This window comes from Mustela nivalis (genome assembly GCF_964662115.1).
Source record: "Mustela nivalis genome assembly, chromosome: 1".
Classification (NCBI taxonomy): domain Eukaryota; kingdom Metazoa; phylum Chordata; class Mammalia; order Carnivora; family Mustelidae; genus Mustela; species Mustela nivalis.
Window position 1 is genome coordinate 148,890,520 of NC_139020.1, and position 72,089 is coordinate 148,962,608.

General features: G+C 41.7%; 1 protein-coding gene across 2 annotated transcripts; it reads right to left on the minus strand.

The window, feature by feature from the left end:
- Positions 1-25,793: 25,793 nt before the first annotated feature.
- Positions 25,794-58,623, minus strand: ABHD5 (abhydrolase domain containing 5, lysophosphatidic acid acyltransferase). 2 transcript variants are annotated; one of them, XM_082725328.1, is made up of 7 exons: positions 58,407-58,623; positions 46,035-46,120; positions 43,588-43,960; positions 33,501-33,655; positions 31,223-31,334; positions 28,556-28,742; positions 25,794-28,015 (listed from the first exon to the last, which is right to left on the minus strand). In XM_082725328.1, exons 1-7 carry the CDS (start codon positions 58,451-58,453, stop codon positions 27,926-27,928), a joined length of 1,050 nt encoding a protein of 349 aa, XP_082581454.1. In that variant the 5' UTR covers positions 58,454-58,623; the 3' UTR covers positions 25,794-27,925. The 2 variants fall into 2 exon arrangements, with proteins under 2 accessions (XP_082581454.1, XP_082581455.1); XM_082725329.1 differs by lacking the exon at positions 28,556-28,742 and having other exon boundaries at positions 58,407-58,595.
- Positions 58,624-72,089: the final 13,466 nt, after the last annotated feature.

Sequence of the window (72,089 nt, forward strand, 5' to 3'; positions counted from 1 at the left end):
CTCTTCCCTGGCCCGCGGGAACTGCTTATTCAGTGTTCAGGAATTTTCTGTAATGGTTGTGTAAACACAACCATTCTAAAATCAGATCATATACGTTTACAATTAAATTATAAAAACAAAGTTAATACTCAGATGTGTCACTTCCTAGTTATTTCACTATGGTTTACTATTCTTTATGCTGTTGGGGTTATTTGTGTCAATGGTTCTCAGCGTTGTGGACGTATGATGTAATGGAGAGCGGCTGTCCATTTCCTGCCCATTCTGTGTCCAGTGACATCGCTCTGGTAACTTGATATCGGCCTTGGCAGGGCGGGACATGTTAGCAACACAGCAATCTGCCAAGGTTACGATCAGAGCGTTTGGCCACTCACTGGCAGAGCAGTGCCTACATGGACAGGTGGTAACGATGGGGTCACGGGGAAGCGTCCTGCGGGGCCCTGGTAGAGAAAGCATGCACCTCCATCCCTCTGTCCCTTCCCTCCGGCATTCTGACTGCTCGGTAAAAGCACCTGCGGAAGAAAACTTTCCTAACTGCCTTTTTCTTTTTTTTTTAAAGCAGTTTCACGTTCATTTGAAGTTCAGTTAGCTTTTGCCTTGCATAGTTGAATGCTCGGTTATTAGGCACGCGTACATTAAGGATTAGTATGTCTTCTTGGAAAATTGACTCCTTTATCATTATGTAAGACCCTTCCTTATCCCCATGAACTTTCCTTGCTTGGAATTCTGCTCTGTCTGAAATTAAAGCACAACCACTCCAGCCCCCCTGATACGTGTTAGATGCTATGTGCTTCTCCATCCATTTACTCTTTTTTTTTTTTTTTAAGATTTTATTTATTTATTTGACAGACAGAGATCACAAGTAGACAGAGAGGCAGGCAGAGAGGTGGGGGAAAGCAGGCTCCCTGCTGAGCAGAGAGCCTGATGCGGGCTCCATCCCAGGACCCTGAGATCATGACCGGAGCCAAAGGCAGGACCTAACCCACTGAGCCACCCAGGCACCCTCTATCCATTAGCTCTTAATCTATATGTGTCTTTATATCTAAAGTGGGTTTCTTATGAGCAACATATAGTTGGGTCTGGTTTTTTGATTCACCCTGACAATCTCTGACTTTTAACTAGTGTACTGATGTTTAAAGTGATTTTTTTAATATAGTTGGATTAATATCCATCATATTCACTACTGTTTTCCATGTTCTATATTCTTATTTTTGCCTTCCACTCTTTTTCAGCCTTTTGTGCTTTTAATTGAGTGTTTTATTATTCCATTTCCCTTCTTTGTCAGCATATCAGCTATACTTCCTTTCTTACCTTTTTATTGCCCTAGAGTTTGCAACGGACCTTTGCAGGTAATCTAAGTTCCTTTTCAAATAATACTACAGCAAGTCACAGGTAGTGTGAGCACCTTATGGCAATCATCATCTGATTTCCTCCTCCACCCCTTCTCTCCTGCTGTCACTCATTTCTCTCATACATATGCAGATACATACATTTGCATACACTGTCAAATGCACCCTTGGTATTGTGTTGAGCAAATGCATCTGTTAGATCAACTAAAAATAAAAAAAAATAAGTTTTGGGGGCACCTGGGTGACTCAGTTAAGCATTCAGCGTTTGATTTCAGATCAGGTCTTGATCTCAGGGCTATGAGTTCTAGCCCCACATTGGGCTCCATGCTGGGTGTGGAGCCTACATTTAAAAAAAAAAAAAAAAAAAAAAAGACAAGTTTTTATTTTATTCCCATTACACATATGTTATACCGTCCTATAGTCCTTGGATATTCTGAACTTTTTTTCCCCCGTAGGCCTTGTTCTCCTTTTCAGTTTTCAAGGACCCTATTTCTTGATATATCCTCCAGCTCAGAAAGCCTTTCCTTAGCCATGCCCAGTCTACTCGGAAGCCCACCGAAGCATTCTCAGTTTCTGTTAGTGTTCCATCTCCAGCAGTTCTTGGTTTTTTTTTTGGTTCCTTCTCAGGATTTCCATCCCTGCTGACATTGCCCATCTGCTCTTATGTGCTGTCTACTTGATCCCCTGGAGCCCTCAGCATACACATCCTAGCTGTTTTCAATTCTGGCCTGATCATTCCAACAGCACTGCCCTGATCTGCAAATTGTAGTTTTGTCCTTCCATGTGCCTTGTGTTTTCTCCTTTAAGCTAGAGATGAGGTGCTGCGTCAGAGGAACTGTAAATGGGCCTTTGGGGATGTTCCCGCAAGGTGTGGGGGAGGAAGCCTCCCGCAGTGCTGCAAGTGAATAGGGCTCAGTCTCCTAGTGAACCAGTACCCCTGGACTGTGGACCTCACTAGAGTTTCTCAGTTTATGCACTCCCACCCACTTAGGTGGAATGGATGACCAGAGTCGGCTGCAGCTGGGAACTGATCTTCCTCCAGATCACTCAGGCTCTAGTTAACTGGTTTCCCCTGAAACCAGGCCTTCAGGAAAACAGAGTGCTTGGTGCATTGCAAAATGGTTCTTTTCCCTTCCTCTGCCAAGAGCCTGAGTTTTGTTTTGTTTTGTTTTGTTTTCAGATATTTATGGTGGGATCCAGGGGAGCCTCTGGAGGTAAGCCTTACATTACTGTAGGCCCCCCTTTCAGTTGGGCCCCCTGGAGTGAGCTCAGCTGTGCACACTGCACCCCAGCAATGGGCCAGTTGCAGTGGAAGTTTCCCCACCCCTGCACTCGCTCCTGCCACACCTTCCACACCCGAGTCTCTGCTCAGGGAAGCTGGGACTCCCTGGATTCACCCATCTCCCCAGTCTCGGGACAGTGGTTGGCCTGTGTCCTCCTCTCTTTCAAGGATCCGAGAAGAACTGTGCATCTCCGTGCCTGCAGCTCTTCACTTGTCGGGATGAAATGGCGGCTTCAAGCTCCTCACACGTGGAGCTGAAACCCTAAATCTCTGCATGTTTAGAGGTGGAATTTCTGGTAAAGTGCTCGATGGGGATAAATGATCCCCATCAGGGCTTGATGGGGATAAATGATCTGGGCTGGTGTCCACATGCCTATTGCAGTTTTCTGAGGGGCCACTCGTGGCTGCCTGAGCCCCCTGCCTGCTTCCATTCTCACAAGTCGCTGTGTGAGTCGAGGGCCCTCTTCCTTCCCGGAGGCTGGAGGCCAGAGCCAGGAGGGAGGAGGGATGGGTGAGGACAAACGGCTCTCTGCCATTTGAGTGGATAACGCCTGTTTCCCTCAGATGATAATGTGGCCCCTGCCCAACCCCGGATTCATTATGTGATCTGCAGGCAGTTGGGGGCTGAGGGTCAAGAGAGAGGACGGACAGCCAGGCAGACACTGAAGGTAAACCTGAGCGTGATGCAGCCGGGGCAAGAGGCTGCTGCTTCCCCAGGAATCCATGGTCAACACCTAAGAGCTCGGCTTCCGTCTTATCAAGACACACACACACACACACACACACACCCATGCCTTCCCTTCAGAAGAGAGAAAACCAAAGCCAAAACCAGCAGTAAAAGACGGGGAGGCCCCTGCCTCGTTTTTCTGTGCTAAAAACAAAAGTAATGTGGAGAAAACTTGACCTTGAATGAGAAGCTGAGTTCCCTCAGCTCCAACCACAGCCTCCTTCTCTGCAAGGATGGTCTTCACTGTCCAGAGATGTGTTCTGGTTCTGCAAAGGCTCAGGATGGGCTGGCCATGTCCATGTTTGGCTCCAACAGTTAAGCCTTTATGCGCCTGACTGGCTCAGGTGCCAAGTGCAGGCTGTGACCTTGGACCAGGTAGATGCGAGGTGCTCCTGCCAGAGATAGCAAGCCACACGGCAATCCTTCATGTCTGCCACCCACCCAGCAACGCTCTGAAGCCCTGTGAATGGCTGAAGTTCGCCTCTCCAAACCAAGAAGGGCTGAAACACGCATTTCACCATTTCCAGCTCTGCGGCCTGAACTCGTTCCCTTATTTCTGACTCTAAGCCTCTAATTCCTTTTTTTATAAAATGGAGTGTGAGAACTCCATGAGCTCAGGACTTGGGAACACTGAACAGATGTGGGTATCTTTGTCCCCTTCTGCCCCCATCCCCACCTTCCAGGAGATGGCAAACCCTCTTCTCCTTCATTCTCTACACCACACATTATTCACCCTCATTTCTCTCTCTCTTCCCCAGGGGTCAGGTTCCTGTCAGCGCTGTTGGCTGAAGGGACTCTTTCAACGCATCTGTCCACTTCCAAAATTCCGGGATCAAGGTATCTAAAAGAACAACGGCCACCCCCCACCTCGGCTACTCCCTGCTTTCCCACTTAAAGTCTCAATGGTGTCCTGGAGCTCCTAGCTGCCTTAGCTCCCCTTCGCTGATGTCCAAGTGACCATAAGGTTAATAATAACTTAAAGCAACAGAAATCCACTGTTCTGGAGTTCAGAAGTCCAAAATGGGCCTCTCTGAACTAAGATCAAAGTGCCCACCAGGCTACGCTCTTTTCCTTGAGGCTCAAGTGGAGAGTCAATCTCCTGACGTTTTCCTGCTTTCCTCGGCCCATGGTCTCCTCCCATCTTCAACACCAGCAATGTCCAATCAAGTGCTTTGCACCTTCACATCCCTGTGACTTTGCCTCTCCTGCCTCCTCCCTTTTCCACATTTAAAGACCCTTGTGATTACACTGGGCCCGCCTGGATACTCTTCCTACACTAAGGTCAGCTGATTGGCGACCGAAATCTCTCCTCATCATGGACACAAATTAAGGCACTGTCATCTCTGGGGGCAGCATTACTGTGTCCGTTGCACAGGCCCAGGTCAGAAAGCCCGATGGGGTCTTCTCCGCACAGTACAGCTGGAGGAACTTTCAAAACATGAGGCAGTCAGCCATCCCTTGGCTGCCCTTGTCCGCTGATATTAAGGAAAGGATCTTGAACCAAATCCCCCAGGCCTGGACTGTCTGGCCCCTGCTTTCCCCTTTAGCTTCATCTTGGGCCTCTCTCCTCTCCTTTCCCTCCTCTGACCTAGAAGCTTCAAATAGTCCCTCAGCCCCCCACCCCAGCTCTGTCCTGACACCTGGTCTTCGCAAGTGCTGTTCACTCTGAGCGAACTGTCCTTCTCTTTCCAATCCTTGTGTTGCGTGTCCTCAGCTTCTAGGATGTGCCCTAAAGGTCACTTCCTCGGGGCTTCACCCCCCTAGGAGGCTGTCCACCTCTCCACCCTTGCATTTACCATGATTTGTTCAACAGCTACTCAGGTGAAAACTGCCATGGGAACAGTGTGGACGGCAGAAGGATACCCCTTCCCCAAGGATGTCCACGTCCAAACCCCCAGAACCCGCGAATGCAGTCCCTTGCTGCCAAAGGGGCTTTGCAGGTATGATCAAGTTAAGGCTCTTGAGATGGGGAGATTAGCCGAGATTAGCCAAGTGAGCCCAATGTCTTCACAAGGACCCTCACAAGAAGGCCACAGAAAGCCAAGGGTCAGATGGAGGAGCTGGGGGGAGAGAACTGGAGGTGGGCATGATGTGCTCTGAAGGTGGAGGAAGGGGCTTGAATGTGGGGACACAGACAGCCTCTGAAGTTGAGGAAGGCCTTCGGAAGAAGCCAGCCCTGTGGACGCCTGGATTCTAGACTTCTGACCCCCAGAACTATCAGACGGTAAGTTGTGTGGTTTTAGGCCACCAGTCTGTGTTAGCCGTTTGTAGGCACCTGACCCAAACAGGCGCTGAGTCTCTGTCTACTCGACATGGTATCGTGCGAGGCCGGGACAGAGCTTCCCACGTAGTAAAGGCGTCCTGTATAGTACAGAGGAATGAAGAGCGAACCTGGCAGGAACTGGCTCCCAAAGAAAATGTCCAGCGTTCAGAGGTCATGGCCCCCAGCCGCTCACAGCCCTTCCCGTGTCTGCTTCCTCTCCAGGCTGCACCCAAAGGAAGCAAGGCAGAAAACCATTCCTTAGACCTCACAGGCGAACAACAATGAAAGGAAGACCAGGAGGACGTGCCGCAGCTTTGGGAAAGATCAGGACAGGCTGCCTCTTCCACTGCTGTCCAGCCTGACAGGGCCACAGCCTGTAGATGTAAGCCTCTGGTAAGGAAGCCAAGGAAGAGGCTCTCCTGAGGGAGCAGACTGTCCCAGGTCACTTAGTCATAGGAACAGGGAGAGCGTCCAGGGCCTCTGACTGATGGGGAGGTGAGAGGGGGGCATAGCGCCCTACGATGTACATGGTCCCGGGGAGGGGCCAGGCCAGGCTGCCTAGACTGGGCACCCCGCACCCCCAGCTCCTTTGCATCCCCGCATCCCACCCTGCTCCCCCACCCCCCCCACCCCCCGCCGCTTGGCTGGGTGCCCAAATGAATGGAGCTCACAGCCAGAACCTTGACAGCTTCTCATGTTTGGAAAGCAGGGAAGCAACAAAGGAGGAGTGAGTGTAGCAGGAGGCCGTGGGTGGAGAGAATGAACCGCCCGTGGGGGGTGGGGGGCAGTGGTGAGGTTAAGGAGGGAATCCAAACATATCCACAGTGTTTATGTCCTCAAAAATAAATGAATCTGAATATGGCAAAATGCTAACGTTCATTGAATCTGACAAAGTACTGCTCTCTGATATGTATTCATAAAGGAGTCCCACAAATTCTCTATCACATACACACTGCTTTTTAAAGAGCCTGACTGCCCACCCTTTCTCCTTTTCTTCCCATCATTAAATCATTTTCTGTGTATGTAGAATTTATAGAATTACAGTACGTAGTCTTAGTGCTTTTTAAAAATTCAATGAGTTTTCTTATCAATTTAATTATTTCAACACATTGTTCGAGTTAATTAACTTTCACTGAGTTGATTTACTTTTAAATCAAAAAAGGTTTTTAAGCTCAACAAAAAAGATTTTTAGAAGTCAACATAAAAATGTATGTTTATTGTTGAAATTGTAGTTTTAAAAACATTTATCTGCATTTTCCAATCACCGGACCAGCCACTACCCAGACGTAAACTCTTTTCAGATTTCGTATATTTCCTTTTGATTGCATTTAAGTACAAGGGGAAATATGTGATTGACACAGGTTTGTCTTCTTCTTTTCCCCTTAGCTTTGCACCATAAGCATTTTATCATATTACCAAGAACTTTTTCTAAGCATCATTATAATGGGTCCTCAACATTCCTTAAGGTATATATACCATAAATTGTGCACCCCTCCCCACCAGCACTTAGAATATTCTGGTGTTTCCCTGTAGTGCTGAGGCCAACATCTCTGTGTGAATCTTTGACCCACAGTGTGTTTGTTTCCTCAGGGCATTTTCTAGAATTGGAGTTACCAGGTGAAAGTGTGACACACAGTGTGTGCGTCAAGCTCTTGGCACAAGCTGCCAAATCCCCACTGCAAAGGATGTGACCCAGCAATGTGGCCATTAGAGAATATCTGCATGCCAGTCAGCATAGCAAGAATTTCGGAAACCTATCTCACTGTTGTAATTTGCTTTTCTTTCATCATGAGCTAGCTTGAACATTCTTTTGCTTAACTGCATGGAGCGTTTTCCTGTCTGATTGGCTCACGCTCTCCCCGGAATCTGTGCCTGTGCCCTGCCTGCATGCACACGCCCTTTATCTATGAAGGACTGCATCCCTTTGTCTACTTGGTCCTTGAAAACCATTTTGTCCCAGTCTGCATTAGCTTCTGCTTCAGGTAAGCCGAGTCTTCGATTCTAGAGTGGCAGCTCGTCCTGTGACCTCAGTTCTGGGATGGGTCCAGAGGTCTCGGACCTTCCAGTTTTCCCAGCGTTCTCTGGAGGACAGGAGTAATGACTGTTCTGTGTGTCACATGTTAGGGCTGAAATCAGAAGAGACTTATTTCTTTGGGAGCTTTTAACTTCTGAATTCAACTTCTTAATGGTTATAGGACTATTCAACCATTAAAGAAGTTCGATTTGCTATTTAAAAGCTCCCAGAAAGACATCTCTAGGCCCATGGTTACACTGGAGAAGTCTACCAAACACTGAACAGTTCTAGAGCTTTTTTAAATGTTCTGCCTGAGTGATTTTCTAGATCTAATCCTTTCTCTGTTACTGCAAATTTTCATTTTAACCCAAAATGTATTTCTATTTTGTATGTCTAGTTATGTATTTGTCTTCAATATTGTCCACTAGAATATGGGCTGCATGCTTCTTAATCACCATGTTCACTTTATATTTTAGCATATTTTCTATTCCTCCAATGGAAGCTTCAATTCTCTTTCCTTTCTCTATATATTTCTGACTTTGCTGATAGAATTTTAAACATGTGCTGAGAGAAATGAAGCCTGGCTTGTACCAACTGCCTCTGAGAGTAGTGTGAGGTGGGCTCTTTGGATTTTCATTGGCATAAAAACAAAAGCAGCAGGGCGCCTGGGTGGTTCAGTGGGTTAAGCCTCTGTCTTCGGCTCAGGTCATGATCCCAGGGCTCTGGGATTGAGCCCTGCATCAAGCTCTGCTTGGCAGAGAGCCTGCTTCCCCTCTCTCTCTGCCTGCTGCTCTGCCTAGTTGTGATCCCTCTCTCTTTGTCAAATAAATAAATAAAATCTTTAAAAAAAAAAAAAAAAGGGCAGCAAAAAACCATAGGGGGAAAAATCAGTTTCCTGCTTTGTCATCTCTACTCCGTACAAAGGTTGGTTTCCCTTACTTGCTCTCTGTGGCCATGGAGGGGCGTGCTGTTGGTGCTATGATGAAACATGGCACTAGGGCCCCTTGGAGGCAGGAACCAGGTCCTAACCCCGAGCTCCTTGTCTCCCTCTTCCAGACTGTAGCACAGTCAGACAGAAAGGTCAAAACAGCAGGACAGCTAGGATACTGTTTGGGGCAGTCACTTCTGTTCTAGGGCCAGCAGAAATCTCAAGAAGTCCCCTCTGCCAGAATTCCAAAAACCAGGCTGTATGTCCAGTGCACCGAGGAAGCTTGTTAAATACAGACTCCTGGCCTCCATGCTGAGGGAGCCTGTAGGCTGGGCCTCAAAAGTATTAACAAGAACCCCAAGGTTATTCTGCTAGGTGACCAGTTTTGGAAAGCTTCATTGCAGGGCTCGGCCTCCACAAAGCTGTCCACCTATACACGTCTCAGAACCCATGAGAGGGCTTCTTTCTTTGGAGATCTTTTCTAGAAAACCAGTTTGGGGTTTTTCCTCCTGGTGTGATCAGTTCATAAACTCTCCTAATTCCCCTTCAGCTCCTGAGTACACAGCTGGTGCCTGAGCGGGACACCCACAGGACCTAGAGTCAAAGCAAGAGATGAGAAGTCTGCTTGAGTTTAATTTCTGGGCAAGCAGTATGAATGGTATCGCCATATAATGTGTCCCCAGCTCCACAGTCAAGATCAGGATTTTAAAAGCAGCAGGTGGAGAAGCTGTTGTTCTCACCAGAACCAGGCCTGTGAGTCTCCTCAGGTGATACTCATGGCCCTGCTGAGCAGGCTAGCCCCTCTCAAAGCAGCAGACTTATGCATCTCCCACCAGGACCTCCTTGCTCTACTGACCGCTCCCTATCTGGCTCCAAATCCATTTCTTTCGCCTTTTCTCATTCACCCCCAAGTCCTGAGCACCACATCCACATGCCAGGATCTGCTGGGCAAATGCCCACATCCAGAGCAGAGTTCCTCATGATGGTCTTTGCCCACAGCCGGAGCTTGTCAGACAAACACGTTTTCCATCTTGCGTATCCAGTCCTGGCCAAATGCGCTCAAAGCAGCACCTGCTTCAATTCCTTTCTTGCATTTTGTCCTGCTCTTGATCTGCTGGAGCAGCTACTGCTGAGATAGGCCAAAGGTGAAGTCAGCTTGACACGGCATCACTGCATCACTGTGTGCCCAACTGCCCTGGGGGCGCAGGAATGGAATTCAGAGGAATCAAGGACTTAGATCTTAGTTCTGGCAGATCTTGTACCTTGTTAGTCCGTCCTCAGATGTGTGCCTCAGCCTCATGAGGGTTTTCCTTCTGTAATACTGATCAAGCCACTCCCTGCTTCCACACTGGAGCAGAGCCCCCACGAGTGCTGTGAAGTGGGAGGGCCACAGTCCATGAAATCAGGTCACCAGGTGTCTCTGCTTTCCTCACACTCTGGACAATAGGACTTCACATGATCCTTCATTCTCTCTCTCTCTCTTTTTTAAAAAAAGATTTATTTATTTATTTGACAGAGAGAGAGCAGGAGTAGGCAGAGTGGCAGGCAGAGGGAGAGGGGCAAGTAGGTTTCCTGATGAGCAGAGAGTCCAATGCAGGGCTTGTTCCAAGACCCTGAGATCATGCCGGAGCCGAAGGCAGATGCTTAACTGACTGAGCCACCCAGGTGCTCTGATCCTGCATTCTCTTGACAACTACTGGGAATCTGATTTTCTTTTTTCTTTTTTACGATTTTATTTATTTGACAGAGAGAGACAAAGCGAGAGGGAACACCAGCAGGGGGAGTGAGAGAGGGAGAAGCAGGCTTCCGGCAAAGCAGGGAGCTGGATGCAGGGCTCATTCCCAGGACCCCAGGATCTTGACCAGAGCCAAAGACAGACGCTTAACAACTGAGCCACCCAGGTGCCCGGAACCTGATTTTCATGGAGGGCATTACCTTTGGGCAGGTTAAGTGGCTCTCCCACTTTCTTCTCCAAGGTCCTTCTACTTTCTGTCCCTCCCACCCCAACAAGGAGCAGGGTGATGCTGTCCAAGGCCTAGCGCTTAACCATTCCCAGTGTAGGATGTCTAGATTGTAAGGCTTGTTTTCTTTTTATCTTACCCTCAGTACTATCACGTACAATTGTCAGGCTGTGCACTGCACAACACCGCAGGATGCCATTTACACAGACTAAGGTGAATGAGGCAATGACTTGCTAACCCTAATCATTCACACTTCTTATCTCACCCAGATACCTCCTGATCCGTCTATGCAATGTGCCTCTAAGTCAGGGGTTGGCAAACTTTGGCCCACAGACTGGCTGTCTGGTTTTGTAATACCGTATTGGCACACAGCCACACCCATTCATTTACATATTATTGTCTATGACTACTTTTGCACTGAAAGGGCAGAGTCAAGTAGTTCTGGCAGAGACCATATTACCCACATTAAAAAAAAAAAAAAAAAAATACTATCTGGCCCTTTACTGAAAGTGTGTGCCAATCCCTGTTCCAAATGGAAGGTGGATCTTTATTCTTTCACCCAGTTGTCCAAAGCCTCCAGCTGTAGCCCCCAGCAGAGGGCCTCCCCAGCACTCTAAAATCACCAAAAGGTTCAGACACACCAAGATTTGTCCATAGGCTCTTATCTCTCATTGTGCAAATCATTTAGCCTCTCAGGGCCCTGTCCGGTCTGTGGGTGCAGTGTGAGTGGGATCTATGAGACCTTCAGCCAGTTCTTAAGCCCATTTTACATGTGAAGAACCAGAGTCTGGGAGATGATTTCTCACTGAGGTTGAGAGGGTCAGGTGAGAGGGTCACGAAAATGTTTGTGGGATGCAGCTGTCACCCACTCAACGTCAATCTTCTTAGTTTCCTTTCCTTGTCTTTTCTCCCACCCCCAAAGCTCCACCCCCCACCTCAAAAACCTTCATGTTCCATATGAGAATGCAGCCAGAAATCCCTGATGGGCTCAGGAGGTGAGCGGGACGTTTCTAACAGATGCTTAGTGTCTTGGGTTAGGGTCTGGAGGTCATAGTTAGGAACACCAGATATCATTCTGGAGATCTTCACACCTCTGAAGGAGTGCCCACACCAGGTGGCCCTATTCCCCAACTCTGGGTCCTGCCTCCTTCAGCCCATGTCACCCTTGTTTAGATGATCCCCTGTCCATGCGGGCCCTCAGGGAGCATTAGCCAGGAGAGCTCTCCAGCTGAGGGTCGCCCTGCTGTCTGTGCTGGCCGTAGCTGAGGGCCTGCACTGAAATTCCAATCCAGAGATGGCTCAGGGCTGAGTGAGGAGAGAGGACTTTTGTTCTCTGGCTCAACATCTTCAATACCTGTATGGCTCCCATCGCTCATTCTGAAAAATCCAGAAGGAGTCCCTCCAAGCTTTCCTTGACCACTCAGTGGCAGGGGAATAAGGAGACACAAAATAAGTCAAGTGGGCTGAGAACCACAGAGGAGTCTGGGTGTGGGCAAAGCAGCAGGGAGAAGGCCATGTTTCATTACTGAACTATGAATCTCAGCACTCAGGATCGCAAGTAAATAAAGCTCTGCTCTGTTCTTATGGGCCCAAGAGGACTGTTACCAGCTCGTGTCCCCTCCCAGACACCGAGAAAGGCAGTGTACCTGAGCCAAGGAAATCTATAGAAAGAGAATTGCCTCCATCAAGTTTCCCAACCTGTGGACCATGACTGGTGATGACAAAGAGAAAGGTCAGAGCCCACTGAGGATGCCCCCAAGGGCTAGCACCTGCCATCTAGACATACCTGCCAAGATGAACTCTTATAGGGCTGCTTTCCCCTGGCCCTAATCTCCGTCATGCTGACACAGGAGCCAGGGCAGTCTGGAGCCCAGGGCCACCAGACTTTTCCTTGTACCCTTTCTCCCTTCTCTCATTTATGCCCCCACCTCTTCTCTCCTACAATCAAGCCTCTTATAAACATTCCAGGCCCCCTTTTAGAAATTCAATTTTGTTCAATAATTATTGAGTACCCACCCTGAGCAAGGATGAGCAGCTCTAGTTAGAGGTGCCATCATCAACACAAATGTAAATTGTCTATAAACTAAAGACTACTCATTTATTTAAATATACCTAGTGCTTTAGTGAAAAGTTTCCTGTCCCTTTTTATATCTCACCATTCCCCATTTTCCTGATGACATACACCCTCAAGTAGGTTTAGGAAATCCCACAACCCTGAGTGCTCCCATTTAAGGTAACTTTCTCGGATCAGAAGTAGATCTCTAGTAACAGAGCCTGAGACAAGAATTCTGTTTTGGGTTTAAGGAAGTTCTCAGGAGAGAGAGGAAAGCAGATGGAATGGGGGAAGAAGGTGAGTATGAATGTGGTTCCCACGGGAACTCAGATCCGTGAATTGTACCACAGACTCAGTCCCACATGGAGGCGGGGTGAGGGGTGCGGGTTTCTGCACCCCTGTGCCAGTCAGTCACTGGGTGCGACGGTGTAGCCTTCCAAGCAAGGACAGTCCTGTTTGGCCCAGGGCAAATATCCAGAGAAGGAGCTAGTTATGAGGTATAGTGGCCGCCCTCCTGATGATTGGGTGTGGATGCCCAGCCCAGTAAAGAGGATCTGGGTGGAACACTACAGCACCCAATTGGGCTCACCCCCGAGAGAGCTCTCCGTGGAGTGACAGATCCCTGAATGGATAAGAAAGATTTTTTCATCTCAACCTCTCATTCCACAAACAAGAGAGCTATGGTACAGAAAGGGAGGGTGACTTGCCAGGGCCACTCAGCTCACCTGTGGTAGAGCTGAGGCAAGAATCTAGACTTCCTGACATGGCTTCATAGGGCGAGCACTGGCCTATTCTCGTGCCAAGAACAAAACGGTTACAGTGTTAATGAGTCAATTCTCCATAATGTCATCTAAAAGGCATCGACTGAGGGAGTGAACATAAAGCAGTCACCACCCTTTGCACACAGTATTTTAAAATTTATGGCGGTGTTGTTGTGGAAAAGTGTGTACATATCCCAAAATATGTTTTCCTCCCTGAGTAAAGGACGTTTAAAAGGAAGTGCTATATTTGTTCAAGTTTCTTGGAGAGAAACGTGATTCAAATGTAAATGGCTGTGAAGGGCAGGACTAGGACAATGGTCCAGATGTGAAAGGCAAACACAAGGGTATGCTGTGGAAAATTTTGTTCTTGAATGTTTAAGCTTTTATTTTTTTATATGGCATGCCTTGAAATTTTGACCTTAATACAGAAAACTGCCATGTCAGTTTTATAATGCAAATTTAAAACAACCTATTCATGGTGCCAGACTCTGTTTTCTCAAGACTGCTTTCATTTGCAGCAAATTGATACATTCATTCAACAAATAGTGACTGTATGATTTCATTTGAAACCATGTGCTGATATTTTGGAGCAAGACATTTACTCTGTCAACTTCAGGGAGAATAGGCAACGTTTTTTGTAAACCAAGTGTATCACCAAGTTTCCGGTATCCGACAAACCTGATTATGAATACATGCAGTGACAGACAAGCTCAGAGTTGTCCTGGTGACCTCTGTTGCCTTTGCGTGATCTTCTCCCCTGAGTGTGGATGAGATATGTGACTCCTTTAACCAATAGAACCTGGCAAAGCTGATGAGATGTTCCCTCTCTGGTTATAGTACACAAATGTAACTTCTGTTTTGTTGGTAGATTTGATTGCCTTCTTAGCTTATAAGCTTTGATGATAGGAGTGACCATACTGGGCAGGTTTATATGGCAAAGAAATGAGGGTGGCCTTAGCTGCCAGCCACTTGGGAACAGAGGCCCTCCATCCATCAAGCTCTATGGAACTGAATCCTCCCCAAAGTAATCATGTGAGCTCGGAAAGCTGGTCCTTTCCCATTCAAGCCTTCAGATGAGGGCACCACCCTGGCAGCCATGACAGTAGACTTGGGAAGGATCCTGAGCCAGAGGACCCATGACACCATGCCTAGATTCCTGATCCACAAGCTGTGAGATAATAAATGTGTGTTGATTTAAGCCACTAATTTTGTGGTTATTTGTTACACAGCAGTAGGTGTGCAAGGCATTTGCTGAGGAAAATGCCAACAGAAGGGAGAGAGCTAGAGGAGGTAGGGTGGAGCTGACTTGTGTGAAAGGAGAGGAAAAAGAAAGAAGTTGGGCAAGAGGGTCACAGACAACAGAGCAGCTCCAGGAAAGTTTCTGGCAGTGGCCAGGGAGTGACCACTGAGGGAGACCTTCATCGGACAGGGACACCTGGCTTTTGAGCACCACTGCACTCAGTCACTGGTTGGGGCTGCCTGGGATAGATGTGGCCTTGAGGGAAACGCAGATGGGTCTAAGGGGAGGCGCCTGAGGCTATAAGCTCCAGCGGCACCTTCCATGGTCACCTCACCCTTTTCTGAGAAGTGAGGCCACTTCCTGCAGCCACTCCTCTCAACTCCTCTCCATTCTTCAGCATGTGCCCAGTCACCAGCTGCAGAGTCTCAATCTCAGCACGCTGTATACACCATCACAGTGCTCCTAGGAATTTCAATTATGTACATATATACAAATCAATGCCTTTTAAGCTGCTCCCCTCCCCAACTTTAAGTGCAATGAGGTCAAGGAGTTCATTCATTCTGTTCATTTTATTCAGCTCACTGCCTGGCTCCCACAAATGCACAACACTTACTTTTGAATGAATGAATAAAGATCACAATTTGGGTGCCTGTGTGGCTCAATGGGTTAAGTGTCTGCCTTGGGCTCAGGGCATAATCCCAGGGTCCTGGGACACAGCCCCAAATCGGGCTCCCTGTTCAACAGGGAGTCTGCTTCTCCCTTTCTCTCTGCCCCTTCCCCTCCCCCCGCTCATGCTTGCACATGCTCTTGCTCTTAAATAAATAAATAAATAAATAAATAAATAAATAAATAAATAAAATCTTTTTAGAAAAGGATTCACAATTTGTTTTGGTTTTGTTTTCTCTTATAAATTGCAGATACCTGAATTTAAACCCCATTGTTTTAGAGTATTTGTTTTTTTCTAGTTTTGATTTTGTATTATTTGAGAGTCTGTCTTTTTAATTGAGGGCAAAATAATTTCATATTGCTGGTATAACAAATTACCACAAAGTCAGTGGTTGAAAATAGCACAGATTTGTTATCTTACAGTTCTGGAGGTCCAGAGTCCAAAATGGGTCTCCCTGGGTAAAAATCAAGGTGTGTTCTTCCAGCTGCAGTAGGTGAGAATCCATTTCTTTGCCATTCCCAGCTTCTGGAAGCTGCCTGCTTTCCTTAACTTGGGTCACCTTTCATCATCAAAGCCAGCAATGGCTGATCAAGTCTTGCTTTCATTGCATCACGATGACCCTGACTCTTCTGCCATTGTTGCCATCCTCAAATTCTTAATATATGTTTTAATTGGAGCCTCCACATTTTCATTTTATACCGAGCCCCACAAATTACATGTCGTATTACCTGGGCTTTTGCATGTTCGAAAGTATTGTTATTTTGCTTTCACTCTTAATGATAGTAAACTGGGTATAGAATTCCAGGTTCAAAGTTTTTTTCCCTCAGAACTTCGTAGATAGCTCACACTGGAAGATGAACACCTAGGTGCCAGTCTGACTGTTGAAACTGTGTGTATTATCTCCCTCTAGAAACTTGTAGAATTCTCTCTTTATTCTCAGCCAAGGATCCTTGGCATCTTTAAGAGGTTGAAATTTCACTAGGTGATGTCTACATTTCACTTTTTCCCCCCACTATTGCTTCTCACCACCTGGGGGTACCTCAAGGACATTCATGTCAAAAATGGACTATTTTCTATTTTTTATTCTCTATTAAAATAAAAATTTTTTTAGGTCTCTCTCTCTCTCTCTGGAATGTCAGTTAGATGGAAGATAGATCTGGGAAATCCAACATTCATGTCTCTCATCAGCTGTCTCTCCTATTTTCTCTCTTTGTCAGGAGGTTTCTTTGATTTTGCCTTCCAGTTACATCTCTGGGTAAGGCTTCTTCCGCTGGCCAAGAGCAGCTCTCAGGAGAAAGGTCAATGTGAACCACCAGCACCAACACCAGCAGCAGCTAATTCCAGGAAAGTCCCGTAAATACCAAGAGCATCTGCTCCAAGGAGTAAACTCTCCATAAAAGAAGTGTACCTTCCCACTGTTACAAGAATTAAATAATGTTGCAAACCTCATTGCACACAACTAGTGTTCCATTAGTGTTTTTTCTTATGAAAGATGGATAATATTTAAACATAGCTTCTTAAGGTTTTGGTTCAAATGCTTTGCCTGCTTCAGCTTTCCGGATGCCCCCCACCCCCAGGCCAGCTGCAACTCCTTTCTTTGTAGCAATGCCTTTACCTTACAGTGTAATTGACAGAAGTACACAAAGAAACAAGACTCCCAAAGGGCTATGACCCCATGGGGAAGAGTCCACCCCTGACTCACTTCCTTGACTGGAGTCTCTGAGGCATTGGGTACAGAGCTGGCCTGTACTGTTATGACATTTATTTGAGCACCTTCTATCATAGAGCAACTTGTAATCATTCTGAAAAAGGTTATTTCAGCCTTGCTAAGGTGCTGTTAGCTTTGTGAGATCTGCGTCAAAACTTAGCTAGGTAACCAAGTTATTACTTTGCCACATCTGTAGTTTCTATAAAGATCCTGTCTGCTCTACACCATGGCAGACCAACCCTATGCTATCATTTATAATATCTGGCTAACTTTGTAGAAGGAAGACTTTGAATGACAAGAACTCTAAAGGGGATGAGACTACTTTGAGTCCAGTGTCCCTGCGGACCACTCATTAGCTATGTGATCTTGGGCAAGTCACTTCCTTTCTCCGAGCTTCATTTCCCTCCTTTGTAAAATGGGAATGGTTTTTGGAGATACCTTCTATGTGTGCTTTGCCCCATTCCCCACCCTGCACAACTACCTGCTATCCTTAGGATCAAAGTCAAGTGTTCCTGAGATACACAGAGTGGGGAGTAAGAATGAAATAAATATCAGCTTCTTCCTTGCTGCTCCCTGCTGCTCAGGCTGTCTCCCAGGAACCAGGAAATCCTCGCCTTCACGTGCAGTTTGACCACCGGCAGATTACCAAGAGCACTTGGGAACTGTGGTGAGGTGGCCAGCCGCTTGAATGCTGAGAGAGGGTCTCTACACCTTCCCACACCCAGGGCTTCGTTTGCAAGCCTCAGTGGTGGCTATTGTGAGTGCTCAGGCTTTCCTCCTCATCTTCTGGGTTCTCAGCAGTGGACACCTGACTTCATGGCTGGCTCCAGTCCCACGGGCCAAAGATTAATGAATGATGAGGTAGCTGTCAGCGCACCAACTCATACATCACAGGACTGTGATTGTCAGGATTCCAGACCCTGCTTCCTCAGTGTCAGCATAGTAAATATAACCCCTATGAGTTCAGGTCGTCATTTTCAAGCTCCTTTGTTATCAGCCATTGGACAGTGGACATAATGGAGGGAATGTGTCAGGAGCATCACCTTTTAAGGTCTGTATGGGTTAGTTTTAGGGAATCATGGAGTTTCCACCAGCAATGCAGAAGATGAAAAGCATTCATCCCTCAAGGTTTTTGCTGATTTCCAGATGAATAAGACTTCACTAATCTTATCCTATAGTCAGATAGGGGTTCTGAGTAACGCAGAATATTGCAGTACTTTACCAACTAAAGTTGCTGGAAGCTTCCTGATTTATGAGGATTTGGCATTTCTCAAGCTTTTAACCATTTTGCTTTTGTTGGCTTAGTAAAAATTTACAGCACTAGGGGTATTAGATTACAATGAACCAGCACGGCTCCAACCATAAATACGAGAAATAAATTCCAGAGAGGGCAGAGGCCTTAGGAACAGTGCACTGGGAAAGTGTTGCAAGTCTCTGGAGCCATTGGTAGGCCGGGTAAGCAAGGCCTGTGAGGCCAGTTAAAGCTAAAGATAGATGGGCCAGGGGAAAAAAATAGAAAAGCTTTAGAGAGATGAGACAGAACTGGTGGCTTCCAGACGGGATATTGACTGCAAACTATATTTGGTTTTCATCTCAGCTAAGTGTAGAGCCTCATTCTCTAAAAGCAGTGCAAATACCACACCACTCTTCCTGCCTTGGCTAATTCTTATTTACATTTTTCCAGTAAAGAGAAACATCCACAGATTGCTAGATGTGGCCACAACAGGCTGATTGTGAGTAAAGGAAGTACAGAAATAACATGTGAGTGTGTCTTACAGCAAAACAAGCCTCCACCTAGCCAAGTCTCAAGCTTGTACAAAAAGAGCCCTGGAAAACAGGAGTCCCGCTTCCAGGACAGCTGGGGAACACCCTACCGGGGCCCAGCCCACCTGCTGACAGCAGCTGTCCATGTGACAGTGTGAAGCAAATACCACACGAAAGCCCTGGACAACAAACAAAAGCAAGATGTAAAATGGAAGGGACTTGATGCTAGGAGTGGGAACAGCTTTTTCACAGCTCTTAGCCTTAAGAAGGCCATAACTCAGGGCCACAAGGTAGGGAGGAGCCCAGGGCTCTGGTAGAAAACCAGGAGTTCTTCTGGCTTCAAGAACCAGAGGACAGAGTTTGGGGCAAGCACAGCCACTGCAAAATGCGGGGAGTCCTGGAAAGGAGAGAGCCAGGCAGGGGTAACACAAAGTCTGAATATAATCTCTGCCCTGATTTCTGGCAGACTACAGCGAAGGATAAAATAATTGAACTGAGACCTCAGCTGCCACTGAGACACAGCAGTTGCAATTTGAGTCCAACCAAATTAACTGCCTGATGAACCAAACAAAAAATTGACATTTCTCTGTCAGATGTATTAAAGAGATGGGTTGGGGTGGAATGGGGGTGGGAGGGCTATTGAAAATGTAGATTCCCAGGCCCTACCCACAGATCTGCAGAATGAGAATCTCTTGGCTTTAGTGCCCCAACTCCATTTGCAACAAGCAGCCTGGATGACTCAGACACAGGAGTTTGAGACTCACTTCTTTAAGCCCTGGCAGAGTCCACACCTCATGCTCAGATTCGGCCAAAACAGGCTGCAGTATCTCTTTGGCTGTCAAGGAGATGTGTTAGCTGCCTACGTCTTTGGTGCTGGCCACATGAAGCTGAGAGGTCATTCGGAAGCATAGAGGAGATGCCTCACCCTTAAGATCATCCCTGGAAATGTTTTGCTATTGAAGAGGGCCACAGAGAGTCCCTCAGCCGCCTCCTGCGGGTTAGTGCGAGGCCTCCTTCCTCTGCCATCTTTGACTCCCCATACCCCTCACGCGGGTAGCCCCCAACCCCACTTCATGGAAAGAAGCTCTTTCTTTTCTTTTCTTTCTTTCTTCTCCTCCCTCCCTTCCTTCCTTCCTCTCTTCCTTCCTTCCTTCGATTTTATTTGACACAGCCAGAGAGGAAACAGAAGCAGGGAGAGTGGGAGAAGGAGAAGCAGGCTTCCCGCTGAGCAGGGAGCCTGATCCAGGGCTCAGTCCCAGGACCGTGGGATCATGACCTGAGCCAAAGGCAGACACTTAAACGCCTAAGCCACCCAGGTGCCCCGAAGAAGGTTTTTCAAGTCTTGCATAGATACATGTTAAAGGTCTGCTGGTGTTTTCACAAATCAGCAGACAAATACCAAGCTACTTGGCACGGGAAGGTGAAATATCAGTCACTGGTGTCTGGCATCCTGGTCTCCACATTTCATAGTTTCCATTGCTGTATGTTCCCATTTAAACCATTCACAGATAAAAACTAAGAAATGCCTTGTAATCAACATGACAAACACAGCAGTAATGTTTACAAGGCACTTATCCCCCCACCTGGTCATTATGACTAACATGTCTGATCTTACCAAGGAAAAAATGGGTCCGGTCATTTAGCTCTCCATACCTGTCTGCTCAAGTGTCCAGTGTCATATGATGTGGTAAACCGGACTTGGAACTCTAAGCCTTCACATCTGTCAGCCTTGACCCCTCTGTCAAGATGCTTTCTTTTTAATAAAGAAAAAAGTACACAGTGGTTATTTTAAATGTTCAATTAGTGGGCACTTCATGGGGAACTTTAAAGCCTAAGTGAGCATACAGAATTTTTTTTTTTAAAGATTTCATTCATTTATTTGAGAGAGAGAGTGAGCGAGAGAAAGAGCATGGGAGGGGAGGCAGGGCAGCAAGCAGAGGGAGAAGCAGGGCCCCCTTGCCCACTGAGCAGAGAGCCCCAACTCTGGGCTGGATCCCAGGACTCCAGGATCATGACCTGAGCCAAAGGCAGATGCTTAACCAACTAAGTCACTCAGGCACCCCCAGAATTGTTTTTAAAGATTAAAATATATAGTAGAATAAAATTCCTTACTCATTCATTTAGAAAACTACTCGCTAAGAATGGTTTTCAATTTTAAATCTGGGCGCTGATCTAATTAAGTGATCCTAAAGCCAGGCTATAGCCAGAAAACAGACAAATACATTTTAATCCCTTCTAATTTAACATAAAAATAGGAGAGATATGGGGGTGCATAGGAGATGGGGAGAGAGAGAAAGGTAGAGCTTAACAGACATAAAGATACAGAGATATTCTAATTCGGGTGCCCTTTGTAACGAGTTTAAGCAAAATTAAACAAATGAAGAGGACAGTTTCATGTTGTGACTGTGATTCTATTTATAACATAGACCAATTCTGACTTTATAACTCAATTTTTGATAATTAAATTACTGAGGCTTACAGTCTTCCAAACTGAACACCTGTCCCTCTTTCCCCAGCCTGAGACTGCACATCCTCACAGATAGACCCTTTAGTTATTTTCTTACATATTTGGTATTAACTAAGGTTTGTTTTTTTCTATTTATATATTTTTACCAAAACATAATGAATGCACAGGATCCAAAATTTACAAGAACATATAAAACAGACTTACTCTTCTTCAAATCTAACCACTGCTAACAAACTCATGCACATATTTATCCTCCCCAAAATGTCCACTTATATGAGCAAGAAACTATATCTTTATGTGACTTCAGAGACACACTATTTTATAAGTATGTGTATATTTATGTGTGAAAATATATGTATGTGTGTGATATATATGTATATCTCATGTACATACTATTTTGAATTTTTTCATTTTATTATTTTGAAAATCTTCCAGTCATTTATAGATTTAAAGATCTACCTCATATTTTTTCAGCTTCATTATTATTATTGGCATATAAATAAGTTTAAGGTATACAATGTGGGGTGCCTGAGTGGCTCAGTCATTAAGGTCTGCCTTCAGCTCAGGTCATGATCCCAGAGTCCTGGGATCGAGCCCCACTTTGGGCTTTCTGCTCAGCAGGAAGCCTGCTTCTCCCTCTCCCACTCCTCCTGCTTGTGTTCCTTCTCTCACTGTGTTTCTCTGTGTCAAATAAATAAATACAATCTTTAGGGGGAAAAAATGTATACAATGTGATGATTTGATACACCTAAATATTGAGATCCACCTCATTTTTAAGGCTGCATAATATTCCAGTGTATGGATGACCTGGAATTTAATCATATATGGGGCTCCAGACTTCTAATATTACAAAGTTGCAATGAAAATCTTGTAGATGTTTTTGCACATCAGTGCTGGTGTATTTGTGAGATTGAAAACTGGAAACAAAATTGCTGTGTCAGATAGCATTTATAATTTTACCATATAAATTACAGGTCAAAGGATAATAGCTTTGGGGCGCCTGGGTGGATGAGTGGGTTAAAACATTTGCCTTCGGCTCAGGTCATGATCCCAGGGTCCTGGGATCGAGCCCCACATTGGGCTCTCTGCTCTGCAGGGAGCCTACTTCCCTTCCTCTCTGCCTGCGTCTCTACTTGTAATCTCTGTCAAATAAATAAATAAAATCTTTTAAAGAAAAAAAGGGTAATAGCTTTTACAGTCCTACCAATAGTATATGAGAGTTGTTATTCGCCCTTAGTTTTGCTAATATATCATCCCAACCATTCTCTCCTGCAGCCCCATCTTCCCTCTATCTCTGCTGGGTTATTCATCAGGTTCCCCCTCCAACTATTACCACTTGTCTGTTCTTTCTTCAAAAATGTCTCTACTGGCAGCCTCCAATCTTTCCCCATTCTCTTCCATCCTTAAATTCCTATTATGTAAATTCCTTTTTTTTTTTTTAAAGATTTTATTTATTCATTTGATAGAGACAGATACAGAGAGAATGGGAACACAACACAGGGGAAGTGGGAGAGGGAGAAGCAGGCTCCCTCCTGAGCAGAGAGGCCAATGCAGGGGGTGGGGGGAAAGTGGATCCCAGGACTGTGGGATCATGACCTCAGCTGAAGGTAGACGCTAGACGCTTAACGTTAATGACTGAGCCACCCAGGCACCCCTATTTTGTAAATTCTTAAGTGTGCATAAAAATAGATAATAAACCCCTACATAAGCCTCCATGTATCTGTCCCTCAGCTTCAACATAATATTTTGCTCATTTTATTTATTTCCTGCTTCTCTTTTTCCTAGAAATCCCTAAATCCCAGTCATAATTTCAACCATAAATACTTGAGTGTATCTCTAATAGATAGGGTTTTTAAAAAACCAACAAACATAGCCATACCATTATTTCACCCAATAAAATTAGTAATTCTTTAATATCACCTGACATCCAATCTATCTTAAATTTTTCTGTATCAAAAAAAGTCTAAAATGGTTTTGTTCAAATCAGGATCCAAACAAGTTCTTTAAGCTCCCCCAGTCTGTAAGTCTCAACCGTCCACAGTCTTTATTTTACACCTTCAGTTGGTTGAAGAAACTGGGTTATTTGTCCTATGAAATTTCTTTTCTGAAATACACTTTCCTGTATTTGGTGCGCTGTTTAACATGTTCAGTATCCCATGTGTTTACAAGCAGATCATCGATATGGAGGGCTGATTTACATTCAGGTTCAGTTTTGTTTGTTTTGGCCAATAATTCATCAAAGTTGGTATCGGGTCCTTGATATTGCAACACATTGGAGGCATTAATCTCTGGCTGTTCCTTTTTTTAGTAACACTAGGTTTGCAGGTTATCAGTCTGAGTCATTCAACAAAATGTTTTCCATCAACTTTTCACCTAACACTTTTAGCAACCTAGATCCATTATTTCACTAGAAATGAATTTCTTAATCCTATCATTTCTCTGGCATTTAGCTAGGATTCTCAAGTGAAGAACTTTCCCTTATCGAGTTAACCTGATACAAAAAGAGGTCAGGATAAATGCTTTTTATTTTTTCGGTTAGGCATTTTCTTTTTTCTTTTTAAGGTTTATTTATTTGATTGAGAAAGAGAGAGCTCAAGCAGGGTGAGTAGCAGACAGAGGGAGAGGCAGGCTCCCAGTTGAGCAAGGAGCCTGACGTGGAGCTCAATCCCAGGACCCTGGGATCATGACCTGAGCTGAAGGCAGATGTTTAACCAACCCAAGCTACCTGAGCCACCCAGGCAACCCCTGGTCAGCCATTTTCAAAATAATGGTTTGGTGCCCTAGGAACCTCCAAAGGTGACCCAGTTTTCAACTATCATTACAACTTTGTGGATTTTTATGTATTTTGTATTTCAATCCACTATCTTTTTTTTTTTTTTTTAAGATATTTTATTTATTTGAGAGAGAGACAGTGAGAGAGAGCATGAGAGGTGAGGTCAGAGGGAGAAGCAGACTCCCCGTGGAGCTGGGAGCCCTATGCTGGACTGGGATTGTGACAGGAGCTGAAGGCAGTTGCTTAACCAACTGAGGCACCCAGGCGCCTCCTCCACTATCCTTTCTGATGCTCAAATTGCTCCATCTTTAAGTTGGCTCCTGGGTCCAGTAATGAACTTACTCTCCTTGCTTCCTTGCTTTCAGACCAGACACAAATGGTCCGGCCTCATCTTATCCTTTCCCTGTCCCTTTAGTGGGACAGTCTTGGTACTAGGCTGGGCCTCACCACTGGGCTGTGATTGCATCAAGAGCTTTCAGTGGAAAAAAACTATGTGATATATGTTTTCCAGAAAAAGAAAAATAAATCACAGTATTTTACTGGTATTTACAATTTTAATATACAATTGCAGGGTTTTTATTTAGGTCTTGTATCTCTTTGTGCTGAAACTCTTGGTTTGTGATTTCCCTAACATAATATATGCTCTATCATTTAAAAATATGCAGTTTCAAAATGGTAGCACCAATATCACTGTTAAAAATAAAAATACTGAATGCAGTTTCAGATTTCTTTGTGATTCTTTCGTCTGTAGGAAACATAGGATACATTTCATTAGGAAACTGCCGACAAAATGCTTTGTTTTAAAGTCACTTGAAGAAATTCTATATGTCGTTTTACTTCCAGCTTGATACAGTTAACTTAGTTTTAAGAGGGTTTTTCTTCTTCTTCAGTTATAGGAAACACAGAAAGGATCTAACCGTAAAAAGTATAAAACAAGATACAGATCTAGGTGCCATCACTATCCAGCTCCCTACCACCACTACAAAGGGAAGTGACTTATTAGTTCTTGGTATAACATACTTTCCATTGCATTAAAAACAAAAGAAACAGATGCATATTTGTGTTTTTTTTTTAATTTGTCCCCTCCCTTCCTACACAACAGTTAGCATACCACAGATCCCATTCTTCACTTCCTCTACTCTAGAATATAGTCTACAGCAATCGTCCTCAATTCCTGTCACAGCTGTGTAGGATTCCATTGTAGGGAGTTTGTACCACAGGCTCCTCCATCAATCCCTCAGTAGAGATTTAGGTGGCCTCCAATCTTTAGTGGTTAGAGTGCTGTAATGAAGATCTTTGGGCATACACCATCTCAGATTTTTGCCAATGTGTCTCAGATAGATTCTTAGGAGTGAGACTGCCCAGATAAAGAACAAACTCCTATTTAATTTTACTAGTTATTAACAAATTCCATCCACAGGAATTTATACTTTTCAGAGTGCCTATTCCACTGTGTCAGCAACAGTGTATTGTGTAACTTGGATTTTCCCCACCTGATTAGGTAAGAAATGGTGATGTCTTGGTAGTTTAAATTCGCCCTTCCCTTAGTAGGCACACCCTCCTGTGTTAAAGGGCATTTGCATTTTATTTTCTACGAACTATCTGTTCATATCTTTTTGCCTATTTTTCTTGCAGTTTCGGAAACAGACATCACACTAAGGACCTCATGAACCCAAAATAGCGGCTGTATGGAGGTCAGCGCAGTGAAGAGCAGCCTCCCCTCCCAAAGCCAACAAGCGTTACTGCATACCCACCCACTGGATCCATGGTCCTATGGTAACTAGTATAAACTGACTGGGCTATACCAAAAACTCAAGAAAATATACAGCAGCTGACTTGTTTAACTATCACAGTAAAATTTATTCTGTAAAATAAAGTTGAAGTACGGTATGTACAATTTAGCAAAGATCAAATACTGTAATAGAATTTTTTAGGGAAACATTTAGCACCCCCTGTATTTTTAGGAATTTAAGGATTGTGACCTTCTCAGCTAGCTCAATATTCACAAATTACATATTCTATAACCCAAGGGAAAATTTAACTTTTAAAATGAATTATGACAATATTTCTTAAACATAGTTGGTAGGAAAGTAAGTTCCACTTGACATTTGGGTACAATTTTCCTGAATCACTTCGCACATCTGTGGTCAGAAACTCCATTTACTAAGTGAACTAGTAACTTCCTTCCAAGAGCTGAGACCAAGTTTCCTTTGCAGAAACTTTCCTGTACAAGTGAAAACTGTCACTTACCCAATTAAGAGAGACTGGAGAGTGTGTCAAAAATACAAAAATATTACCCAAATTATTTGTACCACTTGAAGGCTTGTAGCTAGCCCTCTAAGATACTAAATAAAAAGTAGAGGCTACTTTTGTTTGTTAGGTAGAGGAATATGAACCTGTCTTGGCACTCATGTTACCTTTTGCAGTAACCTAGTTAAGGTGCCAAGTGAGACAGACTGTTCACTGGGAAGCTGCTGTGCTTCAGTATAATTTGCCTATTCCTTTGTAGGGAAGACAATGTTGATGTTTATGGCAGTTAATCCACAGTGATACAACCTTACATTTCCTAACTACAGATTTCCTAATTAACCATTTAAAACACCAACAATCAAAACCACTCAACCTTTATTTGCATATAAACAGTTCACTCTTTTTATTTACATAACCACCTTTCTCCTAGACAAGCAATGTTAGCCAACATAAGGCAAAGATGCCTTGTTGATGACAATCCTATTCAATTTTCTTTTTTGGAGGGTCTTCTCAGCAGCCAGTTATCACATGGCAATTTTCACAGTTTCCAAGAAGTTTTCTTCATTTTAAAACATGAAAGTGTTACACCTGATGGTAGTTATTGTCAAATAGTTCAATCAACCTTATATAGCTTTTATAATATAACTTCAAGTATGTGTATTATTTAACCAACACAAACCTCAAAAACAAAAACCAAACAACCAAACACTATCCCATTTCTGGTGCCATGAGACGTAAGAGCACCACCTATTTTTCTGTTTTAGTGGTTAAAAATGGAATCCAGTTTTAGCACCCATCTACAGGAGTCAGAGGTTAATGGCAATATAGGATTGGCTTACTGGAAGGTAGCAGTTTTACTATCCCCGCAGAAGGTCATCTGTTTCTTATGCTGCATCCTGGCTCATGGAAAAGAACAGTATTAATGGGGGGGATGGGAAATGACACACTTCTAGTTAAGGCTGTTTAGTACTTAAATCACTTAAAAACTAATGTCATATTTCCCTGAAGTATAGAATTATATCACATATAAAATATCTTAAGGAATTATGTGGTTGCAGATACATCAGTATAGACCACACTTAAAATGTTAAATGTGGCTTAAATATAGAACAGAGGAAAATCAGAAAAATTAATACTAGTGATCGAAGTCCCATCTTTTTAGCCAAAACGGTATCTCATTACTCCATTTCAAAAATGAAGTGAAAGATTCTAAACAAGTGATAACTCTTCACATTAAAAACACACAAAACTGCAATTAACTATATCAGTTATTAGACATGGTAAATAGAAGCAAAGAAAATAAAGTGCACCATTACAATATATAAAATTATAGACCCCGTAATCACCTTTTAAAATTGGTAATATAGACTGAAATATAAAAAGTACCTGTCAAAGCAAAGTTAGATAGAAATGAAAAAAATTTCAGTTGAAAAATTATAATTTTTCAGTAGAGCAGAGGGGCAAATAACCTTTTATTAAAGCTATTAGATTTGTAGACTCTTGAATATTTCGATTTTGCATAGGAGAAAGGAAAGCCATTCTTCTAGAAGGCACTAACTGGTTTAAATGTGCAAGCAACTTCATAAAGAAAATATGTGCGAAGTATAGTCAAGAAGACTGCTGGTTTTGTTGTTTTATTCCCTACTCTGCATGGGAGACTGCACAGTATTGCTGAGGAACTCTATCAGTCAGCAGGCTCTCCCATATCCTCTTCGGTGTTCTCAGTCTACAGTGTCACAGATCTCCTTTACTTTCTGGTTGAAGTCTTCTGGTTGATCTGCATACACATAATGCCCTGCCCCAAGAATGGCCTGAGAAAGGAAAAGGAGTCCAAAGGTCAGTGAGCAAAAGCACTTAATAAAACACATAAGCAAAGACATTTAGCAATGAAAGAGAGAACAGCTACACAGAAATAAAACATAAAAGAATGAGCAACTTCCATGTATTTCCATCAAATACACAATCTGAGAAAAGAAAAATCTATTGGACCTTACTAAAATTTTATATGCAAAAAAAAATTCCAAACTGACCACTAATGACGGGGCCAGCAAATCAAAATGAATGAAGTGAGAACATGCTGCCTTGTGAGGTGGGAGTTGGATAGGTGCCACGGGCATGTCCCACTCCCACCTTGGAGATACCACGGCTCTAAGGACAGGCACGGCCAGTCTGGACATGAAAACGTGTGTGGGTCAAACCCTGTCCCTCATCACAAGTGACAAAAGGTCCTGATGGAAGCTGGAAGTCTAGCTCAGATCTGAAAGCATGTGAAAGTGAAACCTCACTGAAAGCAAACATAACACAGCAGGATTCATCTACAACGGAAAGCCCAAACTAAGCCACACACTTACTATTGTCTTCACATATGAATGTGGTCGTAAAGACTGGATGCTGTTGCCAGAATTGCCATCTATGCAGGATCGGGCGCCATAGATCACCGAAACTGGAATGTCAGGGTGCATTTTACCAATTCGCTGGAGCATTGGCCTTTTTGCCCATCCATAAGGAATAGTCATATTTTTGAATGCTGTCTCACCACTTAAAGAAAAGGAAAACAACACACATATGACTTTGAGGGATGAGTATGAACTGCACCCCCACCCCCATGAAAAACACTCATGTTTAGCTTCTCCCCCATTTAGGAAAAACCTCAGTCTGAATAGAAAATAATATACTAGGAAGTATAAGAAACAACTCCCACAGAAGATACATGCTTTTGTTTGATAAACAAGGATTCTGAACTCTAGTGGATTAAAAGTCACCCTCTTCTAAATCAAACATGCAACCCTATCATTAAACTCCCTGTGGGGAGAGCTAAAAAAAATTTTTTTTCCTACTGTAACTTGTTTCAAATGTAGAAGGTAACTTTTCAACATGTGCATGGCACCAGGTTTTTACCTGTTATAGTTAAAAAACCAGTACCAAGATAAGAAATGTGGAATGTGTATTTATATTTTTAATTTTCTACATAGAAAGACATTTAATGTTTAAAAAAACCTTTCTACCTAGGGAGAGACTATGTCTCCTGGAGCTAACCCATTCTTAGAGACAGCAAAAGATTCAACTAGGAACATGCCTGTCATGTGCCAACTAACCAATCCTGAGCCATGCCTCTTCTGTACTGCCCACACATCCAGGAGGTATTTCCTCTGCCTTAACCAGCCCAGGGCCAGGCACCAGGCAATGAGACCACCTCTATCTCCTAGAGCCCACTGCAATGATTCAACTACCCCATCCTAAACTGTCTGCTACACCCCTCCTTGCCTTTCCTGAAGAACCCAATGAAAGTTCTGGCCTCAACTTTCCCTTTTACTGTTTTCTGCCACCTGACCAAAATCTGCTGCTTCCCTGAAACCCTCATGGAATTAAGTGACAATCCCCTCCCCCCGCCCAGGACCCGTGAGTATAATAAATTTGCTTTCTTGAGCTTTTGTATCTTTTTCCTTTGCCCACACTTGACTGATCATCACATGAAAGAGCACACAGCACTTTGCAAACTCCCAGGATAGAGTTGCTGTCACTTCTGTTTCCTTGCAGTACTAGGCACAACTCTGAACTGTCTGTTATGAAGAATTCAAGTTCTACCACAAGAAAGACAACAAACCAGTACTACACAGACACACATAATCCTGAAATGTAAGTGAATAAAGTATGAAGCCCAAGCAGTAAACCAGATGATGTACCTGGAGCTCAGCACTAAAAACTGTTGGAACAAGTCAGTAGCGTGTGAAGTCCTTATCCACCAGATCCAATGGCCTAGTGAGCCACAAAATGTCAGTCTCTTCAGGACCCCCAAACCTCTCCAAGCTTCCTTCACTCTTGGCGGAGAACCTCTAACCTACTTTATTAAAAAGACTAAGGCAATCATTCTACCACAACAGCTGCCACAGCCTCGACCCTTTAATAAAGCAGGTGTGCATGTTCTATGCCAAAACTGAGGGAGGCTGGCTCTTCACCTAGCCTCTCCACCTTGTACCCGAGCCTCCACTTGGAAAGGCTGAGGTACCACTTCCAGGTCCTGGAAGTATGGCCCATGGCCCACCTACACTAGAGTCATCTAAAGCATTAAAATCATAATCTGAAGCATAAAAATCAGCCCAGGATCACCGAATCAGTCTCAGAACAGGGCTTGGGAATCACATATTTGACAACCCCAGCAATCCTGGTACATCATGAAGCAATGAGAACTGGAACTCTCCTCTGCCTACACTGTGCCTGACCCTCTCCCTAGCAACTCCAGGGTCTTGTCTTCCAGGCTCCTTCTAGGTCCCCACTATCTTCAGGCTGTTTTCTCCACTGTTGTCTTATATCTAATGTCCATAAGTCATATATTTTAAAAAATAGGAATCACCTCTCTCTGTTTGGCCCTCCCTCTCCCTGTGGCTACCATGTTCACAGGCTCTTCCTCCTTCTTTCTCCCCTCTTCTAATCACTGTCAAAATACCTGCAAAACCCTCCTCCCAGTCTTCAGCCTCACTTACTCTTCACCCATGTAGCTGTGTTTGTCATGCTGATCCAGGATCATTAAAAAGTGCTCACCAAAAGAGGGGTGCAGTCATCATGTGAACTGGAACCATGCTGACTGGCATTTCCCATGCACTTGGGGAGACTTAATACCCTTTCGAACAGCAAAAGTTTAAGAGATCCACGGTACAGGAAACATCGACTTTTGCACTTCAGTTGCCCTTTTTTGGTAAAGTATGCATACTCAATTTGGAAATGCTTGAAATTCTTCTTTTCCTCTCAACTCCAGCTACCTCCTAGAGGTACCTAGGACCAAAGCTTCCTTAACTTAACCATAAGCACTTTGGCGGAAGACATCCTGCTTAGTCTCTCATTGGCATCCAGTACAGTGTTTTACATACTAGGCACTCCATGCATAAATAAGTAAATTAGAAGTATTAGTCAGTTAACTACTGATAAAAATCTCCACAGTGTAGGCAGAGGAGAGTTCCCATGTTTTCAAAGAAGAAAAGTATAAAACACCAACATAGTAAATTCAGAATCCTCACCCTTACCTTGGAGTCTGCACATTACAGTGGTAGATGTACTCTGTCACCGTGTCATCTTCAAACATTGACGAATACTTCCGTTTGAAATCAGGCCTTAAACGCTGCACTAGACTTAAACCTAAGTAAGAGGAAACAAATGTTTTAAATTATAGTTAAATGACAGACTAATAGAGAAAGGTTTTGTGTTTGCTTATAGAATGTATGTTATATGCATACAAATCTACACATATTCAAGTGTATACTTTAGGTAGAAAAGAGCACATTCTGCAGTCATCATGTGAACTGGAACCATGCTGACTGGCATCTCCCATGCACTTGGGGAGACTTAATACCCTTTCGAACAGCAAAAGTTTCTAAAAAGATCCACGGTACAGGAAACATCTACTTTTCAACTTCAGTCACCCTCACGTTCTTCAAGTTCCCTAAGAATTAAAATAAGAGATAAGGAGTATTCCATATTGCCTTACAGAAGTGCTTCAGGAGCCCAAAACACACAAGTTAATTTTCTAAAACTTGTTTTTGTAGGAAAATAAATTCTATTAAACATGGCAGGCGAGTAGAGCAGCTCAAGTTCACTTTTTAATTTGTATTTCTCCCATACTTATAACACATTAATATCCAAATGAAGCAAACTGGAATATACAAGTCTTTCTGTGCAAAAATAAATCCAGGGTTTCTGCTTGGGACATTGCCAATTCTCCCAGCTAAGGACGTCCACCCCTGAGGTGAGAGATAGGGACATCCTTTCCCCAGAGGAAAAAGGATGAAGAGTAGAAGCCTCCATCTGGTCATTATTTTCCCTCCTGGGGCCCCAGGGGCTAGTCAGTTTCCCTTTCTGCTATCACTGCCCATTATTCTAGCAAAGTCTTACTTCTTTCCTGGCTCTCTTTCCTGCCTCTGAAGGAACTGTACAGCTCCACAGAAAATTCTTATGACGTGGTTGATTTTCTAAATCATGCCCCACCCTGACAACACACAAGCAGTAGTGGGAGACAAGGCATGGCATGAGAGGACCCTTCGTAGGCATCCTCCCTCCCTTGTCTCCTAGTTTCTTTTCATACTTTACTCTTCCCATAATTGCTCCCTGTGTAACTGTAATCAAGCACAATTCATTTATATTTCAGGACTGCATAGACTAAATGAAGTTCTTAAATAGTCCATCAAAGGAGGACCAAGTACCTGAGAGAAGTGACTCTACTCAGGAGGGGTGAGGGGTTGAGGGTGGGAAAGAACGGCTATCTGTCAGAGCACTGAAGGAGTGTGGTGTGGTCGCCCATCCAATCCCTGTGCAGTCCCATGGCTCTCCTTATCCCAGATGGAGGCAGTAGGACAGAATAGCCAGAGGAGACCATTTTCCATTCATTCCTTTCTTCTTGCTCAGAGTGCTGCTTTGTGGGATGGGGCTTCCTGCCATAGCAGCCATCAAACACCATGAGGAAAAAGGTCAAGAGAATCATAGTTGCAGGTCCAAACCCCAATGTCAATGAGCCAGCTACTAGAACAAATACTAAAACCACCTGCCTCCATCCTGCTTGTTAAGGCAATAATGAAAGGCCCTATGGTTTAAACCACTTACGTGTTCAGCTACTTGAAGTTAAAAGGACTCACTGATACAAGTTATAAGAGGGACAGTGGAGGTCCAGACCACCATCACTGGTAACAATGAGGGAAAGGAGAGTCCCTGGGCTTTGGCATGGAAACAGAGCAGCTGAGAGTCAAATGAAATTAAATCAGACACTAAACACTGGTACTTCAAAATGTGACCAGAAACACAAATCAGGAGTCCCCAAAATCTCTGTGGAAAAGGATGATTTTATCTTCTTAACACTCTGACATTATGGGGCAAGAAGGGAATCTGATCATGTGATCATACCTGTTATCTCCACAGGCAATCATGTCAGGCTCTGTGATCTGCCAGCTGGGTATCATCAACTAGCCAAAGGCTCTCTAACGTCACCAACAGGTCAACATGCAGCACTTCTCCCCATGCCCTGGGTTGACTAACCCCAGGGCTGCATTTCCTACCTTCTCAGTTTTGCCAATTACCTATAATATTTACAACATAAAGACTCCTCTTTGAGATGATCCTGGTTTCATTATCTTTATGAATGGGCTGATATTTTTTAGGGGAGGAAAAAAAGTAATTCAGTAATTCAGAGGAGGAGGAGAAAAAGATTCAGCTTGTTTTTTAAGATTTTTGACTAACAATGGTGATCAGTATATACTCCTCTACTGCCAATCTGTAAACATTTTGCCTTTCTAGGACACAAATATAAGCACTCACCAAAGGGTCCTGCAATCCTGAGGCCAGCTAAAGGATTAAAGGGAGTCAGTGCCGCTCCCAAGGCTCTGATCCACACTGGGATTGGTCTGTCTTGATCAGCAAGGTCTGGTCGCTCAGGAAAACCCCAAGGCTCCACCAAAATGAGATGATTAACCCTGTTTGAGGAAGAACATATACATAATTTCATTTGGCAAACTCATCCTAGGACTCTAAAGAATTAACATGATTTATAGAGCAAAGGTAGAGAAAAAACGCCTTCCAAAATCTCACATTAAAGAGAAGATCAGTGGCTGACCAGTTATATCATGTTATTACATGTAAACTTTCAGATTTGGTAGGACTTGAGAGGTGGATGGTAGGAGGAGAGCTTCATTTTTCACATATGCAAATGTGGATAAAAAAGGGTATGTGGAAGGGCACATAACTGTGTGGCTACTCTTGAGGAATGGTATTCATTGTTGAAGCCACCCCCGGCAGATGATACAGATCACTGACAACTCAAAAAAGCCCAGTGTTTCCATGCAGCACAAGGTTGACACTGCAGAAATGACTGAAGAGTAATATTACACTTATAAAATAGCTTTAGACACCAACAACAGTTCTCTCCTGTAAGCCAATCATTCTAAAAATGTTAAGAGGCATTAGCACTTTAGGTGGGTTCAAAAGGACTTTTAAGGGAACTTTTCACAAACACAGAGCTAATGTATAATGTGGCAGAAATTTCTCCTAGTTCGGTGAACATGAGCACATGGGTAGGGCTACCCACAGTATCATGATATACTGACCTCAGATTCTATTCCTAACCCTTTGTTAATTTTCTTCTTTACTGACCAGCGAAATCTCATATAAAATTGTTTTGTATCACTAATAGTTCTAATTTTTCCATCTTCTGAAAACCTCTTCCTGCTAAGGGAAAACCAAAACTATCAGCAATACTTCCATGTGCCTGCATCACGGTATTTATGTCATTACGATTCTAAATAAAGCATAAAGGTCTTCATGACACAAATGATATTCAACTATAACCAAAACAGCCATCAAATGCCAGCAAAAACTTTCCAAGGATGAATGGACAGTGCTTTCCAAAGTCATAACTGAAACCAGAACATGGGCACAGACGGCTATTATTCCCAAAACAAAATGTTTTATTATTTTTGCCACCACAGACAAGGATGAGTTAGTAATGAGTCCTTCGCTTTGACTGCATTTTCTCAAACAGAAAGCTTTAGAGCATGGACCTAGTGCACAGAGCTCCAAGGGCCCTTGGAGCTCAGCCCAATCTTTCATCTCGTAGATGAGAGGGAAGGCTGAGATGCTCTATGTGATCTGCTCCAAGACATGCAGAAGTAGGGAGTCCCAAAATCTCTGACTCCCGTATACTAACTGATGCCAACAAGTCACTGGGTAGAAGGCTCTATCCCAAGAATAGACCAAGCAACATAAGATAACCTATCAGTAACGGTAAAGCTTAACTTTTATCAACTCTAGGCCAGTCCTAACCCTACTCAAGATTTCAAAGCATCTGTAGAATGTAACTACCAATCTGTGTGGAGATATGTGATAAGTGAGATTCCCATATACTTAAGAGTGTCTTCACTCTTAAAAGTTTTAGGAGAATATTTTCTAATAGTGCATGGGAAGGGGGATGGAAAGGAGTTTATTTTTTAATGGCAGAGACTAACTGATAATGAATTCTCCCTAAACTCCTGTTACCACAGTCTACAGTGAGATCTGGAGGAGGGGAAGGGGAAGGGAAGGCACGCCAGAAGTCTGGGTGGAATTAATGAAACAGTCACCTAGTTGAAAGCAGCAAAGATTTCTGATATATCTAAACATACTTTACCCTGAAAGATAATTAAATTTTGTTACAAATTTATTTTGATATCCAGCCCAGTTTGCTCTCAGCTCTTATCTGCTTATCAAAGAAGGGAGAGGACAAAGGAAACATGAAGGAGGTTAAGTCTCATCTATCTCTAGCTAAGTGATTGTTGGTTCCACCTTCGTTTTAGCTTGCCTTGTTTGATATGGATCTTCAAAATAGTGCCCCTAGATGAAAATACCAGTTTAACAAATCATGCAAAGTTTATATAGTAAAGATGACTTTAAAAAAAATTTTTTTTTAAAGATTTATTTGACACAGAAAGAGTAGGCAGAAAGGCAGGCAGAGAGAGAGAGAGGAGGAAGCAGGCTCCCTGCTGAGCAGAGAGTCTGATGCAGGCTCAATCCCAGGACCCTGGGATCATGACCCGAGCTGAAGGCAGAGGCTTTAACCCACCGAGCCACCCAGGACCCTGGGATCATGACCCGCGCTGAAGGCAGAGGCTTTAACCCACCGAGCCACCCAGGTGCCCTAAGAAAATGCCTTTTTTTTTTTTTAAAAGGAAGTGAACTGACCCAACAATTTCTCGATCTGTCTTCAGCTTAGCATGGTGCTTAGTACATAGTAGGTGTTCGGTAAACATATGGAGTATTGTGTTTTTCCCAGGTTTCCTTTCAGTCCCTGTCTATAAGAATATACAAATTTTATAAACTATATCCATAGGGGCGCCTGGGTGGCTCAGTGGGTTAACCATCTGACTTCAGCTCAGGTCATGATTTCAGGGTCCTGGAATCCAGCCCCATGTTGTGCTCCTCACTCAATGGGGAGTCTGCTTGTCCCCTGCTCATATTCTCTCTGTCAAATTAAAAAACAAAAACAAAAACAAAAACCCAAAACTACATTCATAGAATAATCTAGGATTTAGTCCAATCTGGATTTTTCTGGTCCCCAGATGACATTATAACACCATTATTTCTTATAGGAATCTTGCAGGTCACTACCTATTAGTGGTTAGGAAAATTTACTCAGAGTCAGTCTGCAGTCTTTTTAGTTGTATAATTTGAAACAGAAAAGTATGTAACAAGCCTTCCATGACACTTTTATTTCAGACACACACATATATAATTCTTATTGAGGGGTTATAGTCTAAAAAGTCTGAAAATACTTTTTTAAAAGCTCTGCAAAATTTTCTAAACTGGAATTATAAATCATTTGCATCATTACATGTAAAAGACCTCAGAAAATAACTGTTGCTTATTTTGGTTTTAAGACTCATTAAAAAGATAGACCATATGAGCACTTAGGTTGTGGCTACTGAATAATAAATATCTAGTAAATGTTAGCTAGTTATACTAGCAAAACTAGGAAGACTACCAGAGAAGACTTTTCAGAGAGCATGGGAAGACTCACATGGAGCTGGAGCCATGTGAGCAGTGAGTAATTTAATTTTTATTCTTCAGGAAAGCCTGATCATAGGTTTTGGCTCACAGGTTATAATGTTGCACCAGACCAAGTTCTCAAGCTATCTTCTCACCAACTCTTCTAGTGAAAAGATTATCTCCTCATCTGATATAATTTAATTTGTTTTAATGTATATCTAAACAATTATAGTAATCTAGATCTAACCCTCTAATATTCCACAGCAGGTAGCCTGATGGGATTGTTAGTTCATACCCAGGGGTAAGGAAGGGTCTAGCCAGACAGCACACTTGAGTCATCCTATCAGACATCTTTGTCAAGAAACACGAGACTGATTCAAACTACAAAGGGGCACCTGGGTGGCTCAGTGACTTAAAGACTCTGCCTTCAGCTCAGGTCATGATTCCAGGGTCCTGGGATAGAGCCCCACATTGGGCTCTCTGCTCAGCAGGGATCCTGCTTCCTCCTCTGTCTCTGCCTGCCTCTCTGCCTACTTGTGATAAATAAAATATTTTTTAAAAATCCAACTACAGGGGCGCCTGGGTGGCTCAGTGGGTTAAGCCTCTGCCTTCGGCCCAGGTCATGATCCCAGGGTCCTGGGATCGAGCCCCACATCGGGCTCTCTCCTTGGTGGGGAGCCTGCTTCTCCCTCTCTCTCTGCCTGCTTCTCTGCCTACTTGTGACCTCTCTGTCTCTCTCTGTCAAATAAACAAATAAAATCTTTAAAAAAAAAAAAATCCAACTACAGGAAAAACAAAGAACTGGCAGAGCAGAAAAAAGAGAAGCTCATCAGCTTCTAAACACTTAAAGAGGCATTCCTCTTCAGGTTAGTCATCAGAGCAAGTCTTGAATTTAAAGATGGTGAGCGGTGAGCAGATTACAGCCTAAAGGGCAAAGCAGTGGTTAACATCTGCTCCAAAATGCAGGGATAACTGAGTCTGAATGCTAACAAGCGTATATTATATAAACCTGACTTTCATGAGCTTTAAAGTCAGGCACCAGGCAGAAATAATACAAGAACACTCAGGCTTAGATCCAAAATGCACACGAGAATCTATAGGACACACTTTCACAACAAGGAAAGGAACGAGGAGAAGGAACAGGAAGAACTCTAGTCAGTGTACAGGCAAGGCATTCTCAAAATAAAGTTAGCCCCAGGTATTTCCCATTGGCTCTGAGCCTCTGGGGGGAGAATGCAGCAGGCCCAGAGAACAAACAAAAGATCAACTTCAGGTCAACTACAGCAGCCTTTCTTCCAGAGAGAGGAGGACAGGAAACACTCAGCCCACTCTGTACAGTCAGGAAATAGAGCCAGGCAAGGCTGCAAGGTCTGATGATCTCAAAGTCATTTTGTGCAGAAGTAAAGACCAGTTTGTAACCCTTCTATTGTATCTATTCTCTTTGCTAAACACTTTCTAAGTTAATAAAAGTTACTATAGTCTCCTTTTCCTTAGTTTATAACACGGTGTTTATGGTGTCCTGAGCAGCAGAGGCCAGAAGGAAAGGAAAATTAGCAGCACAAAGTAGTGCACACACCAAAGAAAGGAGATAGCATATTGGGCTATTCCTGTTGGTTTGGTCTACTCTCTCCCCAGGCCCACATTAAGGGACCAGACATGAAGGGATCAGGCAGAATGGCAGCCCACAACACCTCACACCACGAGTGGCCCTGCTGCTTGGACACAGCACATTAATTCATAAGTGAAACTACAATGGCATCTCTATTATACATCACAGTAAGAGAACTGAGATGAACAAAGGTCATTTGAAGGGATGGAACATGGGAATCAGGCTGGGGCCCAACTTACAAACCAGTTCCTAACTTCTCTGCTCACCAGCCACATGGCCTTTCCTGAATGGCTCAGATGTCTACACAGCAATTTCTGTCCCCATTGCATAGAATGTTCTCCTGCTACTTCCCTTTGATACTCAACTTCAGCTTACATGGCACTTCTTTAAGGTACCACATTGGGCCAGGTTCTCATCAAGAGTTCTCACAGACCTGTCCACTCCCCTTCACAACCCTCAACAGCTTCCTACTCTTCGGGTGGTTAAGTTGTGTCTCTTCCCCAGCATACCTTAAGCCTTCTAAACACAAACAGTCACTCGACATTCTTTAAACACAACCGACCTACAGGAATATAATGTTAATGTTAGAGGATTTTAGTCATCACCAATATTTCAATGGAGGAACTATCCAGTTGCTTTTACATAAAGCATCACAGTTGCTGAATGATCAGTTTCCAACCATATCAAGAATCAGGAAAATATGTGACTACTGCCACAAGTTACGCCATAAAACCACTTCTGTGGATAGAGGCATTCTGCTGCTCATAAAGATGAAGCACCCAGGCTGACCTAATGTACCAAAAATTAGGGGGAAAAAAATTACCCATTCTCTAGCAAAGAATGCTTCCTAAACAAGTATATTAATCTAGTAAACTAGGCACTTTCATTCTTCTCCTCAAACTGTCCTATAAAAATAAACAAGGAAAAGGGGCACTTGGGTGGCTTAGTTGGTTAAGCCTCTGACTCTTTGGCTCAGGTCATGATCTCAGGGTTGTGGGATCAACCCTGGTGTCAGGCTCTGCACTCAGTTGGGAGTGTACTTGACAGTCTCTCTCCCTATCCCTTGGCCCCTCCCCTCACTCCTGTGCACTCTCATACTTTCTCTCTCTCTCAAATAAATCTTAAAAAAAAAAAAATCAAAACAACAACAACAACAACAACAACAAGGAATAAAAGAATGGGGCTGCCCATAAAATGAGGACAGAAATAGCTCTGGACTAAGTAAAAAAAAAAAGTTTTGTGGGGCACCTGGGTGGTTCAGTGGGTTAAAGCCCAGTCTGTCTTCAGCTCAGGTCATGATCTCGGGGTGCTGGGATCCAGCCCCCCATCAGGCTCTCTGCTCAGCAGGGAGCCTGCTTCCTTTCCTCTCTCTCTGCTTGCCTCTCTGCCTACTTGTGATCTCTGTCAAATGAATAAATAAAATCTTTAAGAAAAAAAAAAAGTTGTGTGGGTTTTTTTTTCCCTGCATGCATAGAAACAGTAATTAAGTAGAATTAAAGAATTAAGGAGAAATTGTTTTACTTCAGAAAGAAAAATAAAAGGAAAGAATATATTTGATATACCTGAGGAGGCAAAGAATGAAGTAGCTCTCTTAAAGTCCATTAGGAGAAAAAAAGAGACAAAGAAAAAGGCACAGTGAGTGAAGGAAATTAAATGAATCTCATTTGGGCTCCTGGGTGGCTCAGGGGGTTAAAGCCTCTGCCTTTGGCTCAGGTCATGATCCCGGGGTCCTGGGATCGAGCCCCATATCGACCTCTTGCTCAGCGGGGAGCCTGCTTCCTCCTCTCTCTCTCTCTGCCTGCCTCTCTGCCTACTTGTGATCTCTGTCAAATAAATAAATAAAATCTTTGAAAAAAAAATAAAATAAGAAAAAATAAATGAATCTCATTTGATCTCTAGTAGACCATTTCCTCCCTCTTCTCATCCTTCTCCCTGCAAAATCTTTCAGAAAAGCAGAGATTTACTTTAATCTCATGACAGCACAATAAAAATGTGCCAGTGGGGAAGGCTATGCACACGTAGAGGCAGGAATTATTTGGGAAACGTCTGTACCTCCCTCTAAATTTTGTTGTAAACTTAACACTGCTCTTTAAAAAAAAAAAAAGTCTTTTTAGAAAAGCTGGATCACAGCAATTGCACTACTGGGTATTTACCCTAAAGATACAAACATAGTGATCCGAAGGGGCATGTGCACCCAAATGTTTATAACAGCAATGTCCACAATAGCCAAACTATGGAAAGAACCTAGATGTCCATCAACAGATGAATGGATAAAGAAGATGTGGTATATATACACAATGGAATACTATGCAGCCATCAAAAGAAATGAAATCTTGCCATTTGTGACAACGTGGATGGAACTAGAGCATATCATACTTAGCGAAATAAGTCAAGTGGAGAAAGACAACTATCATATGATCTCCCTGATATGAGGAAGTGGTAATGCAACATGGGGGCTTAAGGGGGTAGAAGAATAAATGAAACAAGATGGGATTAGGAGGGAGACAAACCATAAGTGGCTCTTAATCTCACAAAACAAACTGAGGGTTGCTGGGGGATGGGGGTTGGGAGAAGGGGGGTGGGGTTATGGACATTGGGGAGGGTATGTGCTTTGGTGAGTGCTATGAAGTGTGTAAACCTGGCGATTCACAGACCTATACCCCTGGGGATAAAAATATATTATATGTTTATAAAAAATTAAAAATTTTTTAAAAATAAATAAAATAAAATTTTTTAAAAAGTGAAATTACCAACAAAAAGCACAGAAAAAAAGAAAGAAAGAAAAGCTGGATCAAGTGAGTTAGGTAAGAGACATTTAGAGCACATAGCTCCATCCTCAGTTAACATTGTCAAAAGATAAACTAGGCATACTGAAAATTTTAAGAGTATATTTGAGCAAAAATCAATTTGAATATAGCAATGCCATACCTGAGTGGTTAGGTGTGCTCCACCAAGAAGGGCGGAATAAAGACTTACATAGAAAAGGTGTGGAAGCAAAGAAACTATCTGATTGGCTTAAAGCCCAGTAGGCTATTTGTGATTGGTTGTTCCTAGGTTTTAATTTCATAACCTTGGGCTCCATTGCTCAGTGGTTAGAGCACTGGTCTTGTAATTTCATAACCTTGAAGTACTTACAGGCTTAGATTTTGGTTTGCTTATAGAGCCACCTCAGTCCGATGGCTTCCTTGTTTCATTCATTTAACACTAGGCAAGTACTATGTGCCAACCACAATCATCTGACTGAATTTCACTCAGGATTTGGGATCTTGAAAATCCAGAGAATCTCACTATTTTGAAACAAACTTGTGTTTAATAATGTAAGTTATGGGGGTGCCTGGGTGGCTCAGAGGGTTAAGGCCCCTGCCTTCGGCTCGCGTCATGGTCCCAGGGTCCTGGGATCGAGCCCCACGTCTGGCTCTCTGCTCAGTGGGGAGCCTGCTTCCTCCTCTCTCTCTCTCTCTCTCCCTGCCTGCCTCTCTGCCTATTTGTGATCTCTGTCTGTCAAATAAATAAATTAAATCTTAAGGAATGAAATTAAAAATAATAATAATAATATAAGTTATGCAGTAAAGAACACAGGCTTCAATTCAATATCCACCACAATCTATATAGTTCTTCAAAAAATTCAGCCAATTTAAACATGCTAATTATTTCAAGCATTCTCATATTTATCTATTTACTAATACTTAGTGATTCTTGGTCCCGATATAGTACTTTAGTTTTATTTCCTAGCATTAGGTACAAGCATTCAAAAACCATTTTCTAAAATGTAGTCATCCCAATGTAGGGATCATTGGCTTTGCTTTAGATACCTGTTCTGCCCACCATGTTGTTCAAACTATTTTACTATTCTCTTTCATAGATTATTTCAAAGTGTTTCATTCTCTTCTGAATCACTGATTTCTTCAGAGCACTTCATAACTGCAAATGAAAACTTCACCAACTGACAATAAATAGCCATGAAAGGTCAGGATTCTAAGACTTAGGGGTTTCGTGGCCAGACTCTAACCCATATAGTCCTGTATCACGCTGCCAAGGAATAAATACCACAAGATAGACATAATAAACTCCTGATAAGAAACAAAGAAAGCCCAACCAACCCCGACCCCAATGGCCCTGTTATCTTATGCCAGAAAGGTATCCATTTCATCTTCTCTTACTTTCCATTGGGAATAGAACACAATAAAAGACAGTAAACCCTAAAAGCCAACTAGAAAAAATTTGGATTTCTTTTGAGAGAAGGGGTCTGCCAAGTGACAAGACTAAACCATCTACCACACACAGAACTACAAACTCTCCAGAAAAACCAAGTGTTAATGCTTAAGTTGAGATAAAGAATCTACAGAGAAAAAGTCGGCTGTTCCAGGGGAATAAAACCTCAGTTACACAGGGCTGCTGCTCTGCACTTCAACACACCTGGAGTTATGCAATGGGGCAGCTTCACAGGTACATATGTGTAGTCTGAAAATAACCATCATCTCATTTCTTATTCAGACTTCAATGTCAAAGTTGGTTGCAATTTTGGATTTAAAAATTAGTCCAATGGAAAAATATGTTGGAAACATAAAATTTTGATTTTTTGTTTCTTTCTAAAAGTTAAGCAAAAAAAAAAAAAAAAGCTTTCATTCTATTTTCTTAGCACAAATGACCTCCAATCAGAGTTGAAACAAATAATAGGATATAGTATGAGAAAATAAGGTAAAGATGGGAGATATTACAAGATTCTGAAGCAAAATTCTGAAGTCATTAATTCAATTACTTCGAAAAATAATTTTGTAGCCATAAAGGTAGGGCACAGCATAATAAAAGCCCTGTCAGATATAACTTGCAGATATATTTTCTGTACTTTATAAGTGAGAAAACTAAAGCTTCAAGGTTGAAGGATTTGCTCTAAGCCCAAAGATAGCACTGGCATGCAGGGCTTCTAGAATCTTAGAGTTTATTATAACCTGGAAAAGTTAGGCAAAGACTGCTCAATCCACAGGTCTAATGATAACAATAATGATAAACAATAGCACCAAAACAGTTTTTACTTGTGGCTTAAATTGTAGACATTCTAAGTTTGGCAAATAGAAAGTCCTTTCTCAAGCCTTCTACCAATGTGTAGCATGTGTAACAGGAAAACCCTGACATCATTATATTGGCTACTAAATCGGCCATTGGTTGCGGCTATTTGACCTCCTTTAAGAGAATCTGTCTTGTAAGGCTCAGACAACAACCACCAAAGACAAGAACTAGAGACTAGCACTTGGGTGCCTCCCTTCTGTCAGTTTCACTTACCTTGATGGGTACTTCAGTGAGTAAGCAGCAGCCAAGAACCCACCCAAGTTGTGTCCAAGCAAAATCATTTTGTCCAGTCCTAGGGCACATCTCCACTCTTCAATGGATTCCACAAACTGATTCTCCACTTCTTCCGCATCGCTGTCAAACCTGGGCCTACTACTTCGTCCAAAGCCCAACAGGTCAAAAGCATAGACGGGTCTACTGGTGCAAAGATCTCCAAAATTCAGTGCCCAGAGTCCAAGTCCACCTCCAAAACCATGGAGGAGGACAAGTGGAGTCTTATTTGAAATATTATGAGATAACTTCAGTGTCCATATTTTATTTCCATTAGATATACGAACAGGTTCTTTTTTGTATGTGCAGGGGACACCTAATGAAAACATAAAAAAGAAATTCTGATTAGCTTCACTACTTCTGAGAAGGGGAATATTTTAAAGGAAATCAGAAATAAATAATCTAGAAATTATCTGGTATCCATTCATATGATTTTAGCCTTTATTAGCTCATTCCTTAAAAAAAGCTTACATCTTATTCAAGCAAGTAATTCTCAATTACCATATATTTCACCTAAGTGGGAAGTTCTATCTCAGATAACTCTCAAGTACCTGTGGCCAAGGTCTTTTGGCAAGTCATGTTAGCTCTTTTCACATCCATCAAATAAGGGTTTTACACTCTTAGAACTAGAGAGGAACTCAGTGCTCACGGGACACATTATTTGAAGGTCTCTAACTTTGGAGACAATAGCAAAATAATACCTTGAATTTGCCTAACAGCTGAAGAGTAATCACTGAAGATTGAAGTCAGACTCACTTTTCCCTAAAAAGTAACCATGAATTTAAGGATGGACTAGCAGTATCTGCACTGAACACCTAACTGAAATCCTGAGTCACTTCAAAGTTTAGTAGGAAAGAGGTGACAGGGTATGGCAGGAAGTACCAGGTAGTGTGGGTTCAAATCCAACAATCTCCCTGGAAAATAGAAATAATCGCAATTTTATAGATAAAAACCTTTATTTGTTTTCAGTGGTGTAGGACTCAAACAAATTTTGCTGTGAACAAAATTTCACAATTAGCATCATTGCTTAAAAGTATACCAAGAGGCACCTGGATGGCTCAGTGAGTTAAAGCCTCTGCCTTCAGCTCAGGTCATGATCTTAGGGTCCTGGGATTGAGCCCCGCATTGGGCTCTCTGCTCAGCAGGAAGCCTGCTTCCTTCTCTCTCTGCCTGCCTCTCTGCCTACTTGTGATCTCTCTCTCTGTCAAATAAGTAAATAAAATCTTAAAAAAAAAAAAAAAAGTATACCCAAAGATGCCAGGATAGCCCTGACAGTACAAGTTTGGGTAAATTTCACTGCTCATAAGAAATTTTGTAAAAAGGTTTCCACACCATTAAAATGCACAATTAAAAAAAATCCTAGGAAGCTAAAACCAGAGGGAACCCTAAGGATCATCCTACCTCTTCACTTTACAGATAACAAATGGGAAACTGAGAAAGTGACTTACCCAAGGTGCTGACATCATCTGGTTGCATATCTGGGCCTGGACCAAGTTATCTTGTTCTACTCCAGTATGTGCTCCATTCCACAAAGCTACCTATTCTGGAACACCTAGAGCCTACTATCAGATTGTAGTCAGGAGCCTTTGGGGATTCCCTGAGACCCTTTCAGGCGGTTTATGAGGTCAAAACTATTTTCATAACAAAACTAAGATACCTTTTCACTCTCATTCTTTGATGGGTATGCAGTAGAGTTTTACAGAGATCACTAGATGTGACTACCAACAGCCTGAATGCAGAAGCAGGTATGAGAATCCAGCTGTCTTATATTAAGCCAGAAATCAAAGAGATTTGCAAACAATGCTACTTTTCTTACTGTATTTCTATTTGAAAAGTAGTTATTTTTAGAAAACATCTTATTTATTTTAACCTATAATGGGTTCCTATTACTTTCAAATGAATAAATTAACATACTTCAAATAATTCAGTTTTAATTTATAATTGGTAAAGAGTCATGGCTATAACTGATAAACAAATCTCCTTAAGGCCCTTACTAATTTAAGAGTATAACAGGGACCAGAAGTTTAAGAACCCCTGCCTTCCAACACTTCTGTATTGTTGATGACATGGAAAAGGGGAAAAAGCACTTTTTTTTTAAAAGATTTTATTTATTTATTTGACAGAAATCACAAGTAGACAGAGAGGCAGGCAGGGAGAGAGAGGGAAGCAGGCTCCCTGCTGAGCAGAGAGGCCGATACGGCACTCGATCCCAGGACCCTGAGATCATGACCTGAGCTGAAGGCAGCGGCTTAACCCACTGAGCCACCCAGGCGCCCCAGGGAAAAAGCACTTTTGCCAACAAACTAACACACCACAGAATCTTATCTCCAGTTTCTGGGCAATGTGATCTTAGCAAACAGCTCAGGCAACTTACAAAAAGAAAACCTTACATTTTAAAATTTTCTCTTCAGCTTCTTTAAGGTGTGATGTAGATGTAGGGCACCACGTGGGAAGCCAACCAGTTAGCCATCCTGACCTAGGGCATCAAAAAGAAAATACAAAGACATAAGTTAATGCTCTTCTCAACTTCCAACTGTTACATTTGAAGAAAAGCAAAATACGAGACTTACTCTCTATGTGATGGTGAAGCTATCTACATCTGGCAGAATCCACCTAATACATACAAAGTATTGTGGTAAAGTACTGGGGAACAGACATTCAACTTCAGCCTGTGAACCTACAAGTAGATATCAAAATCCATATTTATGGATAATCAGACTCCAAGTAATCAAGCAGAAATTAAAAAAAAAATAGGCAGAACAAAAAAAGGCATTCATCCCAACCCACTGTAAGAAAGCCTCTTACCAGGGTGGAAATGCAGAAAAGGTAAAGACCATGAGTGGGTTCACTTAAATGGTAGGCTCACAAGCAGGTATAAAATTTTAAAGTTGAGAGAAGATAAATCTTATTAAAAAGGAAATTGGTTTGGGGTTTTGTTTTTTTTTTTAAAGCTTCAAAGTTCATGGTTCAGAGTGGGAATGCACCCCTAATACAAATGCAGAAGTTTGACCTATGTTTAACTTGCCTAGAGTGACTGGGTTAACTGTTAGTGAACATCTCTGGGATCCAACAAATAGTAGATGAAAAGAATGACCAAGGCCTTTGGCAGAAGATAGTTTTTTTAAAAAAGAGAATAAGGAATCAAGCTTGAGGCAATGAGCAAAGAAAGTTATGGGAACGGGATGCTGGAACAGACAGGTTTTGCTCATAGCCAGCCAAGGATAGGATAAGCATGTAACTCCTGGCCTGGTGGCAGCAGACCACAGGCTTATCCTAACAATCTGGGTTCATGTGGAGCTCCAGCACTTATTTGACAGCAAGGGCGTTAGCACCTGACCAAGAGTATTTAAAGTGAAAGCTTTCTGATGAAAGAGAAAATCAGAGGAGGAAGAAAGACAAACTACTATAGGTTTCAGATGTGAGGTATGGCCTTGAAACAAGGCTTTGGCACCAGGGATGCAGACAAGAGAATAAGGCCAAGGAATATTTAAAAATCAACAGGCTAAAAGATACAAACTTACAACTAGACAAGGAGTAAGTTCTGGAGATCCAGAGCACAGCATGATTATGGTCAATAACACTGTATACTTCAAAACTAAGAGACTAGATCTTAAATGTTCTCACCACAAAAAAAGAAATGGTAATTACATGATGTGATAGAGGTGTTAGCTAAATCATAACCATACTGCAGCATATAACAAGTATATATAAATGTATCAAATCAACATGGTTGTATGCCTTCAACTTATACAATGTTATATGAAAGGGGACAGGATCTAATGGAGGAAACAACTATAATTACATGATGGAATTAATTCATTCCACAAGTATTTATTGGGCACTTACTGTCATTCGGGACATCAGTTATCAAACAGAGGTAAGAGTAATTAGTTCTTCTTGAGAGCATCAGGGAGTTGTTTTTGAGCTAGATCTACATAAAATGAATGGGATCATTTCAAAAGGTAGAGTGGCAGTTCAGCCATTCCCAGTGAAGGAAAGGGCAGGAGCACATGCACATAAGGAAATGCATAATGTATGTTCTGAGATAACAAATACATTGTTTCTAATGGCTGTTCTAAAAATTACCACAAACTTCGCAGCTTAAAACAACAGAAATTTATTAAGGGCCACACTCCCAATAGAGGCTCTGGGGAAAATCTATTCCTTGCCCTTTTATTAGTTCTGGTGACTGCTGGTATTCTTTATCTGTGGCAGGGTCACTCCAGTTATCTGTGTCCATTACCACATTGTCTTCTGTATGACTTCTCCTCTCCTGCCTGTTTGCAATCTCCCTCTGTCTCTCACTTATAGAATCACTAGTGCTTGCATTTAGGGCCCACCCAGATAACCCAGGATCATCTCACAGTTTCTTATTTTTTTTAGATTTTATTTATTTAAGAGAGAGAGAACATGAGAGGGAAGAGGTTAGAGGGAGAAGCAGAGTCCCTGCTGAGCAGGGACCATCCCCCCACACACAATGTGGGGCTTGATCCCAGGACTCCAGGATCATGACCTGAGCTGAAGGCAGTTGCTTAACCAACTGAGCCATCCAGGTGCCCCCATCTCAGTTTCTAATTCAATTCGTTAAACTGGAAGTTTGCAAAATCTCTGCCATGTAAAGTAACACTCTGGGCACCTGGGTGGCTCAGTTGGTTGAGCTTTCAGGTTGGGTCATGATCTCAGGGTCCTGGATCAAGCCCCGTGCCAGGATCCCTGCTAGGCAAGGAGGTTGCTTCTCCCTCTCCCACCCCCTTTGCTTATGTTTCCTCTCTTGCTAGGTCTCTCTCTGTCAAATAAATAGATAAAATCTTAAAAAAAAAAAAAAACCCAAAACAAACACAGGTTCTAAGGACTAGAAAATGGACTCAGCTTTGGAAACTATTATCTTTGGGGATGACTACCACAAATATGAATCATGGAGTGTGTTCCAAGATAAAATATTTAAACATCCAACAAATGGTAATTGACATTATACTGATGACAACAAAACAATTCACTAAAATTATATGGCATTAATTAGTAATTCCTAAAAAAAGAGTTTTAACTAAGGTTCAGAAGTACTTTGGAAATAGAGGGGCGCCTGGGTGGCTCAGTGGGTTAAGCTTCTGCTTTTGGCTCAGGTCATGATCTCAGGGTCCTGGGATCGAGCCCTGGCATCTATTGGGCTCCCTGCATCCCCTTCCCCAACCTCTGCCTACTTGTGATCTGTCAAATAAATAAATAAAATATTTTTTTTAAAAAGTACTTCAGAAATAGAAATTGACATAGAGTTGTCATTTTGCCTGACTCCTTACTTCGAAGGTAAGGCTACTTCTAGCTGACCTTCAATAGGAATCTCAGCCCTATTCCAACCTTTTACTTGACACTCTAAGTATCCTTTTTGTCTCTGTTTTCTAGCTATACAATATTCCCTATTCTCTCACTTCCTGGTGCTGAATATCCTTGGAATATGCATCTCCCCTTCTCTTCATGACCCATTATACCTCTCACCAACCTTGGATTAGATTTCACTCCCCCTTCCCAATATACCCAAACTGGATTAGATCAGGATAGCAGGATATCACCCAATTCTCAAGATCGATTCTCTTTTCAAGTTGTATTACAACATTCTTATTTACTCACCAATATCCTTACCCAATTGTATGATCCTTAACAGTAAGAACTCTGTGTTCACCAATGCATATTTTTATACATTGATGTTATAAATGAAGTTTTTGCTTCATCTGAATGTACTGGCTACAATGAGTTACAAGTGGATCACTTGAGTATTAAGAGAATCTTCTGGGATGATAGTGACATTCTTTATCTTAACAAGTGATTGGATTATATAATTCAGCAAATGAACACTTAAAATTTAAGCATTTCATCATAATACAATTTTATGCTAAAAAAGAAAAAAAGTAAAACAGGTTGGATTTGATAACTGGTTGGATAGAAAAAAGGTGTAATAGAGGATTCCTAGGTTTCTGAGTCAGTAATAACCATAGAAAATACATAAATAAGAATAGGTGTGAGTAGAGAACTGTGCTAAGTTTGGATGGGTGGCTCTAACAACCAGCTTTTTCTAAGCTTTGTAGGCTCATCCTACATTTGCCTGCTTATAGAACTTCTCTGGGTATTAGTAGAACAGCTGCTTGATAAGTGTTTTGCAGAATGATTAAGTCATTCACAATACAGGGTATTCTCAATCCAAGTCACTCACATTTTGTAGATCTGAAAGGGTTTAAAAATGTTAAGCACCAGATCCAAGAGTATCAAGGTAGTAAGGAAATGATATAAGTAGAGATTTAAATCCAATTCCAAGTGACATCAAAGACCTTTTTTCTCAGGTGACTACTTTCCTTAAAATATGTGAGGGGCTATCATGACCTACAGGATAAAGTCACAGGACAAAGTCACATTCTAATTTAGGCCTGCATGGAAAAAAAGATATATAATAGCCTGCATTATAACCAGGCTCCATTCCAAGTGTTCTCTGTGTTAGTTTCAAACATTCTACATTAACAAGATCAGAGGTTACTACCCCAGGCATCCCCCACAAATGTTTCATATAACTTATTATCAAGGTAAAAACATAATAGAAACAAACATTATTAGTAGTCTATTTGTAAATATATAAAGCTATAAATTATCAAGGAAAAACAATTCAAGGTTTTAGCAATGAGTTTTTCAATCATTCAACAATTGTTTAAAATTGTTCAAAAAATTGTTTAAAAAAATTGTTTAAAAAAAAACACTGTTAACAAGCAGTTAAAAGAATCTCATGATCTTTAGAGCTTAAAATTTAAAAAGTAAACATTATTAAGTTGAAGCTGTTTTGTCATTGACCAGGAATGGTCATCAAAGTCTATGTTAGGTCACAAAAATATGAGCTAGTACCAAGAGGAAGTTACTTACAACTCAGTCTCATCAGTTTTCTTAAATAGCCCTCAAATCATAGCACAGTTCTTTGCCAAAGAGAATCAGAGGTCAGTACCCAAAAAAAAAAAAAAAACCCAAATCAAAACAAAACAAAAAGTCAAATGAACTATAGTCTACTATTGCTCCAACTGCCATCAGGTTGGGGCAAAGAAAACACAAATGCAATCTTCATTTCAGTCTTTAAAAAAAAATTACATTTTCTGAATACCTACTAAGTACAGGTCCTCAAGTTTAAAACGTTATATAACAGCCTGCAATAGGAATTATGCCTACCCTCCTCACAAAACCAATTTTCAAAGGATAGGATATCTTGTCCACTCATTTTTGCCTCCTAGTGATAGGCTTAGAGCAAAGAGAAAATGCAAAATAATTTTTTTATGTTTGCAAGCCTAGTGCATTACACTAAAAATCAGGGCTCTACAACCACAAGAGCCACTAACCCTCTTCAGGTTTTCTCAGCAACTTTTTCATCAAAGCAGATAATTGTTTTTAAGTGGAGTTTTTCTGAAGTATATTTAAACTGAAAAAATCCATAAACAAAGAATAGTAAAATATTTTATTTTCACTCAATGGAATTGTAGAGATTCCTCTCTTCTCCTAAGCCTTGATAATATTTCTGTCTAATCACCTTTGCCTAAACCAGATAAAATGTTTTAGAGAAACTGTCTTCTACTTCTTTCTTAGAGATACTCTATCTAATTGAGTCCCACACACATAACAGGCTCAAGGAAACATTTTTAAATAGTGAAAGGAAAGCTGCAGTCTATCTTTTTTGTTCTTCACTTGATTACCCTTTGTTCTCAAATTCCCACCATTGCAATATCTATTGCTTCAACCCTCCAAAACACCCATTCAGCCTCATCTCCGGTCTTCCAGGTAATTAAACTCGTCTTCAAAGAGACCCTCTGCCCCTTCCACAAAATCTCCTATGTCCTCCAGTGTTGTTCTAGGCTTAATGTGCGGAAAACTGAAACTAAGAACCCAAGACTGAAGCTTGTCAGATATCCAGCCATTCTTCTAAGGTCACAAAATCTAAAGTAAAAATTAAGTTCATGTGGCCCAGCTATAAAACAGTAAACAAGGAAACAAAACAGTAAACAAAATACAGGGCTTCCTTCTCACAGCTTTGGAACATAAACAGAAAAGCAAAACTCAATTTCCCTCTTTTATTTAAACAGATAATCAATAAACACCATCATCCACTACTGAAGCCCTAACTTGGGAAGCAACCCAAATGTCAATGGCAATATAAAGAAAAAGCCATTCACCATAGGGACTACATCTGTTTAAGACAACAGAAGACGTATCAAAAAGTGCACCAAAAGGTTTTCTACGCAGACATATCAGCTGAGCACTTAACTCTCTGCAAGGCTGAGGATCTAAGCCCTAAAGCATCTATTAAAAAAAATAAAAAAGGTACAAGGAATCTTGCTTTATAACTCTGTAATAAATATAAAGAAAGAATCTTTTTAGTGAGCAGACTTCCAAGTTAAAAGAAAAAAAAAAAAAACCTTGAAAGATTACACTAGAGGTGGCATTCTAAGGAAAGACAAAAAAAGATGTGCTCAACATTAACAGAATTTATTAACTTAAGAATCTGATTTTAAACATCCTGAGTTCGAGCGATAAAACACTGAATTTTTTCTCTTAACTTTCTACCTAATCTTTTTTTTTTTTTTTAAAGGATTTTATTTATTTATCATACAGAGAGAGAACAAGCAGGGGGAGCGGCAGGCAGCCCTCTGAACAAGGAATCCAACACGGGTCCTGGTCCCATGACCCCAGGATCATGACCTGAGCCACCTTACCTAATTTTTTTTTTTTTTTTTAATAACATTGTACTCAGGTGCCTGGGTGGCTCAGTCCTTAAGCATCTGCCTTTGGCTCAGGTCATGATCCCAGGGTCCTAGGATCCAGCCCCACATTGGGTTCCCTGCTCAACAGGAAGCCTGCTTCTCCTTCTCACACTCCTCCGGCTTGTTATGTTCCCCTTCTCTCTCTCTGTAAAATAAATAAGTCTTTAAAATAATAAATAAATAAAATAAAATAGCATTGTACTTATACCCTACTTCCATCAACATTTAAGTTTCCTTGTAATCCCTGTTTTGTTCTCTTAGACATAGCTGACTATCTATAGTATTACCAAACCTGAATTGCACAATCTATAAATATTGTGAAACAGGTTTCAAAGATTTCTGAAGAAAATATACAAAAGTCTGGCCAATTTCCACACACTGTTGGCCACTTAAATAACATTTCTAATTAGGTTATAAGTAAAGAGGATTTCATTATATTACAATTTTTTTTTAAATGGCCTCCATCTCTATACTGGTACTATCAAGACAGAAAAGTTATTACTGCTCTCTATCCTACTCTAAGTATAGTAGTCTCTCTCATTTAGAGAAACTATGAGGTTTTGTTTCTTTTGTAAAAATCCAAATTGAAGAGAGGTATGAATATCCATATTCTTCTGAAATAATTCCTCAACCAATGAATGATTAACAAATTTCAAACAAGACATTACAACACTTTTGCAAATAAGGGCCTTTCCTGGGTAATGGGAAATCCTATCATGCCCTTTCATTTTAAATAAATAATAGCTCACATGATTTGAATTATCACTAACCATTAGGTCAGTCAAGCCCTCTAATATACTATAACACATTAATTCACATTCTTTAACTTTTTACCCCTATATTTCTAACCTGTAACTATGAAAGACCCAGAGTTGGAGAATCAGTATTTTAGACACAGTTATGTGCTGGTGATATTTTCTCCCCAGTCATCTCCTACCTTCTCTCATACAGTAAACAAACCATCCTGGAGTCAGACACAGCACCAAACACACTTAAAAGAAAACTACAGGTGTACTTTTAGATTTACACTGCTTAACAAATCCAAGTGGCATTTCATGTTACTTCTACAGTAAGTTTATCTACTAGATAAAAACTAAAAATCCCAAGTCTCAAACTGAATAATAACTTCTAATAAAATCATCTTTCCACATAATTCTTTACGATTCACAATCAGGAATGAGGAATTATAGAACAAAGAGGTTAGACTAAAAACCTAACAATATAATATTTCTGAATGGCTATTACAAATAAGTCAAATCCTTAAGGACTCCATTCAGAGTCATCTGTAATTCTCAAATGTATTATCCAGTGTTGTTTTTATCAAGTGGACCATCCTGGGACTTTACATTTGTTTAAGTTCTTCCTCACAAGCCTGAAATCTCCATTTGCTGGGTCTGTGACTGGCATTTTGAAGAACAGGCAAAACAAAGAAGTATGAGTTGTTTCACCCAAGATCAAGAAGTAGAATATTCCTAACCTCTCAATATAACTTAAGCTTATGATCTTAGTTGTTGTCCTCGTCACATTCAAACTTTGAATTCTTATTGAGTGTATCAAAGAACATCTCTTGATGTTCTTTGAATATCTTAGGGTGAAAAATATCAGGTTATAAAGCTGCAAAATATATAATAACTAGGTTTTTTATCTTAATGTTTGTGTCAGCATAAATTTACCATATTGAACTGTTTAATTCAATAAACATTTATTGAAGTTTACTATTTATGAAACCCATTCAGGCTTTACCAGACATTTGAGTAAGACAAAAGCTTTGACCCCAATGGGCTGACAAAACAAGTAACTACACTACAAAACATGGTATAAGTGCCATAAAGAAAACTTAGGAAAATACTATAGGCCTTCAGAGAAGGGAGATCACAATCTGTTTTGGGTCAAAGAAAACCATGTGAATCAAGACAAGGGAAATAAGATGAGCAAAGAACATGTTTGGGAAACAATGAAAGTTGGCCAGAGCCCAGGGCACAGAGAGGAAATAAAACTCCAAAGGCAGATAAGAGCCAAGCTGCCTACAAAGGGCTTTAAGTCAGGCTGAGCACCTGTAATAAAGCCACTGTGTGTAGCTGCCACAAACAAGACTGTGCCTTTTAGGGAGAGAAAAGTAACTGATGAAATAAGCTATGCTGAAAGCATAGGAACTTTGGGTTCCTATGTTATTTATGTTATTTTAAATGGGTTATTAAAGTCTGCTATAGGAGTACCTGGGTGGCTCAGTTGGTTAAGCATTTACCTTTGGCTCAGGTCATAATCTCAAGGTCCTGGGATGGAGCCCCACACTGGGCTCCCTGCTCAGTGGGGAACCTGCTTCTCTGGCTCCAGCTCCCCCTACTTGCGCTCTAGCACACACTCTCTCTCTCAGAGAAATAAAATCTTGAAAAATAAATAAATAAATAAATAAAGCCTGTTATAAACCAGAAAAGGGAATATGTAGGGTCAGAACGAGGTAAAAACAAGATTCATATGTGCCCAATGGAAAGCTGATGTACTTAGAATCTACTGGACTTGGTAGATTTGGTATTCAGGGCCATGAAGATGGAGGTGGGCAGTGAAAAATCAGGCCACAGTTCTGAACCCAGATAACCAGAAGAATATAAGCACCCTAATGAAAATAGCTAAGGGCAAAAACTGGACTCTTTGTATTGTTTAGTTCAGGGGAAGAAAGTGAAAATGACATCCAAGTCTGCACGTTTTACATTTGAGGAATAAAGTGCAAACATCTGGCACACAATTAGAAACATCACCGGATTTCTGAAAAGGGCTCCATCATGAGAATAAGATTTTAGTTCTCTCCACAGAAAAGATGCTTCAAAGAGTAGAAGTGAAGAAGACAAAATATGAAAACACAGATGAAAGAAGAAGTAGAACCTTGGAGAATTGTGACATTTAAAGAATGAAAAAATAAGAGAACCTAATAAAAGTGACTATTGATCTGAGGCTAAGGCATGAAGCAAAATGTCTTAAGAGCTATAATGTCTGGTAAGAATTTCAATAAGGAGAAGCTAACTTTACAGTGTCAAATACTGAAAAAAACCCAAGGAAGATAAGTACCCAGAAAAAAAATATATTGAGAACTGCAGTGATTCTTAAGAAGTTGGGAAGCAAGGATTTGGGAAGGAGAGATGGCAAAAGAGAGGAGTCATTGATCTTAGCGGTCTTTTAAAAATGGCAAAATCCAGGGGCACCTGGGTGGCTCAGTGGGTTAAAGCCTCTGCCTTCGCCTCAGGTCCTGATTAGAACCAAGCCCCACGTCGGGCTCTCTGCTCAGCAGAAAGCCTGTTTCCTTCTCTCTCTCTCTCTCTCTCTCTCTGCCTACCTCTCTGCCTACTTGTGATCTCTGTCACATAAATAAATAAAACCTTTAAAAAAATGGCAAAATCCACTATCTTATCTCCAAGGCAAAGGACTATAGTCAAATTCTAATGTAAATCCAGTAGGTGGCTGGTAAACCCACTGGAGAAGGGGAGAAAAAAAAATCCTTTACTTGTAGAATTTTATGATATCAATATAAATATAATATAGTATCTATATCAAATACTACCACCATGGCTAGTTTCAAGCTGCTAGAGTTGGCAAAATTCTTGAAAGTTTAGTAATGGTTGCTAGTACAAGCCAACTCCAACACACCAATGGGAACCACCTATTTTACTGTCTGCTCTGCAGCTGAGCAATTCTGTCACAGCTTTCCTCTAAACTCAACAGATCATTCAACTTAATCCTTCTTTGGGACAACCTTGCAGCAATTCACACAAGTCTTCCCTACTCTTGTCACATTTAGCTTTCTCAACTGTCTTGCAACGAAAAGGGTTAGATGTTGAAAGCCAAACGGCTTCCAGGCATGCCTGTCTTCACTGAGAAAATCACAAAGAAAAAAACAAGATTCATATGTGCCCAAAAGCCTTCCTCAGCGGTTTTATAATTGTTTCCTTTGTTAATGTCAATTCCCCATGTAAACCTGAAGTGTCTTAAAGATCAAGAACTTGATACAAGACCTATTTTCTCACAACCTCTAATGGCTCTTGGCATAATTCCAGTTGATTAACCAAATTAAAAAAAAAAAAGTTCTGTATCAATGCAAGGATTAAGTAACAGTGTTAAAAGAGTAAGCAAAAGAGACAAGAACCAAACATCCCTCATGAGTCCCAGTTCTACCAAGAAGGACTTGTGATATGGCAGAGGATATTAAACTAAATCTAGACATCTGGGGAGCTCCAATTCAGCTCTGCCACTCACTAGTGGGCTCCTGGTAGCCCTTTCAGTTGCCATTGCAAATGAAAAATGGACAGAAATACTCTGCACACAGTGTTGATCTTCGGTTTAATATAAACACATTTAGGCAACACCTTGGAGGACAAGTACTTGCTCGTCTTCTTGATACAGTTCAGAAGACTACACTAGTATGCACACTGGATATTGCTTAAGTACACTGCCAAGAGTACCAAGGATGCCCACCTCTGTCATGGGACTATGGCTGCTCAGCTGCTAAAGATATTTTATAGTCTGTCCTCAATGACCTGGGGACATCACCCCATCCACAAATTCCTTTCTCAGTCATGCCCTGGACTCCCAGGCCCTACAAAAATATGGTAACCAAAAAGACCACCTAAAAGCAGTTTCAGAAAGATAAAAAAGTGTTATGACAAACTAGGTGGGAACAAGCTACCAGTTAAGTTCCTACTTGTGTCCACATGAGGACATTCCCCATCTTACCTTAACAAGGAAGTTTACCAACAAACCAAAACAATGGACCCATTCATAATGAAAACAAACTTCAAAGGAAGAACCTAGTTTCTAGTATTTCGAAACTATCATCTCACCCCTTCTCCCTATCTTTCCAAATACAACTGTCTTCATAGTACTCCGTATTACCTTTATCATTTAGGTTATGTTTCATATGCAAGTTTCTCCAGACATCTTAAGTAGAATTATCAAAATATTAAACATATATACAGAAACATAAAAGTTTAATTTCCAAAGGAAATGACCAGCCTTGAGAAACATGGCAATAATATTCATAATTGAATTTTTCCACTAATTGTTACCTGTCTACTGACAAGGGCACGAAGTTTCTAGCTACAGTTGGAAGAGTATAATTTGAATTTAGTATGTCTGTGTATCAAAAAGTTTCACGTTGGACATCTGTCCTCCAAATTCCATAAAGTTTTCTACATATACATGTGTTCTGAGGCGCAAACACACCCACTTCTCCGGTAACACCACAACACTTAGAAACAAAGGAAGATCGCTGAAAGATTATTAATGCTGAACCTGCTGTCCACATAGTGTTAACATTCATTCTACTAAGTTTCTATAAATTAAACGCTTTCTGAAACCCAAAGTTGTATACCCATGCCCTCAAACCTCTTTTCCTCTCGCTACACTTCTCCTCTCCCCGACACCCCCCAATCTCCTGCACTTTCCAGGACGATTTTGGGTTCTCCATCTCCTGCAGCCCAGGGGAAGCGCCACCCCTTCCCCCAGGCTCGGGAGGTTCTGCCCAGGCGGCGCATTCGTTCTCGTTCCGGGCTGGACGGAGAACAGGGCGCACCTGCAGCCAGAAGCCGCGCTCCGAAATGCACGAATGACTGAGCCGTTTCCCCTGGCTCGAGGCAGGTGTGAGGACGGCCTGCCAGCTGTCCTGGGGCACGCGGGTCCGAGGAGTCCCCGGATGACGAGCCGGGGGTGGGTGCCGGGCCACCCTTGCCGCCGAGCCGCGGAGACGCTTACACAACATCACCGCGGCCCCTCCGCGCGGAGGTCCTGCGGCGCGGCCGGGTAGGATTCACACCCTTCCCACGCCCGGCAGGGACAGAGCCAGGCCGGGGCGTCCTCGGGGCGCAGCGCGGTCTCACGCCGGGCCGGACGACAGAGAGGGCAGGCCGGGGTACGAGTCCTCGGCTACGCCGCCCGGCCCGACCTGGGCCCCTGTGGAAGGAGCGATCCTGAACCCCACGAAGTCGTGGCCGCACTCACCTCTCGCAGGTGTCCGCCGAGTCCACTTCCTCCTCCTCCGCCGCCATGGCCGCCGTCACCGCGCGAGCGCCGTACTGCGCCTCCAAGCCGGCTGACAGGCCGACTGGGACAGCGAGAGCCTCCGCCGCCCTTAAGGCCACCGCCGCCCGCGCATGCGTTGCCCTCCCACTTGCACGACAGGGCCGCGCGGCCGCGCGCGCGCGTGCCCAGCACTCTCCACCCACATTCACCAGCTGCGCGTGCGCCCTAATGTCTGGCGCGATCCCGTGTGGGCGCTGGGTGGGGCTGTCAACCCTGGAACCGGTAAGATCCACCTGGTAGGTAGCAAGTGGCTTCAGTAATACCCGTGTTAATGCATCAAACGCTAATATTAACTGTCAGTGCTGGACACGAGGCAGGCGTTCTGGAAGTACCCTGGGACCTTCGCTGGAGGAGTTAAGATAGTATCCGATAGACGCTGCATTGGCGAACGGGACTGCAGCAGTGGAGAGAACTCTGGCCTTCCGCCAGCCAGTCCCTCCAGGTGGGTAGCCTAGGGGAAAAGGTGGCTCAAGACTCTAAAGTCAATATTCACTGATGTGCTGGGGTTATAATAGTGGCCAGAACAGCAACTGCCGTTAGCCTCACGCGGTATATATATTGGAGGGATGTAAAGTCAGTGTTTAGGTTAACTTAGAGTTCTTGAGAGGGATTTACTAACATAAATGTCAACATTCTTGACCCGTTTTCAAGTCTTTTAGCCATCAGATACTGCCTGGTTTTGTAATTATACCTCTCCCTACAACAGGGGCTAAAGGCAGGCTACCCCCAGAAGTGCTACTTTAGCATATTGACTATTTTAAATAAAAGTTATTTAAGAGAAGCTGTGTAGAAAGGACACTCAGACCCCCCTCTGTCCCCTGAAAACAGGAAATAAATCTCCATGTGGTGGGTACCCTCTGTGCACCAGGATGTACATAAAGAGACAGCCTTATCGCCAGAGATGGGAAATTTAGACCCAAGAAGGCTTTATAAACAACCCTATCTACTTTTTACTAATTTACGACCCCAGCCCAAATTCGGCTTAGAATTCCTTACTAATTGAAGCTTTCGAAGCTAAGTTTTCTGTATCCTGTCAATTCTTCACAAATATATTGTCACTTTGTCTGAAAAGCATAAAAACTGCCTACCTTGGTCATTTCTTTAGGTCTCAGTTTCATTATTAGGCCTCTGTATACATGTAGTAAACCACTGGATTTTTTTCTTCTGTTAATCTGTCTCATATAAATTTAAGACCAGTTGGAAGACCTTGAAGGTAGAGAAGAATTTTTCCCTTCCCTTCACTATTATTCATCCATTCTTATCTACTATGTCCACTATGAGTCCACTATGTTTTAGTAGCTGAAAAACAATGTACTAAAAAGGTCTGAGACCAGATCTCTCAAAGTTCCAGGACAACCTGGTGCTATTTCTAAATCTCCTAAATCTTCTAAATAGTGACCTACCATCCAATTACCTTGAATGAGAGTGCTTATTTTGAAAGGTCATCAGGACTTACTTTGACTCTCCAGTCGGATAGTCAGGTTGTGACACTTTTAAGGCAAGTACATGGTCTGCTCTGCAGGCCCGGGCTGTGGAGTCCAAAAAACTAAATGCAGCTGTTATATCATCAAAGCTAAGTGTACCACACAGATTGATGATTGGTGCCCTGCTGGTTCCAAGGTCGGCTTTAATCCCAAGAAGGATTTTTTCTAGGGAAAGTGTCATCGTAGGGATCTGGGCCTTTATCAGAAGTCTGCGAATCAGAATGAGGCTGAAACATGGAGGGTTTTCTAGGGCTTCAATGGCCTGACTGACCTATAAATGGTTATAAAGTGCTGTAACTAAACAAAGTGAGAAAGTAAGTATAGTAGGGAGATAATAAAGACATGGGATGGGGCACCTGGGTGGCCCAGTTGGTTAAACATCCAACTATTGATGTTGGCTCATGTCATGATCTCAAGGCATGAGACCAAGCCCTATGTTGGGCTCCATTCTCAGTGTGGGATTTGCCTGAGATTCTCTCTCTTCCTTTCACTCCGCCCTTCTCCCCACCCTGCCTGCCCACTCTGTGTGCAGGACCTCTCTCTTTCTTGCTCAATCTCTAAAATAAATAAATAATTAAATGAAGAAGAAGGAGAAGAAGAAGGAGAAGGAAGGGGAAGGAGAGGGGGAGGAAAAGGGATAGTAAGGAAAAATGATACTTGGATCAAGGGAAGGGCCCAGACACCAACTGTATGACCTTGGGGGGAAAAATCACATGATGAGGGCTTCTCAGAGTCTAATCTGCATGCAGACTTCTTGGGGATATTGTTAAGTTGCAGATTCCAATTCTGTGGGTCTGGTATGGGACCTAATTATTAATTAATAGAGACTCTCTATTTCTAATCAGCTCCCAGTGATGCCTGTGGTCTTACACATCACCCCCCCCCCTTTAAAAAAAGATTTTATTTATTTTTTGACAGAGAGAGAGACATAGTGAGAGAGGGAACACAAGCAGGAGGCATGGAAGAGGGAGAACAGGCTTCCCACAGAGCAGGGAGCCTGATATGGGGCTCAATTCCAGGATCCAAGGATCATGACTGAGCCACCCAGGCATCCCTGCATACCACCCTTTAAATAACAAAGCTCTAGCACAACCGCTGGAACTTTATGCAATGATGAAAATTATCTAAATCCCACTGTTCAGTAAATTAGCCATGAGCCATATGTAGCTATAGAGCATTTGAAATGTGTCTAGTGTGACTGAATTTTTTAATCTTAATTTATTTTAATTAACTTGAATTTAAAAATCCACATGTGGGGGCACCTGGGTGGCTCCGTGGGTTAAAGCCGCTGCCTTCAGCTCAGGTCATGATCCCAGAGTCCTGGGATCGAGCCCTGCATCAGGCTCTCTGCTTAGGAGGGAGCCTGCTTCCTCCTCTCTCTCTCTCTCTGCCTGCCTCTCTACCTAGTTGTGATCTCTGTCTGTCAATTAAATATATAAAATCTTAAAAAAAATAAAAAAATAAAAATCCACATGTGGTTAATGGTTACCATGTTGGACAAGAAGGTTTCGATCATCTACTCCTCAGCTATAAAAATGAGAATTTGAAACTGGATTCCTTCTGGTGTTCTGTGGTTCCAAGTTGTTTTCAAGATTGTATGGAAGGAAGGGTTTGATGAGAGGGCTGATGTTATGATGTTAAAATTTGGAGTAAAGGCCTGGGAATTAAGAGCTCTACCACAGTAGGGTGGGGAAAGAGGGGTATTGTCCCTTAAGGGCTGGATTCTAGAACTCCTGGTAGAATTGCTCTCCAGAGACACAAGGCTCTGACTAGTCAATGAATATCAATTGTACTCTTGAGAAGCAGATAAAAGGCCTCCTTTGGCAAGATTCAAATGCTAGGCCATAAAGGAAAGAAGTGAGTAATACTACCACATCAAAATATAAAACCTCTGTGTGAAAAAAGACACAATAGAACAAAATGCAAAAATTTGAAACAGACCTAGATTTAATAATTTCAATATATAAAGAAAAATTAAATAATAAAAAAGTAGAAAATAGAGTTTAAAAATCCTCCTCAAAAGAGAAAACTCTCAAGCCATAAATAGGCACAAGATGCTTATACTCACCTGTGATCAAGGAAATGGAAATTCAAACCATGATGACATAAATGAAAAGAGTTCATGATACTAGGTATTGGCAAGAACCTGGAACGATGGGGAATACATCTACCCAGTACACGGGAGTGCAAGTTGATATAGCCATTTGGAAAATGATTTGGAAGTTACCTATCTGAAAATGTAAAATTAACTCTCTGACCCAGCAACTTAATTTCTGGGAATCAATCCTTTCTCATGTGCACATAAAGATATATAAAATGATGTTTCCTTCAGTTACTCTAATAGAAGGAAAGAAAAGAAACAAAATTAGTAAGAATGCCCATGATTAAATAAATTCTGGTACCCCCATAATATGAAATACCATGACAGCACTAATTTGGAAAGCTCTCCAGAGCATATTGATATGTAGAAAAAGCAAATCCATGGAATATGAGTCAAAAGTTGGTACTTTGAGATTAATACAATTGATAAACTCCTAGCTAATTAATGAAGAAAAAAAAAAGCATGAATGAAGACTATCAGTTTTGGAAAAGAGGATATAATCACAGATCTTACCAACATTGGGATGATAATGAGGCAATATTACAAATAGCTTTATGCCAATGAATTTGAAAACATAGATAAAGTAGGCAAGATATTTAGAGAACATAACTTGCCAAAAACTGACAAGATAAAAATAAGAAACTGGGGGACACCTGCGTGGCTCAGTTGGTAAAGCGGCTGCCTTCAGCTCAGGTCGTGATCCCAGCCTCCTGGGATCGAGTCCCACATCGGGCTCCTTGCTCAGCAGGGAGCCTGCTTCTCTCTCAGTCTCTTCCTGCCACTCTGTCTGCATGTGCTCGCTCGCTCTCTCTCTGACAAATAAATAAATAAAATCTTTAAAAAAAAAAAAAAAGAAACTTGAACATCTCAATATTTACTTTTTAAAACTTGACCTTTTTAAAAACTTAATTTGTAAAAACTTCCTACAAAGAAGTTTTTCAAATAATTGAATAATCACCCCCATGGTAGAGTAAGATAGTCATAAATTCTTTACTGCTTCTCACATTGAAAATTGGAGTCTTGTTTTCTCTCCCCTTCAGTCTGAGCTGTGATTTGTTTTGACTACTAAAATGTGGCAGAAATGATTCTGTAATTTCCAAGACTGGAACTTAAGGGATCCATAGCTTCAATATTTACCAATTCTTATAATTCCTATTGAAAGTCTGATATCCCAAGCTCTGCTGGCCATGTGGAGAGCACCAGACTTCTGAGATTTCCAGCCCACTCTCCACTGAATACAGCTGAATGAATGACACAAACTGACACCATGTGGATTAAAGCATGTATCCAGATGAGCTTAAATTCCTGACCCAGAGGATGGTGAAAACAAAATGGTGATTGTTTTAAGCCACCGTATTTTGAAATTTTAATTTCCCTGATGACTAGTGATGCTGAAATCTTTTCACATGCTTATTTGCCATTTACAAATGGCAATGGCAATGAAATGCTTTCAGTGAGCTTTTCAATGAAATGTCTGTTCATGTCTCTTGCACATTTTCTAACTACTGAGTTTTAAGAACTTTTCATGTTCTCTAGATACTAGTTTTTTGTCAGTTTATGGTCTGAAAATATTTTCTCCCATAGGCAGCTTATATTCTCATCCTCTTCACAGGGACTTTTGCAGAACAAAGTTTTTATTTTTTTATTTTTAAAGATTTTTTTATTTCTTCATGTAACAGAGAGAGAGAGATCACAAGCAGGCAGAGAGGCAGGCAGAGAGAGAGGAGGAAGCAGACTCCCTGCCGTGCAGAGAGCACAATGTGGGGCTCGATCCCAGGACCCCGAGATCATGACCTGAGCCGAAGGCAGAGGATTAACCCACTGAGCCACCCAGGCGCCCCCTTCAGAACAAAGTTTTTGATCTAATGAAATCCAATGTATTGATTTTTCAATGGGCTTATGCTTTGATGTTGTCTAAGAACTCTTTGCCTAACCTGAGGTCCCAAAGATTTTCTCCTTTGTCCTTTTCTAAAAGTTGTATGGTTTTCATGTTACATTAAGTCCATGATTCATTTTGAGTTAATGTTTGCATAAAGTAAGAGATTTCAGTCAGGGTGTTGTTTGTTTATGGCCTATGGCTATCTAATTTCTCCAGCACCATTTGTTGAAATTACAAATAGTTTTGATACATTGTTCAGTAGCCTTTTGTGCTCTTACAAAGGAAGGATGATGTGTGAACTATGGTAGATATTTATGGGGTAAGGAGATTTGGGGGGGGGGCAGACATGAAGTTGTGCTCAAATCTTCCTTTAGGGAAGGGCTTATTCCCTTAACTGCTGTGAGATTTTCAATGGAACAGCCTTTGGCCCCTTCAGGGAACACCTCACCTACAAAGATCCATCTCACCAGTCATGCCCTTTGGAGGAAAACTCACACCTAATAATGGCTGAAGGTTGGAATACAAAGGACCAAACATTTCCACCCAAAATGGGAGAATTCAGATGAGCCTTTATCACAGCTCAGCTTCTTCTCAGTCTCACCTTCACTCTCCTTCCCGTCAGTGTTGATCACAAGGGCATTCCCTGAACATTAAGCTCTCAGAGATTGCTTCCTACAGAGGCCAAACTGTGATACTTGTTTTCATTTGTATTTAATAAGCATGGCCTTTGGTTTAGGTGTTGACAAGTGAAAAGGTTATAACTTGGTGGTTTTTATACTATGATTATAGGACCAGTCATGACAGGAAAACTTGCGTCAGAAAGTCTACTCTCAACACGCACCATTGCAAATGAGGAATGGATGCTGAAGGTAGGCAGAGGACAAATGTGAGTGGTAAGATTTGCACAGGCATGCATAAAGAAGAAAGAAAGATCACAAGTGAAATAGAGTGAGAACTGCAAGATGCTGTCCCCTCTTTTACCATGGCTCATAGTGATGCCAACACTGGGAAAGTAGATGGTAAATATCCAGAAGTACAGCAGGGCCAAATCTCCCATCAACACTTGAAGGTGGGAGGCAGAGAAGAGAGGGGAGAGGGGCTACCATTCAGTTTCCAGTCATGTCCCCTGCCCCAGGAAATTTGAAGTCATGCTGATTTGGGAAGAGAATTTTAACAGTGTTCTTTTCCTTTACCTTCCATATCATTTGTTTATAATAGAAGAACCCTCAATTTTTATTTTCAGTAGCATCAGTGTCTCTTATTTATTTATTTATTTATTTATTTATTTATTTGATAGAGAGAGAGAGATCACAAGTAGGCAGAAAGGCAGGCAGACTGAGAACTGGAGAAGCAGGCTCCCTGCTGAGCACAGAGCCTGAGGCGGGCCTCAATCCCAGGACCCTGAGATCATAACCTGAGCTGAAGGCAGAGGCTTAACCCACTGAGCCACCCAGGTGCCCCAGCATCAGTGTTTCTTAAAACACTGATGGAAAATTTTTTTCTTACCATATTTCAGATCTTTTAACCTTTATTTTCCTTCTGGTTGTTTCTTATCAGCACATGCTGAAATAATAGGTATCCTCAGAAATCAGGAAAATATCCTCCAAAATGTTGACATTGAAAAGGTCAGTTGCCTTTCTGTGTTTGAACCTACAATGTAGTCATTATTTATGCCCCTGAACATTTTGTAGCAGGGGCAGGTTTACACAGTAACAGAAAGTGTTCATACCCATAATTCCCTCTGACATTAATGTTGGCTCTTGAATCGCTCCCTCACCACTTTGAAAATGCATCCTTTGGTTTAATACAGCTTATTGAATATCCATTCCATTTAGTCAGCACTCACAGCAGAAAACAAACAGCAACTGGTATCTGGGCTCTATTACATTTTCTGACAAGTGGGAAATATCTGTTTGGGATGCAATAAATACTTGGTTCTAAGTAATTCAGCAAATTGGCTTATTTAGCTTGAGCTCTGCAGGGAGGCACTGAGGGAACGATTCTTACCCATCATTGATTCCACATTGAAATATGTTGATTGTCCATGCCCGCAGCTGGAAGAATTTTGTGGTGGTATGAGTGAATGAGCAGTTAGTGGAAATGCTCTCCTAAGTCACTGTAAAACTAGCAGTAATCTTATTGCTTTCCTACCTTAGAGCCAGCTTTTATCACGAGAGTCAATGGTTAAATATTCAGGAATTTTTGAGCTGGATATGAAACCTTGGAACTTTGAAATTGGGAAATATTTGTACCACAGAAATTAGTAGTTGAAATATGGGTTTTTGTTGTTGTTGTTGTTGTTGTTTTGTTTTTAAAGCTCTGGTTAACCAGCACACAATTGCCTACTCTACCTTAATGTAGGAAAGTTACAAAGGAGATGGCACGATGATTTCTCTCATGTGGAATTTAAGAAACAAAACAGATAAACATAGGGAAAGGAAGGGGAGAAAAAAATAAGACAAAATCAGAGAGGGAGACAAGCTGTTGTAGGAGTGGGTTAGCATAAGTACAGCCATCTTAGCTTGGGCAGCCATCTCGGGCCCAAGGGCTGAACTTTCCCCTACTTCACTTTAGCTCCAGGGACGCCCACCCTGCTTCAGTAACAGGAATACCTAACCCTGTAAAGACTTCTAGGAAAAACCGCTATACCTAACCCTGTAAACACTTCCAAGAAAGTACCTAACCCTGTAACCAGCCTGGCAACAGCTAATCAGCCTACTGCAGAAAAGTCTGAAAATTCTCCTCTTCCCCCAGTCCCAAGCCTCTTCTAATGACCCATAAAAACCCCTGCCTTAACTAGCCTCGGGGTCCAAGTCCCTACTCTGCTGTGTGGGGTATACATGGGCCCAAGCTTAAGCTTGTCAAATAAACCTCACTGTGTGACTTGCATTATCGAGAGTGTTCTCTGTCTAATTGAGGGGTGGTTGACTCTATACCCAAACAGCTGTAAGAGACTCTTAACTCTAGGAAATAAACTGAGGGTTGCTGGAGGGGAGGTGAGTGGGGGATGGGGTAACTGGGTAATACATTAAGGAGGGCAAGTGATGGAATGAACACTGGATGTTGTATGCAACTGATTAATCATTAAACTCTACCTTCAAAACTAATAATATGCTTTGTGTTAATTAATCGACTTTAACTTTTAAAAAAGAAGATAGCAAGCAAAGAAGTGAAGGTTTCACAAGAAAATGAATAAACTCAAGTCAACTGAAAATATACAAAGAAACAGATGACAAGGATATAACAACTTTCTGTAATGGTACACAGGTATGCATGAACATATTTAAGCACTTCAAAGATAGAGATCTGATTATAAGATCAAGCAAGTGTGGTAAGGATTCATGAAAGTGAGTCTCAAGTAAGGCTTATTTTCTTTTCAGTTGAGGTATATACAGCATGGATCATAATAATTACCACAAAGTTAACTCCTCCACATTAGCACAATCCAGATGATTAAGGAAATTTTGCAGGAGAAAAAGGGACACTAGAAGAAAGCAATGGAGCAGGCAATGCAGGTAGGCATGCAAGAGAAGAAATCATGTGCAGCTCCATAACAGATAATTTGAGCTTGAAGAATATCAGTTGGACAACATAACCTGCTTGGGATTTTTATTTTGTTTTAATATTAAGATGCTGCAAATCAATGTATGAGAAGTTTTTTTTAGGTGTGCTGATGAATATGCAGTTAATAGCTAAATTTAGGGCTTTTCTTTGGGTAACTCTTCTCCTTTGAGATTTGATGATACTGCTTAGCTATCCTCCCCTCTGAGCATAGTCTCTGGCTGGCCCAGAGGGGGTGGTGGGTTGTTAAAAAGCTATCCTACCACCCACCCCCATTGTTCAGACACTCTCCTGGAGTTGTGTTTCTAGCAGTGGCGATAGATCTGCATCTATTGCGGGGCTGTTGAAAAGACTGATGTAGCTATCTACAAACTAGACAAGACTAGTTTTTTTGGCCTTCTAACAGCTAAAAGGGTAATTTAAAGCCATAAGGCAACTGTCACCAGCCAGAGGCCATATTCCCATTGCCAATCAGCCCATCCAAGCAGTGCTATAACCAGTAGATTAGAACAGCTGAGACCTCTGTTGTTAACTAAATTTGTGAAGCAGTCGTCTACATGGGCCTTTAATTTTAAGAATGCTGAATCCACTCTTTCTGCCAAGTTCCAGTTCTGAGGATTGGGTGGCTTATTTTTCACCCTAATGGGAAACTTGGAAATCCAGTTGGTCCAGTCATAGAAACATTATATAAAAAATACCACTAAAGTCTGCTGAAAAGTTTAGGCTCATAACCACAAATCTCCCAACCTATTAGGAAACTAGGAATGATCTCCAGATTTAGGCCCCAGAATTTCATTTAAAAATAAGAATATGCTTTGAGTATGTTAGAAAGGTAATAGAATACTACTTAAGTATGATAGATACGTAGATGTAAAGATATGTAGCTCTAGCCTCTTTTTTCTCCTCCTCCTGAATATCTTGTCAGCATAACTGTAATTATCTTTATTTGGTTGAAAACAAATGAAAAGAAGGCAATTATCACTCTAGATAAACTATATAGAATCTCAGTTGAATTTAGGTACCTTATATAAATGTTTAACCATTTTAACAACTTACAGAATGATGACCAAGTTTAGTTTACAGTTGGATCTCCCAAATCTAGAATGAGATGTTTTCATCTTCATACAACTGCAAATCTTAATCTTTTCCCTTCTCATTGTTTGAATTATCACTGTAGTTTAGCCTTTACTCAAGTGGAAGATTTTTTTTTCTTTTGAAAGAAGGAAAACAAAGACATTAAATATTTTCTTTTGAATTATTTTTCAGTGCTCAAAATACATGTTTAATTCAAAACCAGTGCTCGCACTTTGAATAGCATACAAATCAGGATTTGAATTAAAAAACATTGAATATGTAGAAGAAATATTGTGTTGTTTTAAAGTTTCTTTAAAATATAAATGACTTAAAATTACATTAAAATAATTTTTTAAATGTATTGAAAACAAACAAACAAAAACCCCAGTTAAATATGTAACACTAAAAGCACATGCTAGGGCACCTAGGTGGCTCTGTGGTTTAAGTATCTGGCTTCAGCTCAGGTCATAATCCCAGGGTCCTAGGATCCAGCCACCCATGTTGGTCTCCTGCTCACAGAGAGTCTGCTTCTCCCTCTGCCTCCCACCCCCACTTGTTCTCTCAATCTCTCTCAAATAAATCTCCCCCAAATAAATAAATCTAAAAAAAATTAAAAACACATGCTAGAACCTATTTATAGTTGTATATTTAAACATTCCCCCAGTTGGGAAATATAAAAGTAAAAATTTCATATAGCAATGAGTCCCCTATCTTGCTCACAAAGAAACCATTTCCCAACTTTACTCATAATGATTTGAACAAAATAATAAACTATAAACTAGTTAATTCAATTATCAGAATTGGAGCTACAGTCAAATAGTAAATCCGAAATATTTTCCTAGTAACTCATACTCTGTTCCTGAGTAGAAGCAATGTGTTTTTATTTATTTATTTATTTATTTTAAAGATTTTATTTATTTATTTGACAGACAGAGATTACAAGTAGGCAGAGAGGCAGGCAGAGAGAGGAGGAAGCAGGCTCCCTGCTGAGCAGAGAGCCGGATGGGATGCGGGGCCACCCAGGCGCCCCAAGCAATGTGTTTTTAGAGAGGTGTTGATCGAAGGGAAGGTAAATGAAAAGGGAGGCAGTAGAGCAGTAAATAAAGAGAAGTTTACTGACTTTTCTGTAATAAACTGACTTCAGAATCACCATTCTGGAAGGCCAAGGTTTTTCTTTATAACAACAACAAAAAATACTGCCTCTTCTTCTTAAAGCTTTTTTTTTCTGGTAAAATACATATTCCGAAAGGTACACAAAACAAACAACTATCCCCATGTTTTATTATAAAGTGAGCACTAATGTGTTTATCACCCAGGTCAAGAAATGGAACATTTCAATATCCCCAAGACCTCCCTCGTACGCCACTCAGTCATTACTCCAATTCTCTAAAGTTAACTCCTCTCTTAAGAACTAACACCATAGTTTAGTTTTGCCTGGTCTTAACTTTACATAAACAGATTCATAAAGAATGTGAACTATGGTGTCTGACTTTTTTCACAGAACATTCATCCATGTGATTGCAATTCCCTATAGATGTTCATGTCCACTGTCAAAAGATATCACAATGTATTGATCTGTGCAACTGCTCTTTCTTTGATGACTTGCTTTGTGACCTTAGAGCTGTTGTTTGAATAGTTTACTCACTTATACAGCCTTTTGTGTGCCTTGGTGACCAATCTGTTCCCATGGGCTTGATGACCTATTCATTCCCATGGGCTTTAAAAACACACCTTTATTTAAGATATATTAGTTTTCATTGTTCAAGTTCTCAAAAGGGAATTTTTAAAGCTATATTTCCAAAATGATAATTCAAACATGAGAAAGGAAAATATTTCATATTCTTTCCAAGGACTATTTAAATAGCAACAGTTGTGCGCTTTTACTTGGAAGGAAAGGGGAGTAGTAGGCAAAAGAGAAAGAAGAAAACTCAAAGTACAAATACAAAATACAAATACAAAATATTTATAATCCTAGAAAGTAACATCAGACTGCTCAGACTGGATACACATCTTATAGGAAAGAACTAAGGACTGTGTAATTTGTTGAAATCTTTAAATATTCCAACACAACAAATAAAAATAAAACTGCTTTTGAGAATGGGATTTGTGAGGACTGATACTCTCTGTATCAGTTTGGTCCTTTGGCTTCAACCACAGTAACTCCCTTGAGCCACTTCAAGCAGGAAGAAATGAACCTGGGCGCCTGGGTGGCTCAGTTGGTTAACCGACTGCCTTCGGCTCAGGTCATGATCCTGGAGTCCTGGGATTGAGTCCCACATCAGGCTCCCTGCTGGGCAGGGAGTCTGCTTCTCCTGCTGACCTCTCTCTTCTTATGCTCTCTCTTTCTCTCTCATTCTCTCTCAAATAAATAAATAAAATCTTAAAAAAAAAAAGAAAGAAAAGAAAAAAAACGAACCTGAAGGAACACAAGGGCAATATGGTACCTGGGAAGCTGGATAACGAGATCAGCATACAGTCCATCCCAGAGCCTGGAGAGAAAGATCCTCAGCAGCCACCTCAAAGCAAGAAGAATCTGGGCAATTGCTGCCAGTCAGATGGAATTAAACTAATTTTCAGTCTCTTTGTTCTTCAGCTCAAGATTTATATTCCAAGGAGGGAGCAAAGAATTGCTTTTTTTTTTTTTTTTAAAGATTTTATTTATTTATTTGACAGAGAGAGATCACAAGATCACAAGTAGGCAGAGAGGCAGGCAGAGAGAGAGAGAGGAGGAAGCAGGCTCCCTGCTGAGCAGAGAGCCCGATGCGGGACTCGATCCCAGGACCCTGAGATCATGACCTGAGCCGAAGGCAGCGGCTTAACCCACTGAGCCACCCAGGCGCCCCAAAGAATTGCTTTGATGTAAGTCAACTACTTTCTCTTTAGCTGGACAGAGGAGTAATGGAAGGAGAACTTCAGTGATAGTCCCACAAGACTTTATGCAGTGATTGAAGGGTAATCATAACATTGGAAACTAATGAGCACATAGGAAAGAGAAATGGTTGCAGAGAAGCCACAAACCAGTAATATCTACTGTATTCTCCTATAACACAACTTCTGTTTGGTTCCAACATGGGCCAAAGGAAATTGAAGTCCCTGCTTTATGGATACAGTTTAGGAAAAGGACAATTTAGGTCATCATTGCCCCTACCTTCTTCAGGCTGGTGGATTGCTGAGATTATTGCTGTTCCTAGATTTTATTTCTGGGCATTTTTGGCCTGATTTTGAAAAATTAAGATAAAATAAAAACCAGAAGTTGAAAGAAGTCAGTGGAGCTTCTTGGAAAAGAGCAAGACTGGAGAAGGAACCCAGACTGTCACACTTCAGTGAATTGTATCGAATCATTCTCAGTACGAAAAGATTCATTTATTTTTGGAGAGGAGTATATTCCGTTCTAAGGTTTTATTTACAAAAATACTTATTTTAAAAAAATGGAAAGGAAAGCCCTGCCCTACAGCTTTAACTGTTACCTGCAAAGAATGAAAGCCCTTTCCTTTTATTGGAAT

What these genes read in the sequence shown, in the direction of transcription:
- ABHD5 (XM_082725328.1), bottom strand. Translation starts at nt 58,453, where the DNA reads ATGGCGGCGGAGGAGGAGGAAGTGGACTCGGCGGACACCTGCGAGAG. An exon ending in TGAAGAGAAAATTTTAAAAT is followed by an intron (nt 43,961 to 46,034) that starts GTAAGGTTTTCT and finishes TGTTTTCATTAG; the next exon opens with GTGTCCCCTGCACATACAAA. An exon ending in TCACTGAAGTACCCATCAAG is followed by an intron (nt 33,656 to 43,587) that starts GTAAGTGAAACT and finishes TTCCTCAAACAG; the next exon opens with GGTTAATCATCTCATTTTGG.